The sequence below is a fragment of the Arachis ipaensis genome, chromosome B3 (assembly GCF_059453495.1).
Source record: "Arachis ipaensis isolate K30076 ecotype BB chromosome B3, ASM5945349v1, whole genome shotgun sequence".
NCBI classification, from domain to species: Eukaryota; Viridiplantae; Streptophyta; class Magnoliopsida; order Fabales; family Fabaceae; genus Arachis; species Arachis ipaensis.
The window spans coordinates 137,396,050-137,468,138 of NC_142438.1; the positions used below are offsets into that span (position 1 = coordinate 137,396,050).

The 72,089-nt window shown below is 30.7% G+C and overlaps 5 protein-coding genes across 6 annotated transcripts; 4 read left to right on the top strand and 1 right to left on the bottom strand.

The window, feature by feature from the left end:
• The first annotated feature begins 6,477 nt into the window (after positions 1–6,477).
• Positions 6,478–8,751, top strand: LOC107631346 (H/ACA ribonucleoprotein complex subunit 3-like protein). The gene is made up of 4 exons (XM_016334773.3): positions 6,478–6,611; positions 7,061–7,138; positions 7,711–7,753; positions 8,520–8,751. Exons 2-4 carry the CDS (start codon positions 7,085–7,087, stop codon positions 8,615–8,617), a joined length of 195 nt encoding a protein of 64 aa, XP_016190259.1. The 5' UTR covers positions 6,478–6,611; positions 7,061–7,084; the 3' UTR covers positions 8,618–8,751.
• A 13,671-nt stretch (positions 8,752–22,422) lies between these two features.
• Positions 22,423–24,586, top strand: NRT2.5 (nitrate transporter2.5). Its single transcript, XM_016334772.3, has 2 exons — positions 22,423–23,652; positions 24,116–24,586. Exons 1-2 carry the CDS (start codon positions 22,493–22,495, stop codon positions 24,486–24,488), a joined length of 1,533 nt encoding a protein of 510 aa, XP_016190258.1. The 5' UTR covers positions 22,423–22,492; the 3' UTR covers positions 24,489–24,586.
• Positions 24,587–25,557: 971 nt separating this feature from the next.
• On the top strand, positions 25,558–28,812 carry CRK3 (cysteine-rich RLK (RECEPTOR-like protein kinase) 3). Its single transcript, XM_016334771.3, has 8 exons — positions 25,558–26,180; positions 26,251–26,636; positions 26,720–26,833; positions 26,920–27,059; positions 27,153–27,363; positions 27,461–27,695; positions 27,901–28,045; positions 28,176–28,812. Exons 1-8 carry the CDS (start codon positions 25,795–25,797, stop codon positions 28,500–28,502), a joined length of 1,944 nt encoding a protein of 647 aa, XP_016190257.1. The 5' UTR covers positions 25,558–25,794; the 3' UTR covers positions 28,503–28,812.
• A 1,394-nt stretch (positions 28,813–30,206) lies between these two features.
• On the top strand, positions 30,207–33,882 carry LOC107631343 (cysteine-rich receptor-like protein kinase 2). Of its 2 annotated transcripts, none has more exons than XM_016334769.3 (8): positions 30,207–30,418; positions 30,604–31,397; positions 31,803–31,916; positions 32,085–32,224; positions 32,308–32,518; positions 32,599–32,833; positions 33,057–33,207; positions 33,312–33,882. In XM_016334769.3, exons 1-8 carry the CDS (start codon positions 30,207–30,209, stop codon positions 33,651–33,653), a joined length of 2,199 nt encoding a protein of 732 aa, XP_016190255.2. In that variant the 3' UTR covers positions 33,654–33,882. The 2 variants fall into 2 exon arrangements, with proteins under 2 accessions (XP_016190255.2, XP_016190256.1); XM_016334770.3 differs by having other exon boundaries at positions 30,291–30,446.
• A 4,914-nt stretch (positions 33,883–38,796) lies between these two features.
• Positions 38,797–46,558, bottom strand: LOC107634700 (homeobox protein knotted-1-like 6). The gene is made up of 5 exons (XM_016338127.3): positions 46,030–46,558; positions 45,778–45,897; positions 45,518–45,659; positions 39,287–39,549; positions 38,797–39,209 (listed from the first exon to the last, which is right to left on the bottom strand). Exons 1-5 carry the CDS (start codon positions 46,369–46,371, stop codon positions 39,078–39,080), a joined length of 999 nt encoding a protein of 332 aa, XP_016193613.1. The 5' UTR covers positions 46,372–46,558; the 3' UTR covers positions 38,797–39,077.
• Positions 46,559–72,089: the final 25,531 nt, after the last annotated feature.

Below are 72,089 nucleotides of genomic sequence, written 5' to 3' on the forward strand. Positions count from 1 at the left end.
ATTTTTTAGCATTTATATATAGCCTTGTATATTGTATTATTTTTCAATTCACTGAATAATAGATAACCCTTTCTTTAGATTACTCTCTTGTTTCTAACATGGTATCAAGAGCATAGGTTTTTTTTCCAAGAAAAATCGTTCCTAGCCTTTCATGTTTTCTTCTTCCGACAACCTCTTTGTACCTGTTTTCGATCTCTTTCCCAATGTTTTCCTTTGTCAGTGACCACCCCATTCTCTTCGTCTTGTCGTCCGGAGTCCAACGAGCCCAACCACTTCGCCAGAAACGCCCTAATGTGCTGCCACGTGCCACCGCAAGCTCCCTACCCGCCATCACCTCTTCTTCATTCCAGACGCATCCAGAACTATTGATCTGCATCCCAAATCAATGCTCCAGAACTGTCCACATGTTGAAGACACATAGCTTCAATCAACCTGCGCTCCACATCCGCGCTCTAGGTCACTGTTGTGTCATCCTTGACGTGTTTTTTTTCTCCAATTTAGCGTCGCCACGTGTCCTCTTCTGCTGATGTGGCTGCTGACATGGCAGATAATGGGACCTTCTCTAAGATTTTTTGGTGACCTTTTTTTTTATTTTGTCCTCTGTTTTCTCGATTTCTGTCCCGACTTTGTAGTTTCTTCTCTCTTTCTTCTTTGTCTCTACTATTATGAAAAAATCGGATATTTTTCAGCCTATAGACAGGCAAGGGTAAATTTTGCTGAAATTGTCATCGTTTTTGTCACCTACTCCCAGACTACTCCTCTATTGAATGTTGAAAGTGCAAGCAAAAAAGATATATTGGCTTTAATTGCCCAATATTGTGTTGCCATTATTGCAAGCTCTTGGGACATTTAATTATTACATGTCCTACTCGCCCACCACGTTCTAATCAAATCAAGTATCATTCTCATCCAAACTTCTCCAAGAATGTGCCTGCTACTGCTGCTACTGAATCTATCAGATATGCTTATCTTAACCCGTCTCCTGTCTCTCTATTTGATATTGCGTCTCTTTTTAAGTATCTTCTCTTCTCTTCTGGTAATACTCTTGCTGTTTTTTTCACTCCTCCAGGTAATTCTAAATAGTATTTTGATTCCGGTTACTTTCATCACATGTCTCCTTTATGTCCTCTTTTTCTCGTCTTTGTCTACCACTACAAATGCACCATCTGTCAACATTGTTGATGGTTCCCTCTTGCATGCGACATATAAGTGTTTTATTTCACAGTCAAATCTTAATCTCCCTGATAGTTATTTTATTCCAAAATTAAACTTTAATATTATTTCTATTGGTCAACTTGTTGATCTCAGTTTTCATGTCAATTTTTCTATTTCTAATTGTTACGTGCAGGATCGTCGGACGGGATAAATTATCGGGACTGGACGTAAGGTTGGAAGGTTGTTTGAACTCGAGAATCTTCATATTCCTCATACGTCAAATCTCTATATTTTTTCTTCTCCATCTACCTTTTACTTGTGGCATCACCGTCTTGCCAACAACTCCTTAGAAAAATTGCGTCCTCTTGTGTCTTAGAGTATTTTAGGTCAGGTTAATAATGAGTCTTTTGATTGTATTTCTTGTCAAACTGCAAATCAACCAGCTTTATCTTTTCACAATAATTCATCTCTTGCTTGCTCTCCTTTTAATCTTATCCACTTTGATGTTTGAGGCTCTGCTCCCACCACTTATATGGGTGAGGCTCAATACTTTGTAGTTTTCAGTGATGATTATTCACGCTTTACTTGGTTTATTTAATGATTAATTGCCATGGGCTGCCTCTGATTTATATTAATTTTGTCACTATGATTAAAACTCAGTTTTCTAAAGTCATTAAAGTTTTTCAACATGATAATGTTATGGAATACCATGACTACAAACTTTTAAATTTTCTTGCTGAATAGGGTAATTTGTTTGAGTTTTTTGCCCTAGTACGTCTTAACAAAATAGACGGGTTAAATGCAAACACCATCACATTCTTGACTCTATTCGTGCAATGCTTATTTCTTCTATGTGTCCTGAGCGTACTTGGGGTGAAGATGTTCTCACTGTTGTCCATGTTATCAATAGACTTCCTTCTTCTGTCCTTTGTAATATTACTCCCTTTGAGCATCTTTATCATGCCTATCCAGATTTCAGTTCTCTGAGTTTTTGGTTGTGCTTGTTTTGTTCTTCTTCAGCCTCATGAACATAGTAAATTTGAACCTCGGTCTCGCATGTGCTATTTTCTTGGTTATGGCACTGAACACAAGGGTTATCGTTGTTGATATCCTCTCTCTAGACGTATTCGTATCTCTTGCCATGTTGTATTTTGGGAGCATCACCTGTTTTCTAGGTTCTCTTCATTTGAGTCCATTCTTCCTACTCAGTTACCATTTTTCAATAACCCAAATGTTAATCTTTTTTTCTAGTGATGATTCTACAAGTTCTATCTCAAGTCAACCTCTTGAGCCACATACTTTTCCGCCTTCGCCTTCTCCCAATGATTCCAGATCGGACGATGATCCTACTCCTGCTGTCATGCCTCCTCCTTTCCATTGTTCTTCTAGAATAAGAAACCACCACCTCATCTTCTTGATTATAATTGTTTTTCTACTATTTTTCATCACCATGAACCTAAGTCATTTCGAGAAGTCTCCACAAATTCAAATTGGTAGAAAGCAATGTAGGAAGAAATTCAGGCACTTGAAAAAGCACACACTTGAGACTTGGTTGATCCTCTTTCTGATCACAAAATTGTGGCTAGTAGATGAGTATACAAGATCAAGAGTTGCTCTGATGGTTCTATTAACCATTATAAGGTGCGGTTGCTTGCTCAAGGATGTACGCAAGAGTATGGTATTGATTATGAAGAGACTTTTACTCATGTTGCTTGTCTCACATCTGTTCGCGCTCTTCTTGCCATTATTGTGGTAAAAAAATAGTATCTCAGTCAAATAGATGTGAAGAATGCATTTCTTAACAGGGATTTGAAAAAGAATGTCTATATGAAACCACCCTGGGGATATCCTTTTCTTCTAGCAAAGTCTGTCTCCTTTGGGAGGCATTTTATGGTCTTAAGCAAGCTCTTCGTGAATGGTTTGACAAGTTCAGTACCACTATATGTAATCTCGGTTTTACTTGTAGCCTTTACGAGAATGCTCTCTTTATTTGTAAAAGTGAATATGGGGTTGTTCTTTTACTTTTGTATGTTGATGACATTATCATTACTGGAGACGATGTTGATGGTATCTCTGATCTTAAAGCATCCCTTCACCACCCTTTTGAGATGAAATATCTTTGTTCTCTCAGTTATTTTCTTGGTCTTGAAGTCATTTCCTCATATGACGACATCTATCTCTCTCAAGCTAAGTATGTTTCTGACCTTCTTGCTCGAGCCGGATTACAGATAGTCGCACTAAGTCTACTCCTCTTGAGCCTAATGTTCGGTTTACTCCTATGGATGGCTCTATTTTGGATAATCCATCTCTTTATTGATAGTTAGTTGGAGGTCTTGTCTACTTGACTGTCACAAAACCAGACATTGCCTATCCAGTTCATGTTCTTAGCTAGTTCTTGTCAGCTCCTCGTACTACTCATTATGTTGCAGTTCTTTGAATTATTCGCTACATTAAAGGTACTCTTTTTCATGGTCTTCACTTTTCTGCCCACTAATCCTTAACTCTTGAGGCGTACTCAAATGCTAATTGGGCTGATGATTTCACTGATCGTCGTTCTACTACTGATTATTGTTTGTTTCTTAGTGATTCTCTCATTTTCTGGCAAGCCAAGAAACAAACATTCACTGCTCGATCAAGCACTAAAGCTAAATATCGTACTCTTGCTGACACCACTGCTGAGGTTGTCTCGATTCATTGGCTTCTCGAAGACTTGGGTGCCCCTCAGTCGTCCCCAACTGATGTTTATTGTGACAACCGCAGTACTATTCAGATTGCTCATAATTATGTTTTTCATTAACACACCAAACACATTGAGATTGATTGCCATTTTTTCCGGCAACGTCTCTTTATTGATGTTGTTCGTCTCGTAACTGTTGGGACTCTGGATCAGACTGCTGATATCTTTACGAAAGCTCATCATCCTACTCGTTTCTGGACTCTAATGTCCAAACTCAAGATGGTACCTTTAGCTCCCACTTGAGTTTGAGGAGGATGTTAGAGTATAATTAGGATTAATTAGCATCAATTATAATTATTTAGCATATATGTATATTTATTATAGGATATTACGCTTTTATTGCTTTGATTCTTCTAACATCAATATATAGCCTTATATATTGTATTATTCTTCAACTCACTGAATAATAGACAACCTTTTTTTTAGATTACTCTCTTGTTTCTAACACTGAGGATGTTTCTTTTCTTGTTAAACTGTGCTTCTTTTTATATGCCATGGATATTTCTTTTTATGCATATAAGATATTTGATGTTTCTTTTTATATCACTGGATATTTCTTTTTTATTCATGTATTATACTGGATGTTTCTTTTTAACGTGCACCTCGTGTTAGATCTCCAGCGACGACGGCAAATTGTGGAGGCGGAGACGGGACGCAATGTGACGGTGCAATGAGAGAGAATGGGACGTAGTATGAATGTGTGTTTAGAGAAAGTTAGGTTGTCTAATCCTAATTATTCAAATTTAAAAATATAATTATTTCTAATTAATTAAAAATATGATTTTTGAAATTAATTTAATATTCTTTTTTTAGCTTGTTGTTTACCTTCTTCACAATGAACGTTATTTTTTTTATACTTTCTTCTAGATAAACGTACTACTAGTATTTATGTTTTGGTGTTGTATGTAACAATTTTGCAATTCTTGACTTTATAGAAAAAGTAATTTTGCATGCATGCGAAACAATAAAAGAAAGTCTTAAACGTTATTTTATGTTTTATGTCTGCAAAATAGGAAAAAAGAGATATTTAAATAAGGCAGACATCACCAGCATGGTTGTTTTTATATTTGATAAATTTTTGAATGGTGTAAAAAGTGAAAGAAGAAAAAATAAGAAAAAAGTGAAAAAAAAAGGAAGAAGACGAAGATAAAAAATAGAAGAAAAGAAAAAGAAGCAGGAATGAATTAATAATGCATAATATTAACATTAATTGACTGTAAAATTATTTTTTAAATTTTATCTTATATTGTATGACAAAAATAATTTTAATCATTTGAATATGTTATATTATTTGAATATAGATTAGGAATATATAATAAAATTTAGATTTAGAGTTTAGAATTAATATCCTATTTGAATTTAAATTAGAAAAGTTAAATTTTAGATTCTATTCACTAAGCTTTTATTTTAGAATTGAAATCAGATAAATTAGATTTTATGCCATGTTGACTAATCTTTCATTGGAATGCGAAGTAGTTCTATTTTGCAGCAAAAAAATTTCTCTTCAGCAAAAATTTCTCTAAGTCTATTTTGTATACTATAAAAGTGACATTAACCGAGCCAGAAGTATAATATTTTAGTCTCTAAAATTTAAAAAAATACACTACATTAGTTCTATAACCATTTTTTTGTCAACTGAATGATAACATCGTAAGCGACGTGACACAATCTTTACCACGTTGGACATACTAACGGCTAGCTGAACTAGCAAATTAGTCTTATTGCACCAATTTAGTCATTGTCTTCTTTATGACTCCAAATTTATAAAAAAACATTTAGGTTAACATTCTTCTTTTTCTCCTTCTTATTCTTCTTGTTGTTGGGCAAGAGATTGGAGATTGATCCATATTGAAAAGGAAGTAAGAGTATATATAGAGGTATTGAAAGACTTTGAAATTGTCAAATTGGAGATATTTTTATTCAGATTGATCCAACGTGACAAGAACTGTGCCATGTTGCTCATTGCATTAACATTCAGTAGACGGAAAATAAATGTAAAATTAACATGGTCTATTTTTTCAAATTTAAGGGACTAAAATAGTGAAATTGAAATTCGGAAGACTATTTCAATACAATCCACCAACTTCAATGTCCACTTTAAAAATTGTAGGTAGCATCTACGAAATTGTACTCTCTATCTTTTGCAATTTGAGCTTGCGAAATCTGCGGTTGCGAAATTGTTATATACCACGTAAAAATATAAATAATGTTATATTTGTCGAAAATGGTAAATATCTTTTTTTTTTATTTTAAAAAAGGCCCATATACGAACGGTAGAATAAATTAAAAATGATATGATTTATTTTTCAATCAACAAAATTATTGGTAGTGCACTTTCAAATTATCTATTTTATTTCATTTTATTTGCCAATTGATTTTTTCTTGTCCCAAGAGATTTCCAATTTTTTTAAAGATTGGGCGTTAAGATTCTACTCCTTGGGCTTGTTGGGTTGTAACTTGAGAAGGTGGTTAATGTCTTAATGAAACAATGGCCCAAAATAAAACTTATTGAAGGTTGCGGAAATGACACGAGGAAAACCAAAAAATTAATAAAAATAAAAAATAAAAATCAAGGAGAAATATCCAAAAATATAAAAGTAATATATAAATAAATAATTTGTTTAGGGTTTAGGGTTCTAGTCTTCAAAGTTAAATCGCACACAGAAGGTGAAAAGGAAGTGGCGCAGGATCGATTTGAAGGTTAGGAGCTAGCTAATTGGTAAGTCAATGAATCTTCAAGGCAATTTGCTTAGCATGTTCTGCTTCTATTTTGTTTGGTCAGTCAGAAAATGAGGCGAAGAATAAATTGGAGAAAATATTGTCATGTTTTATATTATAATTTTTATGCGTGATGAAAAAGGATTTCAAGATTTCTTTGGAAAAAGGAACCTATTTTTCATTACTTTCTTTTGTTGATAATTTTTCTCTGAACACTTTCCCCAATTTCCGAGTAGGCACCCATGTGCATATATTTACTATCTTATTTCAGTGTATATCGTGAACTAGTTGGTTAGATGCACATGACTCTTGATTATTTCTCATTATTTTCATACTTTTGCTGTTATTAACCCTAAATCCTAGGTATAGAAATAATTCTTGTATTTGTTATTAGGTGTTTCTACTTTATGTACATGTTGATGCTCAAGGTTTTGTATTTTTCCATTGCAGTAATTTACTGAGATATTATCCACAATGTATCTTCAGTTTTACATAAATGACAATGGTGATAAAGTTTACACTACCAAGGTAAATTATCCCTAAATCCATATTGAGAATTTAACATGTTTTTATTTTTTCTTTTTTAAATTGAACTTGGTAGTTCGAAAACTCAACTTGTTAATGCTAATTTAAGTTTAGAACTTGGAAGTATTGAACAAAAATATCATGCTATTTTTGCTCCATTTAAATTGATTGTTGTAATGATATATGATTCTTGAGAGTTATAGATAAGCTGTGTATTATTGACCCTCCACAACTCCCGTAAGGTTTTTATGGTAAGATTACCTGAACATTGATATAAATAAGATGTTTGAAACATTGCAAGTTTGTAGACATTTAACTTGCAAATTGACAACTATGCTTGTAGACATGTGCCATTGAATTTTTCTTTTTTGGTTCTTTTAAGCAAAGCTTTATGTGTCCCGAGATAAAAGAAATCGCTTTGTGATGACACGAATGATATACTACCGATGATTATTCAATTGTCAATTGGACCTTCTCTTTGTGAATTCATTGCATGAAAGACAAGTGTGGACATTGTGGCCTCTCGATTGTAGAAGTTTAGGTTGCACTAAATGTTAGCTGCTTTGTGTTTGCAGAAGGAAACACCACTAGGTTTGGCCACACAATCTGCTCACCCAGGTAGCTATAAATGAGTAATCTCTGTAGTTGTTTAGCTCTGCTGCCCTTGCTCTGTTCAATGTTTTTTGCATTAACTGAACATTTATTTTTTTATTCATTTATATTTTTTGGATAAATTCTAGAAATCAAAATATACACTTAAGGGTCCCCACTTATATGTAAGTCTTGTAAATGAGTTCGAGTCATCCGTTCTTGCTAGCAATCTGAGTTGCTCTATTGAAGGCTAGTACTTATATTTTATACATGCGGTACAGCGGTAGTCATGTTGGAAATTGGAACTTAATAATTGGGACTGATCATGTCCTGTTTCACTAAGATCTTACTTATTGAGGTTTGTGCCTTTTGTATTGCATATTCATGGTAGAGGTGCCAAACTTATTTTAGCAATTGCAAGAACACCTCTAACCCTTGCACTTAGACACATTAGTGTATGCTGTAGTCCTTGTTTGATTTCAGTCTCAGGTCATCAACATCAAACATGTAGTGCAGCTCTTTTGAAATGAGAGGAAATGCTAATGATAGTTCAATCTGAAGCTCATTTTTAAGAGTAATGATATACCAATTTATCTTCTTAAATCTTAAACATCCTCCTAATTTAAAATAAAAGCAACAAGATAAGGATTAGGTGCATTATTAAGTCGAATCTCTCAGTGGATAAGTTATGTGGATTTTCTTTTCTCTTTCCATTTATTTTGCTTTTGAAACAGCATTAATTGATTAGTTTTGGTTCATTGATGTGAGTGTATTATTGTTTCTTGATATGCAGCACGCTTTTCGCCAGATGACAAATACTCCCGGCAAAGAGTTCTTCTGAAGAAGCGTTTTGGTCTGTTGCCAACACAGCAGCCACCTCCCAAGTACTAAGATATACGCATAGCTATTATTTGTGCCATCGCCTTTCACTCCCTGTTTGTTTTGCTCCTTGATGACTTGGTGTGAAAGTTATGTATCTCAGATATTATTTGCCACATTTAATGTTAAATGAATTAAGCTGTTGAACATTTAGTTTGAGGACTGTATCTTAACAAGTCTCGTATATTTTTTATTGTTCTGTGGAATTTTTCAAACTTCAAGTTATGACGAATATCATAACTCTGAAAAGGAAAAATAATGTTTTCATCTTTTTCCTACTTTCTTGAAAACTAGTATGTGATTCAGATAGTAGCCAGATACATTAATTTGCCTTATTGAATCAATGTGAATTAGGTTGGTTTCTTTGATACATCTCTGGAGGCATATTAAAAATTTGAGATGTGGTTAATTTTATTTCACACGTCAGCAGATTTTAGTAATACGTTAGTATTTTTGAAAAAACTAATTAAATTGTTGAAATTTTAAAGGAACAAATAGATTTATAAATGATTTTCCAAAAACTATTAAGAGCATTAAGAGCAACTCCAATGCTAAGAAATAGAGTTCCTCTTCTGATATATGGGGACTCAATTACCATTGGAGTGAAAAGGAAAAGAGGGCTCTTCACGGGGATAAGGTTGAGAGTTCCTCTAAGCAGGGACTTGCAGCAACCAATAAAATCATGCCATGTGGTAAGTTAATAAAAAAAATAAAAAATATATTAAATATATATATTAAATACTTATATATCTAATTAATTAATTATTTATATTAATTATTTAATAATTAGTTATATTAAATTATAATTAATATAAATAATTGTTAAATCAATATCAAATATTATTTATATTGTTATATTAAATCATAATTAATTAAATTTATTTTACATAAAAAATAAATTTAATTTTTATATATTATAAAATAATTTTTAGTTGGATTATTTATTTTTATTTATAAAATTTAAAATACTAATCAAATTTAAGTTATTTATTTTAATATTTTATAATATTGAATTATTTTGAATTTATAAATTTAAATAATATTATTATAAAAAATAATAATTATATTAATTTTAATTACTTAATTAATTAATTAGGTGAGACCATAATAGGGATTAAAGTTAGTTCCTTCTAATGGAGAAGAGAGAGATTCTTTGAGTTTCTATTTATTAGTTATAACGCAAAATCTGATGTGGAAGCACTTTTTATAACAGATAGACCATAAACAGGGACTGAAATGAGTTCCTTATGTTATCTGATTAAAATCGTGAGGCCTTTATTGAAAGGACATGCTCAGGGTCAAAGGCACCGTGAAAAACATGTCAATTAGAGGCGTAGTTTGCTAGAAAGCTAGATGAAAATGGGCCATCACCCAAGAACTTGATGATCATATGCATGTTGAAAGTTTTAGATCAAAGTGGGTGGAAAAAATTCCGTGTCTAAACCAACTTGGGTTAGTCGAGTGGTTTGCTCACTCGTTCTCTTAAACAAGTGTCGGATGTTTAAATCTTGTCTTGTCTATATAGTAATTCATTGGTTGGTGGCAAACTCTTAAATAGAACTTAGATCAACGACAAATTAGTGAAATACTACAGACAACAAAAAATTTCACAGAAGTGCGTGAGATTTTGTCGGGTCAGGAAATCTTGCAAACAACAAAAAAATTACACAGAAGTGCGCGAGATTTTGTATTGATGATTCTGAATTGTGTTTCAGTGGTTGATATTCTCTCTTTTAAAACTTGTGTGTAAAATTAAGAAATACGAAGCTTAGAGAAATTAATAAATTAACTTTGGTGAATGGTGATATATTATATGAAAAGAATAATTAGGGGAAAAAAGAAGCTTACGAACATGTAAAATATATCGTATTACCTTGAGTGAATAATTAAGCAAAGTGACTTTACTGGTTAGTACAACTGCAACTACGTTATTGTTTATTTGTTTGTGAACTTTCTCCTTCTCATTATTTAAATAATATAGATAGAGATACTCACAACTATCAAATAAAGGAAGAATCCATTTCTTTAAGATTTCAGAACATTAAAAATTTACCTATTAATTTATAAGCATTTAAAAGAATATTTTATAAACATTTTTTAAAACAATCATGCTACATTTTTCTTATTCTAATGTGAGTATATTATTAGAGGGTAGTCAACTAAATTAATCTGTTCTTACAAAACGATGTGGTGTCATTGGTTATGACTTATTGTGACAAGTAACCTTTAAACTATATTAAATCAATCAATTTGATTGGATTAACTAATAGATTATCAGGGATCAACCGTGACAAGGCAATTTGAATGAAGCTTGGTTTTAATAGCGGTTTTGATTTTCTGCACATATATTCTCTATTAATCTATTAAGGATAATAACGAGACGTAGAAAGCAAATTTTATTTATATTTATTATAATTTATTTATTGTTTTTTAAATATTCTGGTAAAAGTGTGCTTGGTACCCTTTTCATACTATTGTCTGATAATATCAACCAAATGATTTCGATGTAGAATGAACATACTACATTTATTTATACCCCAAATTCTACTATCATTCCACCTTCACCGGTTCGACTTTAATTCAGAAAAAGTAATTAATAATAATCGGATTTATCTGAAAAATGATACACGTGTTTTAATTCGAACATATCCAGAGCAAGTCTTGTGGACTTATTACACCGTTGAATGGATTTTTTTTTATTTATCAAAGATAGGAAGTTTGAACTCGCAACTTCTTAAATGAGTATGAGGAGACTACGTCATTTGAACTATAACTCATTGGTGGTGGTTGAATGGATTAAATTTGATCAATTTTATTTTAGTAAGAATATTCTATAGTGATTTATAATGATTATAATATTTAAAAAAATAGTTAAAATTAAAATAATATTTTTTATTATTAAATAAGATTTTTTAAAAAATACTATCAAAAAATATTATGAAAATTTAAATAAAAAATATAATTTTAATTTTAGCCATACTTACATCATTATGGTAACATATTCATACTCTAATCTATATATATATATATTACTCCACCTTGGAGGAGGCAACTTTCGAGGTATGCACGAAATGAGGACACTGAACACATACCTAAAGTCAAAGGAGGAGCATTCAAATTCAATTATTTATTTTGAGATTCGCCAAAAGATTTGGATGTAGAATGAATATACCCTACCTTATAATAATAATGCTCACGAGATTCTGTATATACCATTGAATATTCTCATTTAATTTGCATCATCTATCGTCCACTCGCCTAGATTTCAATGATATTGATTATTTGATATTAATAACAGTGTAAGAATTGGTCAACATAATTGTAATTGAAATCATCTGTTTAGACTTTTAGGAGTTTATGCTTCTCAAGTTTCACATATACAGTGTCCCACAGTCACAGCTCATCATAATATCTTGGACGAAGCAATCCTCAAACATTAATGATACACGTTATTATAGGAGTACGATGGAAAAAGATTAAGAAAAAATATTTAATAAGAGAATATAAATCATTTTTCATCCTTAAAATATATATGGCAGAACAGGGATATGGCATAACAGGGACGGACATATAGGTTGCGTTTGTTTTCAGAATATGACATTAACACTTTATTTGGATGGAAGATGGAAAATAAAAGAAAAGAAAATAAGAGAAAAGAAAATAGAAGAAAAAAAAATAAAAGAAAAAGTTGATTTTTTTTATATTGTTTGAATGAAGAGAAAATAGATGGAAAGAAAATAGGAAAAAATTTTTTTTTTGTTTGGATAGAAAAAAAAGTAAGAAGAAAAGAAAATCATAACTAAGTGAAATTACATTAACATCCTTCTCTATATTATATATAAATAATACTATATCAATGTATTTTTACCATTGTTTCTATAAAGGATAAATATATCTTTTACCATTGTTTATACTTTTTTAACCAGTTTTCATCTCATGTCCCAGAAGAAAACTTTTCCATTACCTCCGTACCACTTTTATGTTTTCTTTCCCATTTTTTATCTTAATCCAAATAGAGAAAAAGTTAATTTTCCATTCATTTTCCATCCTTGCGTTTTCCTTCCACCCAATTTCTTCTAAACCAAACAATGCATAAGATATAGATACTGAAACATAAAATTACGTTTGACAAAAATAAATATTAAATTAGTATATTTTGTGTTTTTATTTATTAGTATTTTGTCCTATTCTCAATATCTTATTCTGTCTTGTTCTCAGAAACAAACGCAGTCATAGGGATAAGTGGAGCTCGACTTCCAATTTTTTTAATTAATAATAATAAATTATTAAATATAAAATATTAATAATATAAATAAAAGTTTATTTTAACTTAAATATTAATGATTTCTAATATTTTAAAAGTAAGTAATAATATTTAAAAAATTTTAAAAATATATTGTTACTAATATTTTTTAATTAAATAAAATTTTTTAAATTCTATAAAAATGGATTTTTTTTGTGACCGTCTTTTTTTCTATTTAGTATTAATTTTTTATATTTCAACGACTATAACGGAGAGATTTTTTCAACTATAAATATTGTGAAAAATAACTCAAAAATAAAATAAAAGATGAATTTTTTGCTAATTGTCTTTTAATTATATTGAAAAGAAAATTACTGAAAAATTTGATACAAATTCTATTATCGATGAATTTTATGATAAGAAAAATCGACCACTTTATTTACTTTGTTAGTAAAAAGTACACACATATTTTTTATATTTTAAAATATATTCTTTATCGATATATTTTTGTAATACATCTTACATTATATAATTTTTTGTATAATTTTTTAATATTATATATGTTATTAATTCCTATAATAATATTTTTAGATCTGCCTCTCTGCGAGAAGATATGAGCTAGCTGGGTACAAAGCAATCACAAAATTAATTAAATTGTACCAGTGAAAATAGCATGCTTTAAAAGACTAGTCTAACCTCTCAATTTTCATAAATTGTATAATTCGACAAATATCACTTTTTCAATGAAAACTTTGTTTATTATCTTTGTATTCTCTTCTTTGTTCCTTAGATTCTATCATAATTTTTTAGGCTATTATATTTTCTAGAAAAAGTGATGATAAGAGATTGTAGTGAGACTAGAAGTTTATTTAATTTACATTAGTGTAAAGTAAAACTTGAGTAACAATGTCGTATATTAATATATTCTTTCCCTTTAATTTGAAAAGTCGAAGTGGTGTTAGGTTAATAAGTAGCCGACAAAATCATGTGAAAAATGTGCTTGTTTCTAATTATGTTTGTGGATTATGACCGAGTTATCATAAACATGAAGACAAATAATATTTACTTTAAAAACTTATATTCAATTATTCATATATAAACATGTCATATCTAAGAGGGGAAATTAAAGAAAAAAGAATATATTCCTTGAAGTATTATCATTATGATTTAGATATAATTTTGTGAAGTGGAACCTTGCTTAAGCTGTGTTGAATATGTATCTGGTGGTTAGTGTTACCCAGATGGTTGTTAGAATTTTATATTCTAATTGCGATTTAATTTATTATTTGGATGTTACTAAAATTATTAAAAAAATTTATTAGTTAATTATTTTTTAAACAAATAGTAATATAACGAAACAACGATTAAATAAGTTACATCACATTAAATGCAGCACAATGGCAGCATGGCAAAATTTGAAACCGCCGAATTCAAAAGTTAAAAATATAATTTAAAGGTGTTAAATGATGGAAAACGGCATAACAAAAAAGATAGAAATAAAAGAAAAAGACATTCAACACGTAAAGACATATGTATCTTATCACAAAAAATATTACTGACTTTAGTATCAGAGTATTTTGTAGGTTGTCTACCTATCCTGGTTCTATATACTTTGAAACTAGGATCTTCGATCTTCACCCCTTTCGTTCATAAACTCACGTCATGTACGAATATTTGGCGCCATATAGATCATACTTCATCATAGACCGTGGCCGAACATCAAATTTATTCTACTACTAATTTAGAGACTCCACAAAAGAACCAATATCGGAAGGACGGACACGAAACTGATCTTTATTAATATAAAAATTAATTTGGGTATTATTATAATTATTAAAAAATTTTATTAGTTAACTATATTAGTAATTGGTTAATTCTTTGATGGAGAAAATATCACGATTCATAAAATGTATAATTTAAGTTTCTAATTTTAATTATTATAACAGAATCTAGTTTTGTCTATCCTTTTGATGGTTCAAGAATTAAAAATTTTAAATTTAAATTAAAAATTATTGACAATGTTCGAAGATACATAAATTATTAGTTCAATGAAATAACTAACAATAATATAATAAAATAGTTCTCCTTGTTAATATGTTAAAAGAAAAAACTATAAAATATAACGATAATACTAAAAAAAAATAAAAAATCAATCAAAATAACTAAAATTTATTTTATTTAATATTTATTAATTCTAACAATAATTAATAAATATTAAATAAAATAAAGTTAAATTATTTTTAAATAATATTTTTTAATTATTAAATATTTTAAAAAATTTAAATAGATTTTTAAAGATGGAATAGCTGCTGCATTTAGAAAGATTCAACACACACTTTGATTGGCAGATTTCCTTTGTTTTGAGCACTGCATTTCCTGATCAGTGATGAGCCGGCCACAATTATATTTTTCTTCTTTGTTTCTCTCTTTTGTTTGTACCTTTCATTCTCCATTTTATTATTCATTTATTCTCTCTCTTTCGTTAATACAACTGTATTAATTAATACACGCTGCTTAATTACTTTATTTAATTCTTTGTGGTTTCATTTCATCCCTAAATATTATCATCATCACATTAAAAGAAAGAGCATATGCTGTAATGTACTTGTATTGCTTTGGAAATTTTAGAACCGCTAAATAATATGCTAGTTACCTATTTGTAAAATTGGTAATGCTAGAAAAATAAAAAAATTAGTCAAATTTCTGTTATTTAATATTTATTAATAATGATAATAATTAATAAATATTAAATAAAAAAATTTTAATTGATTTTAATTAATTATTTTTTATTACCAAATATTTTTATTGTAAACTATTGTATGTTTTATTTTTTATTTTTTTAAATTATAGTTCAATAAATTTTAAAAGTCTATTTTAGTTTTTCTTAATAGTTTATTCGGCTAATATTGACGTGACAAGTTAGATAAATACTAAAGAGGAATATTAGGGGCAGTAATTTTGGTGTTTTGTAACCATCAATTAGTCATTAATAGTATTTTTAATGGTGTAAAATTATATCTAATGGTGAAAAATTACTTATTTTTGTTTTGATAGTTAAATGCTGGCTAGAAAATACAAAAGTTGCTGATCCCTGAACTTTTCCAATACTAAATAGTAGCATAAGGTTGTCATCTTATGAAGAAAAATAAAAAATCAAACATGTAAACTCATATATTTTGAGTTAATACATATTTTATTATTCTAATCTAACTACTTACAATTTTATCTTTTATTGTTGCATTGAGTTAGGATCCGGAGTACATAAACAACTAAATACAAACAAAATAGAAATATGATTAATTATTAATATTAGCTTCTAAGAAAAGGAATATCCAAGAGTTTAACGATTACTTACCTAAAATGATGTGAAGAAGAAGAATATCTATCTCATGCTACATAGTCAAGAAATGCGATTAAATTTCCTAAAGTTGATTCTCACTAGTTAGTTCTCCAATCAATGCATGTTTGGAAGGACAAAAGACATCTCACGCCATTCATTGGCAATTTGGCATGAAAAAGGCCTCTATGCATGTTTCCATGAACTACAAGTCAAAATTTGAATTTTCATGGCAATAAAACAAGAACAAGTTGTCAATGACCTAATTTCAAGGTTAAAAATGTATGAGACTCGGCGATTAGGAATGTTAAAAATGCCTCCATTGCACATGAGAAGTCATGATGTGTCACGGTCTCAGTTTTATAAACAACGCATTTATGGGAGTTTAAAGTCTGCCAGCCTTGAATTAAAGAAATTCAAAGCTATAATTTTTATACTTTCCTTACTTAATTATCTGCCTTAACTCGAATTCAACTCTTTTAGATAGTCAACAAGAAGTGCAACTACCTGGTATCAACTAGCAACTTTTTATTTTATTTTTTATTTTTTTAGAGTAAATATGAACTTAAACTATAATGAGAAACCTTTAAAATCAAATAAAATAAAACATTCAAAATCTAAAAAAATATCTAAAACTAAATAAAAACAAACGTTCAAAATCATTGTAAAAAGAATATTCAAAACTTAATAAAAAGAAACATTTGAATCGTAATAAAAAAAAATTTAAAATCTAATAAAAAATAAAAATTTAAAATTATTTTAAAAAATCCAAAATTTACAAAAAGGAGAACACCGCTGTAAGAGAATATCCAAAATCTAAATTAAAAAATTGAAATGTAATAAAAATAAACATCTAAAACTTAAAAAAAAAATGAGATATAAAAAATTATTTTAAAACATTCAAAATTTAATAAAACGAGACATCTAAAATTATTAAAAAAAGAATATCTAAAGACTAATAAAAAAAATTTAAAACTATTAAAAAATAATTCAAACTCAAAAAGAAGAGACATCTAAAACATAAGAAAAATAAACATCCAAAACTAATAAAAAGAGTTGTCCAAAACTAAGAAGATATTGCAAAGAAAAATATCTAAAACTATTAAAAAAAATCATCCAAATCCAAAAGGAAGAAACTTTCAAAACATAAGAAAAAGAAGCATCCAAAATTTAAGAGAAAAAAAAAATTCAAAACTAATAAAAAGAATCGTCTAAAACCAAAAAGATCTTGCGCAAGGAGAGGTCGCGGCTAAACTTGTTGAGCCGCCGTGGGGAGCTCTCAACCACCGGGAGATTTTGGGGAGGAATCAAATGAGAGAATATAAAATAAAAAGACACCACATCCAACTCAAAAACCTTAAGGTAGTAAGTTAATGGATCTCTCATCTTATAAACTCCTCACTCTTCCTTACTTTCGTTGATGTGAGACTAACTTCATACACTCCTCACACTTGCAACATTAACAATCTCTCCCTCAAGTATGAGCATTCACATCAAGCATCAACTCCCTTCTAGCTCCTCCACCACATATGAGTATTCGTCCATCACACTGCCGCAAAATACCGCGGGACATGCCACCCGAACCACTTTTGACGAGAAGACTTTCGATGCTTCATCTTGAATACTCTTTAAACCAAACCGATTAACCAACAAGCTCTGATGCCAGTATGAAAGAGCCCAGCAGTAGAAACAACACAAATATTCAACACAAGAACAATATAAAAGCACTCACAACACAATATGACAGCAACTATGAACAAGCAAATATAGCAAGTAAAGCAATAACAAGAACACACCGAGATTTTAACATGAAAAACACCCTCAATGTGAGAGGTAAAAATCACGAGTCATTCAAACCAATGAAATAGTTCTACTATAATCAAATGAGGTACAAGAGAGTCTCAAACAAAGTACAAAAATGTGCATATAACCAGCCAAAATATCAAAGCACCAAAACTTACAAATGAGAAGCAAGAAAATGAAAAATACCCAAAAACAGAGATGCTGTTCGAAGCTTATTTCTCCTTCTACAGGCCTCCAATCAAAATCTCTACCGTTCAGAATGAAGAACAAAATGAGAAGAATCTTCCAAATTCCATGTCAATCCAACGGTGAAAGAATGAGAAACTACTGTTCAAAAATTACTGCTCTGTGTAAAACTGGAAAACCAATTTTCTCTCTTGTGAAGCTAATTTCTCCTATCGTAGACTTCCAATCAACGTCTTCACTGTCCAGAATGAAGAACAAGATGAGATAAACACGCAATTCAAATTTTAAGTCGATCCAACGGTGAACGAATGAGAAACTGTCATTTGAAATTTACTGCTTTGCATAAAAACGAAAATTATTTTCCCTCTTCTCTCTCACTTAGTGGCTACCCTCTCACACTTTCAAAAGACCCAAAATCTAATTAGGATTGTGATACAATAGGTGCAAAAGAGACGCTCCAAAAATTGGATTTAGACCTCACAAGGGAAAGAAGAAAGCCCAACAAGTCTCACTCGCTGAGTTTATGATGCATCGCCATGGTGTGATCCACGACCTTCTTTTGAGTTCAAATTCATGCGGTGTTGTGTGTTCACGATGGAAAGATGTTACGACGGTCGGTGACAGAAAAAAGTCGTGTGTCGTTAGTCGGCAACACAAATAGTAATCCGAATGTGAAGTGACTGAACGGCGTGTTATGCGACTGTAGAGAAAAAAATTAAGAATTTGTGTAATTATTTTTTTATCATAAAAATAAAATTAAGGTGATTTTATAAGTGCTATTTTTATTTTTATTTATTGAATTTTTTTTAGTGGACTGTATGACTAATCGGTTAGATATACTTTTTCCAAGTCTAATTCCAAACACACATTCTTTTATATAAACTTCAAAACAATATCCAAGTTTCTTACAAGACAATTGCAGAAAAAAGAAATAGCAAAAGAATAAAAAAATTAAATAAAGGATAAATTTGCCGGTCACCTTGGCACCCGAGATTCGATGCATTTAGCCGCTAGAAATATTAACTATTAACACCTTATAAAGTCCATATATCTCTATATGATATTAATCAATTTCTCATCCCTTCATTTTCTGCATAAAGACAAAAACAAGTGGTTGACTTGACTAGCATACTATAATGAAACCAAAAACTTATCTATTTTTGCTGATTGTTTCTAGCCCCAGGATACAAAATATACTGAAATTTTTACTAAAATTTGTGGTTAATAGAAATATTTTATCTATCTCATTCTCTAAATAAATTTGTCTATTCATAAAATCATAATACTGTTTTAAAATATTTGTATTTATGTGACGTACACACATTAGGTGGATTTTTTATTTTAATAATAAAATAATTATAATAATTATTGAAATAAATAATTTAAAAAATATTAAATAATTTTATATGTATTAGCTTACCGTGTAAACGAGATATATGTAATTTTTTAATTTTTGTATATCTGTAAACGAGATATATGTATTTATAAATAATTAAATGTAATTTTTGAAAATAATAAAAAATATTAATGATTTAAATTAGACTCAACTCTTAAAAATAGAACGTTTTAAATAATAAAGAAGATGAACGATTTTGAATAATAAAAAAGATAAACCGTCCATTTTAATAAATGATAGAGAAGATGGACTGTTCATTGAAAATAAACACGTCAACACGTTGACGTAAAAGTACATAAGTATAGTATTAAACTGCCTACTATTAATACGATTGCCTTTTTTCTAATTACTCACCATTAATACTATTGTTTTTAACTGACAAAATTTTTAAATCTTTTATGTACTCTTGAATATTAATTTTTAAATTTAAATTATATATATTTTAAATTTTGTTCGTTGCATAAAAATTTGATATATAATTTAAATATAATTATATTTCAAATTTTGTTTATTGGATGGAGTATATAAAAATTTGAAATATATTTAAATTTTTTTTGTTATATGGGAATATATTTTAAAAGATGGAAAATATGAAGTTGATGCGCGATAAATAAAATAGAAAAAAATGAGAAGAAAATTAAGACGGTTATCTCCCACTCTTTTTCTGTTTTATTTATTCCGATTAACGTCTCCTGATAATTGACAAATATCTCCTAACGATTGGCAAACGGTTATCTCCTACTCTTTCTCTATTTTATTCATCTCCGTCAATCTCTCCTAACAATTGGTAAACGGTTATCTCCCACTCTTCTTCTGTTTTATTTATCTCCTTAACACACAATTAAAACGGTTATCTCTCATTCTTTCTCTCTTTTATTTATCCATCAACTTCAGGCTTCTCATTTTTTAATTTTTAGAAGTGGGCACAATTACTACAATTACCATATTTATTCTCATTATGTACCTTGAATATGGTAAGAGTTTTTTTTTTTTAAATTTAAATCAATCCAATTCAATCTATAATTTAATCTAAAAATTTTTATATACTCTTTTTGAGTACTAATTAATCAAATATATTCATTTTAATCTCTTCTATGTACTAATTGTATGTTAAAAAATTTGGATTATTGATATTATTAATATTTTTTTATTATTTTTAAAAATATATTTTTATATTTACAAATACATATATCTCGTTTACAAAAAACGAGATATATGCTACACTGTAAACGAGATACGTACAAAATTATTAGTTTACAGGATAAATGAGATAAAAAATAATATTTATTTCGGTAAATATTTTTTAAATTATTTATTTTAGTAATTATTATAATTAATTTATTTATTAAAATAAAAAATTCACATTAGGTAGTCCTGAGATTCCAATTGCACCAATTACGTCTCAGAGATTGGAAAAATTGCACCATAGTAGTCCGGACCAGTTTTCCGTTAACGACACGCTGACGTGGCTTGATGACGTGGACCTTTGATGACACGTGTCACCTGATGGTTTGGCCACGTGTAACGGAATGATGACGTGTCGGTCAACGATACATGGCATGCTGACATGGATGGGTATGCCACATGTCACAATGATATTTTGCCATGTGTCAGATTATGCCACGTGTCGCAATGCTATTTGTCCACGTGTCATCCACTATGTCATCGTTACATGTGCGCTAAATTGGTCCTTACTTTGCATCAAATGACTCATTTTAGTCCTTGAAATTGAATATCGTGCACCAAATTAGTCCCTCCATCTGTTTTTTCTCATTTTTTTATAAATTTAAAATTCTCATTATATATTTGAATACACTAATTTTAATTTTATCTTTTCACAAGTTATTTAAATACAAGTGTTTTTATAAAATATTTTTAAAATATTAGTTTTAATTATACAATTTTTTTCTACAATATTTTATTAAAAGAATTATGTGACATATTGATATTAATTTAATAAACAGTGTAAGTTAAGAGTATAATAATATTCCTTAATACATTTTTTTAATATTTAACACTTTAATAAATATTTTAGAAATTCTTGATAAGGTACTTATTATCTAATATAAATTCATTATTCCCATCCATTTTAAGAATATCCGATTTTTTATATAATTAACTTCGATTATAATAATTCATTTTATCTATAACTTAGTTAGGCGACTTTTTCATATATTACACTATTAATTAATATAAATACTTATTGTAACCATGACTTGAACAATATTAAAACAGATACAAATAAATATAAGAGACAATAATAAAATTTTGGTTTTAGTTAACATGTACTCTAATGATACAAGTTAACATTATTAATTAAAAAATTTATTATAAAATATAATAAAAAATATAATTAAAATTAGTGTATAAAAAAATATTGAGAATTTTAAATTTATAAAAAATGAGAAAAAATTGATGAAGGGATTAATTTAGTGCACGGCATTCAATTTCAGGGACTAAAATGAGTCATTTGATACAAAGTATTTGGTGCACATGTAATGATGACATAGTTGATGACACGTGGACAAATAGCATTGCGACATGTGGCATAATCTAACACATGGCAAAATAGCATTATGACACGTGGCATACCCATCTATGTCAGCATGCCACGTATTGTTGACCGATATGTCATCATACCGTTACACGTGGCCAAATCATGAGGTGACACGTGTCACTAAAGGTTCACGTCAGTGCTTCGTTAAAGGAAAATGGGTTAGGGACTATTATGATGCAATTTTTCCAATCTCAGGGACGTAGTTGGTGCAATTAGAATTTCAAGAACGATTTTAGTGTACGGCGTGAACCTCGAACCACTCTGGGGATTTTGTCGAATTAGAGTGTTATAGTATATATTGAACTCAAATAAGTTGCAGAATACTCGGGCTTAGCTTGTTTGTTTAGGCCAATCCAATTCCAAGCATGGAAGTGGAGATCTCAGCAGTAGCAGTAGCAGCAGGCAGCAATGAATCTCAAAAATCGAGTGTGGCAGTGGATTCAGAGAACAAGGCCACAGAATTCAGACTGATGTCCATAGCCAAACCACACATGAGAGCATTCCACCTCTCATGGATCTCCTTCTTCTCATGCTTTGTCTCCAGCTTTGCAGCACCGCCCCTCCTCCCCATCATCCGGGACAATCTCAACCTCACCGCCACAGACATCGGCAATGCAGGAGTGGCCTCAGTCTCCGGCGCCGTCTTCGCAAGAGTAGCCATGGGGACAGCCTGTGACTTGGTGGGCCCTCGCCTGGCCTCCGCCTCCCTCATTCTCCTAACTGCACCGGCTGTCTACTTCACCTCACTCATCAACTCAGCCACCTCCTACCTCCTTGTCCGCTTCTTCACCGGATTCTCCTTAGCTACCTTCGTGTCCACGCAATTCTGGATGAGTTCCATGTTCTCTGCCCCTGTTGTAGGCAGAGCAAATGGATTCTCCGGCGGATGGGGGAACCTTGGAGGAGGGGCAACCCAACTCATCATGCCATTAGTCTTTTCCCTCGTCCGAGACATCGGCGCGGCGCAATTCACGGCCTGGAGAATCGCATTCTTTGTCCCTGCATTCTTCCAGATGCTCACAGCATTCTCTATATTAATATTTGGACAGGACACGCCAGACGGCAACTTCCAGAGGCTAAAGAAGTCAGGGCAGAAACCAAAAGATGAATTCTCAAAAGTTCTTTTCCATGGTGTAACTAACTATAGAGGCTGGATTCTGGCGTTGACTTATGGATACTGCTTTGGTGTGGAGTTGACTATTGATAACATCATAGCTGAGTACTTCTATGACAGATTCAATCTCAAGCTGCACACTGCTGGGATCATTGCTGCCAGTTTCGGATTGGCGAATCTGTTCTCCAGGCCCGGTGGAGGGTTCATATCTGATGCAGTTTCAAAGAGGTTTGGAATGAGGGGTAGGCTCTGGGCCTTGTGGCTTTGCCAAACATTCGCTGGTGTCCTCTGCATAATTCTTGGGCTTGTTGGATCTTTGAGTGTTTCTGTTGTTGTTATGATCATATTCTCTGTGTTTGTTCAAGCTGCTTGTGGCATGACCTTTGGAATTGTTCCTTTTGTCTCAAGAAGGTTTGTGTTCTTCTTCTTCTTTCATTCTCTTTAGAGTTATCTTTAGTTCCATTGAATTGCTTTCCATTTTCTCCAGAGTGTTCTTTTAGTCAAGTTCAGACTCATTGACACAAAGAGGACAAAAATAGAAGTAAAAGAAAAAGTGGAATAGGATAGGTTCTTTTTTCTTTTTGGAAGTCATTGATCATCCTTACCTATGTACTTGATTGAGACATTGAATATGATTCTCTGGCATATAGTATGGTTCATGCATCATATTTATATTTGGAGAAATATTGAAGCCATTCATGCATACCTATGTAATTGGCTGAAACTGGGAATGTGATTCTCTGGTATTATTTAGATATCTGTTTCAACTCCTATTTTATTTCCATTAGATTAGAATGTGATTCCCACTTGATCACTCAACTTTTGAGATTTGATGTCTATAAACACCATAACTCTTGATAATGATGATGTTCAGGTCATTAGGAGTGATATCAGGAATGACAGGAGGAGGAGGGAATGTGGGTGCAGTTGTGACCCAACTAATATTCTTCAAAGGATCAAAATTTTCAAAAGAGAGGGGAATTACACTAATGGGTGTGATGATGATAATATGCACCCTCCCCATATGTCTAATATATTTCCCGCAGTGGGGTGGCATGTTCTTTGGTCCATCATCAAAGAAAGTTACAGAAGAAGACTACTACCTTGGTGAGTGGAACTCAAAGGAGCAAGAGAAAGGGTCACACCATGCAAGCTTGAAGTTTGCTGATAATAGTGTTAGTGAGAGAGGCAGAAAACACAACACTTCAACAAGACCTAATGATGAACCAACACCAACATATGTTTGATTATTTATTTCCCCTTTTCCAAGTTGTAATAATATTAATGCCTGTTCATAAGTTTGCTTGCTGAAACAATACTGTTTGATGAAACTTTGATTGCATTCTTCCTCGGCTTCATCCAATTTTGAATTTCTCCTAGTACACCCTTGATATTGTGAAATACCATAATTTTCCAATGAACAAGTAAGTTGTGACCGATTCAGACTCTCATATTAACATGATAACATCCCAGCATCCCATGAAGACTTTAATTATCAATCAGTGCATGAAACTTGAATTACAACCTTGTTTGGGAAACAATAAAACTTCAGTTCAAACAAGTTTAAAGTATCTTATTTAATATCCATTGATTATTACTAGAATAATTATTTTCCTAATATTACTGCTTAATTTAATACAATGCTAGTTCATTTATTTTTCCCCTATCAATAAGGTGGTAAGTCTTTTGCTACTAACCATTAAATTAATCTAAGTTGGTTTTTTTATCTTGGTTATAAATGTCTTTTTTTTTCTCATTGAAGGAGTTTCTTTTTTGTTTTTGTTCAGAAGGATTTTTTTTTTTGGGTAATATGGTCAGAAGGAGTTTTGAGTCAAGAGAGTTAGCCATGGTTCATTCTAGCCCAGTGCAATACAGAATTTAAATAGGCCTGTAGAAAGAGCTAAGCCCAAGACCTACAAGAACCAAGTCCCAACCAAATTCTGGTTGTTGGCCTATGGAATTTTTTGCAGAGTGTTGACCCAAAATGAGTACGAATAGAAACAAATAGGCCTTAGAGCATGACAGGTCCACGGTTGAAGTTGACACGAGTTAAGCAAAATTCTGAAAAAAAAAAAAAGTTCTGAGATAGAGACTTCACCAGTGGCAAGTGACGTGCAACTCTCAATTCTTTGTCGACAAAATTTTAGCCACGGAAAGCAAGAGATGAGTTGACTTGAGTGACACGCCCAATCTAGAACTTGCTTTCTCATTGGTCAATAACCAAACGAATAATGTAAACTAGAATTGACAAACAGGTTCCTACGAAATTTCCTTCACGCTTATCGTTTATGATCCCTTTGTTCGCTCATACATGATACAACAACGCTATTTGCTATCTTTATAGTAAAAGTACATAATTGATTGTTTGTAATAAAAATACATAATTAATTGTTTGTAATAAATCTTTTATATTAATAATACATGATTAGAACATTCATCCACACAATATTTTGATATAGAAAAGGTTTTAAAAGCACATGGAGAGCACAAGTTGTGAATTGTATATATCTCCTTCACCTTTGTCAAACTGACAAGCCATTGATTTTACCTGTGATGGATTCAGCACCCTTTGTGGTTGTCCTCCTTCTCTTGTTCCTCTGTTGCTTATCAACTCCTTCGCTCTCGGACCCCAGAGCCACAAGGGCGGCCTTGCTCTGCACCAACAGGACCGAACCTGCTCCTTCCCGTCAACTCTTCGTATCAAACTTCCTTGCTGCCATGGACGCACTTACCCCTCTCATCTCAACTAAAAGGTACGGAGCAGTTATCAACGGGACTCGCAACTTGACGGTCTACGCCTTCGGCCAGTGCATGAACGATCTGTCTCAGCAAGACTGCAACATGTGCTTCGCCCAGTGCAAGACACAGATCCTCACCTGCCTTCCCTTCCAGAAAGGGACACGTGGCGGCTCTCTCTTCTTCGATGGCTGCTACCTCAGGTATTTAATTACTTGCTTATTGTAACCGCTCAGTTAGTTAGTTACAGGCTTCGTCAATTCAATTCAATAGGTACGATGATTACAACTTCTTCAACGAGAGCGTCACCGATCGAGACACCTCGGTATGTAACGGCACCAGTAACAGAAACGGCGTCGTTTACAAGCGCAATGCTTTGGAGTTGGTGAGCAACTTGAGTCATCTGGCGCCCAAGAACGGTGGCTTCTTCGTTGGCTCATTCAGCCGCAAGAATGTGAGTGTTTATGGATTGGCTCAGTGCTGGAAATTTGTTAATGCAACTTCCTGTAAGAGCTGTTTGGCTGATGCTGTAACTAGAATCGATTCGTGTCCTCCCAAAGAAGAAGGGAGGGCGATGAATACTGGTTGTTACATGAGGTATTCCTCACACAAGTTTTATTACAATTCAACCACTGTTGCTTCTGCTTCTGGGAATCATGGTGAGTCAAACTTTAAATTGTTAGATAGACGTACATGAATGTTTGCTGAGATAACTTAGCATGAAAATCTTATTGTATGATAGGACGGCGCAAGCTAGCTATAATTCTGGCTGCATCTTGTGCTGCCCTGGCTCTTGTTCTGGCTGCTGCAACATTTGTTTACTTTGCAAGGAAGAATCTACTCAAGAGAAGAAGAGGTGTCATTTTGTTTATCTATCTAATTTTTGGTTGTTTAGCCAAACTCCTAATACTAACATTTAGTGCAATGTTATTTCTATATCAGATAGGCGACAGTTTGGTGCACTGTTGGACAGAGTGAACAGGTCCAAGCTAAATATGGCATATGAAATCCTTGAAAAAGCTACAAATTACTTCAATGATGCAAATAAACTAGGACAAGGTGGATCAGGCACAGTTTATAAAGTAATTATTGATATTGTTACCTCTTTCACACAACCAAATTATTGATTGAGCAACTAATGATGTTATACTTTCCTGTTTACTTCAACAATGTAGGGAGTTCTGCCTGATGGAAATGTTGTGGCCATAAAAAGGCTTAGCTTTAACACAACACAATGGGCAGATCTTTTCTTCAATGAGGTCAATTTGATAAGTGGTGTTCATCACAAGAATCTTGTAAAGCTTTTGGGATGCAGCATTACAGGACCCGAAAGCCTTTTGGTTTATGAATATGTGCCTAACCAGAGTCTCCATGATCACTTTTCAGGTTATTAACTATATATATGTATATCTGAGATCTGATGATAAATGCAAACCTTCTTAATTTGGTTCTGGTTATTTACTTCTCCTTTTATCTGTTGCAGCTAGGAGGATTTCGCAGCCATTGACTTGGGAAGTGAGGTACAAGATCATACTAGGAATTGCTGAGGGCCTGGCCTATCTTCATGAGGAGTCTCCTGTTAGAATCATTCATAGAGACATAAAATTAAGCAACATTCTGCTAGACAATGACTTCACACCGAAGATTGTGGATTTTGGTCTTGCTAGATTGTTTCCGGAAGATAAGTCTCACCTTAGCACAGCCATTGCTGGCACACTGTAAGTACACAACCAAAGAACTATGCTACGCCATTATCAATGTTTAAACTATGATCATAGGCTTTAGGACTTTAGGTTCATATTCTTTGCATCACTGCTATGCATTACAGTGTGCCTAAGCAAGCAACCATTTATAACTGACTAAATGTTAATGATTGATAAACAATTCAATTTAATCTTACAATTTCTTTTCTGTTCGTATTAGCGGTTATATGGCTCCAGAATATATAGTTTGTGGGAAGTTGACTGCGAAAGCGGATGTATTTAGTTTTGGAGTTCTAGTTGTTGAAATTGTATCTGGCAGAAAAAACAGCTCCTTCATCTCCAATTCATCCTCTATCCTACAAACGGTAACTGCTATCTTCTATATGCTTCTATACTATTTAATTTTATGATTCTAACAAGCCAAATTTTCTTCATAGTTCTTGGACAACCTTCCTTGGCTGATTATCATTTTTTTTTCTTCTGCATTTATAAAAGTTGTGGAGCCTTTTCGGATCAAATAGGCTAGCCGAAATCGTTGATCCAGCCCTCGAGGGTAACTTCCCTTCAGAGGAAGCATGCAGACTGCTGCAGATAGGGTTGCTTTGCGCGCAAGCATCTGCAGAGCTGCGACCATCGATGTCAGCAGTTGTTCAAATGATTAACAATAACCACGAAATTCCTCAGCCAACGCAACCGCCGTTTCTTAATTCTAGTTCTTCAGAACTCAGCAAATCAAGTTTGCCTGGATATAATTTTCAGCCAGGATCCATGACTCAGTCTTCAGGGGACAGCATGACAGAGAGTCTTATTGAGCCTAGATGAGACGTACTACAAAATGTTTCTCTTTTCTGCACATATTTGCTAAGGAACCTGATGACAGAGTTGCTGGCAAGGTTTCATCCTTGAAGCTAGCAATGGCATAATCCATTAATCTAATGGTGGATGAGCGATGAGTGTAGCACGATGTTCCACGCTTAAATATGTACACAACATTTTTCATAGGAAATATCTACTTGAGCATACATACACACTGACATACCTATAGTTAAATTTTGTTAAAATTTTGTACATTACAATATCATGTGTAGTTATGTTATATGAAAGAATCCATGAGTCAGCTAATTATGCAAAATCCAACTTTGTTTTCTTTCTTTCTAATTCAAGCATAAAGATCACGTCTTTTTTTAAAAAAAAAAATCCATCCCTTAAATGCGGCACTCTTTCTTAGACAATGCTTGATCCTACCAACTAATTAACGAAAGTCAAACATTAAGGGTTGTAAAATGGTGCTCTTGCTGCGGAAGCAGCTCACACCGGTTAAGCAGTTTTCTAATAACATAATCACACCACAAACTCAACATAAAATATGAACAAATCCAACTTATAATATTGTTATATATATCATTATACATTTGTATATAAAATAGGGCGTCGCTAACCAATTGCTTAAGGAACACTTATTAATAAGTGAATAAAAAATAATTTTGTTTTGTTTTGCTTAGGGGTTGATACATAGTCATAGGCATAACCTTTGTAACTTGATAATATATTCTAGATTTGTAGTAAGTTTCTAGAGGCTGCGACTTCTTGGTCGTTGCTGTACTCTTATTCTTTTTATCAAAGTTCTTATTCAACAACACAAGTATGCATATAGATCGGTTGTATGAATTTTATAAAATTTTAAGTGTAGAATACAATATGTCCAAGTACTCATTCTAGAATTATGTCAAAAACAAAATCCAGAAAAACCATTAAAATTATATGAAACTGTTAACGGATATGAAAGGAAGTTGCAATACAATATGGTAAACACAGATGAAAATTTCATTTCAGTTTATTTCGGCTTTGGTTCAGACACGAAACCGCGTGGATAATGAAGACTTTTTGGGTGTAAGCATATTGTCATCATGTGATGCTCTTGATTTCAAAGTCAACGAGCAACTCTTGATTATCAAGTCTCAATCACCAACTCCCACTCATTAGCAATTGCTTGACTCGTTGTTATTGGTATTTGTACCCTTTTTTTATTCTAAGCCTTTCTTCTTGACTTAGTCCAAAACATTGATTAATTGAGTTCACTATTACTCTACATAATTTCAGGTTGCATGTTGCATCATGGAAAGTGAGGTATCATGGGACAACTTGATTTAGTTTAGTTCCTTTTGTTCCTATAATAATTCATAGGTAATTGAGGATTTCATTTATTCTAATAGGAAACTTACCATCTGTTGTTTCGTTCACCATTATAATATGTGATAAATGTTGTTAGCATATAATAGTATTAGTGATTAATGAATGAAGTTGTGAATAACAATATTCATTCATTACTCTTTTTGTCGTTTTCAATATTACCTAGATAGCCTCTAAGAAAAAGTAGTATTTTATAGATTGAAATAGATAACAACTTAGTAAAGTCAAAGTCAGTATAATTTTTGAAGCTCCAACTTGTTTAGTTTTGAAAGCTCATTTGACCATCAAGTGTAATAAGATCTATCTAAGAGATATGGTTTCCACAACCTTATTGTGATGCTGACTATTTATCCCAAATTGTGGTCCCAAATGTTCCATTTGATTCTATTTCATTATTGTTATCTCATTATTGTCAATCATAGCAGTAGTTCAAGTGTGAAACTAGCTTATAGTTTGCTGCAAAAAGCAAGCCAGAAAAATACTCAAGATCTTCATTTTCAACTAAAAAGATTAAAATTTTTGGAATCTATCTCACACACATTAATTAGGTTGGGACCCATCCCTTACCATTTTAGTGTATGATCACTTTAGTATGTTCAATGCACTGTTAATTGATTCAAACTTGCTTTTATTTGATTAATTAATAATTTTCCATAGTAAAAATTATAACGAATTCAGTCATAAGCAATATAGCTGTAACATATTCTAATTCAATAGTCTTCTTGCCTTGCAGCTGCTTGATGAAAGTCCCAGCAATGGAAAAGAAACTAGTCTCTCTTGTCTATCCCCAGATCCTTGTTTTCCTCCTCATCAAATCTCTGTTACTGTTGGATTCAGTGGTAGCAGAACCAAGGGCCAAAACAGTTGAAGTAACATGTGGCCATCAACTAGAGCACAACACTACCATCTTTGTTCCAAATTTCATTGCAACCATGGAGAAGATAAGCCAACAAATGCGCAGTACCGGCTACGGCACAGCAGTTACAGGGACAGGACCAGACATAAACTATGGCCTGGCACAGTGCTATGGAGATCTTTCACTTCTTGATTGTGTGTTATGTTATGCTGAGGCACGCACGGTTCTTCCTAAATGCTTCCCATACAATGGTGGCCGCATATTTCTTGATGGATGCTTCATGAGGTCTGAAAATTATAGCTTCTTTGATGAGTATGCAGGGCCAGGGGACAAGGCTGTTTGTGGCAACAAAACTAGGAAGAACTCGAGTTTTCAAGCGGCCGCGAAGCAGGCGGTTTTGGAAGTAGTTCAAGCTGCACCAAACAGCAAAGGATACTATGCAAGAGGGAAGGTCGATGTTTCTGGAAGGGTAAATGAATCTGCTTATGTTTTGGCTAATTGTTGGAAGAGTTTGAACAGTAGTTCTTGCAAAGCATGTCTTGAGAATGCTTCTAAATCTGTGTTGAAATGCTTGCCTTCTTCAGAAGGTAGAGCACTGAACACTGGCTGCTTCATGAGGTATTCTAACACAGATTTTCTTAACAAGGAGCAGAATAATGGAAGATCAAGAGGTAATGAATTCTTTTTTCTGCTATGGAACAGCATAATTGATACATTTATTTCGAGCAAAATACACAAAAAAACTCCACTTTCTCAAGGAATTCATAATAAGACTATTCTTTTACAATTAATTAGAATGACTAGAATTGATTTTCGATCGAGGTTTAGCCGTTGTCTATATTCATAAGTAATAAACAGTTAACTAATTCTATCTAATGTTATCTAATCCTATTGTGCTACCTAATTTCAATTGTCCCTAATGGACCAACATGCTAAAGGCTAAAATTATCTTGTCTCAATTATTGCATATCATGATGAATTGGTGTTACTCTTCTAATGTTGTGAGAAACTTATTTTGTACCTGATAAAGATAAATATTTATATTCCTGAGTAGTTCATTTTGCTGGTTTATGCAGGTACTCTTATAGTGATAGTGGTTGCAGTAGTTAGTGCAGTGATTGTTTTGGTAGTTGGAATAGCTATTGGGGTCTATATAAGGAAAGATAGATACATTCAAAGAAAAAGAAGAGGTAACTGACTTATTCATTTTCTTTAAAGAATGTTCAAAAAACAGAAAACAACAACGTTCCAAATCCTCCAAGGGATACAAAGCTGAATTTGCTCTTACCATGTATTCATAAGTTATTGAGGATTCACAAATTTTGTTTAGTATCTAAACTGCTCTTCTCCTTTTCTAGGTTCAAATGATGCAGAGAAGTTGGCTAAGACACTTCACCGCAACAGCTTGAATTTCAAGTACTCTACACTGGAGAAGGCTTCCAACTCCTTCAACGAAGCGAACAAGCTTGGACAGGGAGGATTTGGATCGGTTTATAGAGTAAATTCTCTTCCACATAACACCTACTTCCCCTCCCCCACCATTTTGCATATCAAAACCACTCTTACAAATCCATGTTGCAGGGTGTTCTGCCTGATGGAAGAGAAATTGCCATCAAGAGGTTGTACTTCAACAACAGGCATAGAGCAGCAGATTTCTACAATGAAGTCAACATAATTAGTAGCGTGGAGCACAAGAATCTAGTGAGGTTGTTAGGATGCAGCTGTTCTGGACCCGAAAGCTTGCTCGTATATGAATTTCTACCGAACAAAAGTCTTGATCAATTTATTTTTGGTAACTACTAAACTATGGTTTTAAAAATGCCTCCATTTATAACAAGTGTCATAAAATATTATCCCAATCTCTTGTTTTAGATAGAGTCAAGGGAAGAGAACTAAACTGGGAGAAGAGATATGATATTATCATTGGGACAGCTGAAGGATTGGTTTACCTGCATGAGAATTCAAAAACTAGGATAATTCATAGAGATATAAAAGCCAGCAACATCTTACTGGATGCTAAACTTCGCGCCAAAATTGCTGATTTCGGACTGGCCAGGTCCTTTCAAGAAGATAAGAGTCACATTAGCACGGCTATAGCCGGAACTCTGTAAGCATCTCTTACCAATCAATGCATCCATTGATTCACAACCCTTAACAATATATATAGCATTGAAAAGTTTGAACAAAATCCAAGACCTATTAATATGTGTGGATCATATCTGAAAGGGTAAACTGCAGTAAATGCTATAGTTTGGTTTCAGTGAATGTTAAGTGTAATTTAACCTATTGAGAACATTGTGGAATACTCATTTTCTTAAGTGGTGTTGCAGGGGTTACATGGCTCCAGAGTACCTAGCTCATGGTCAGTTAACAGAAAAGGCAGATGTATATAGTTTTGGAGTGTTAGTCTTAGAAATAGTTACTGGGAGACAGAATAACAGAAGCAAATCAACAGAATACTCAGACAGCATAGTTATACTGGTAACTATTTTCTAGAATATCTAATGAGCCAAGACTGCATGTGCATAATGAACTAACTTTTGTTTCTTCCATTGATCCAATTTAATATCTTGTAATAAAATCAGACATGGAGGCATTTCCAATCAGGGACAGCAGAAGAGCTATTTGATCCAAATCTAGTTTCAGATGACAACAACAATGTTAATAAGAAGGATGAGATTTTAAGAGTGGTGCACATAGGACTTCTATGCACACAAGAGAACCCTTCCTTGAGGCCAACCATGTCAAGGGCACTACAGATGCTAACAAAGAAGGAAGAGAATCTTGCACGTCCCTCTAATCCACCCTTCACAGATGAGAACACAATGGAACTCAATGACACTGTTGATAACCCATTTCGCCCTCTAAATAATGCAACATATTCATCAGAGGCTACTATGTCCCATAGTTCTTTCTATGCAAGGTGATCACCGAAGAGAATTAAAGCACAGAACAGCAGTTACTTTAGTCCAAAGCTTGGATTCTATTGGTGACATGATGAAAAAAATGTTGCTATCACACAAAAAGAAGCGTTGATCGATAGGAAAATTAGATGCTTGTAAGCCACAAGCCCACAAGAATATTAAATGTACACTGTACACCTTTAATTTACAACTACTCACTCAGGAACAACAAGCGATGAGTTTCTTTCTCACACTTCATCCAGAGCATCTCCTATTTGAAATTTCTCAAGTCTCCAATTTTTGGTTCAATTGATCAATTCACATAAAGAATAATTCCACATTAGTTTTTTGTCATAAAACTTTTAGAGGAATCATATGGGATATCAAAATTTATTATTTTTGTTATTAATTAACTAACAATATTTAAAAATATGGGTTAAAGTATGTTATTAGATTACTAGATCAAAAGAATTGGATTAATGGTTAAAAATATGACTAAAAATAATAAATTTTGGTAGCCTTCTAATATTTCTCAAACTTTAATAAGAACTAAAAAATATTCTTTTTTTTTTCTCCAATAAAAAAAACAACCTATTATCCCTATTATAATATCATATATTTACTTAATTAAAAAAAATAAATTAATATAGTTATTAATTTTCATAATGTTTTATATTTTATTTAAAATTTGGTTTTGAGAAAAAAATGAATATAATTTTATAATAATATTATTAAAATTTAAAATTAAAAAATAATTCATAATTAAAAATATCTCAAAATTTTAAATTAATAAAGAAATACATAAAAAATTATGTTGTTAGGCCTTTTTTCTTTTTTTTTTTTTTTTAGTTTGCCTTGTGCTAAAGTTATTTATTTTTATTGAATTTTAGACATTTTAATACCTGATGTATCACAAAATTATTTATATTAAAAATTTAAACTTATAAAAGATAATAATAATGATAATAATAATAATTAAAAAATGTAAAATAGTATTTTTAGTCCTATAAACTATACTCCCCAGATTTTTTAATCGTGACATGTAAATGTTGATTCGTTTTTTAGGATACTTAGGTAGTATTTGTTTTAGTTTTTGGTGTTCACAGACTACAACTAAGATTTTAGGCTCAAGACAAAAAATTTTAGTCCCAAAACAGGACGGACCTAGAGGGGCGAGTAGTGGCCTCGGCTCCGAAAATGTTAAGAAATTATATTTATATATGAGATATGTGTTTAAAAAATAAAAAAATTATTATAGAATTTAATAGTTTTATATGTATTATTTTTTACTATGTGATGAATTTATGTTTTAGTTGTTTAATTCATTAATATTTTTTACTTAACTAATTTAATATCATATCCTACTTTCAAGTTTTTGTACCTTTTAAATTAGTTTTTATATAATAATCTCTATATTTATTTTTAAAAAAATCATTTATTTTTATATTAATATATTTAATATTTATATTATTATATTAATAATGACTTACATAGTTATATTTTGGTAATCACATTATGTACTTTAGATATTAGTTTCTTGTAAAAAATACTCATTTTTATTTTAAATTTATGTTGTTAAAAAAAATTTATAAAGATATCTTATATCTTGTATTCTATAAAGGTAATGTGTCTTTTAAATAATTTATAATTTATAATTTTTTTTCAAATTTTTTAAAATTTTTAAAAGAATTAATTTTAATTAATAAGATATGTGATAATTTTTAACTAAACACGCTATAAATTATTGGTATTTTATAATTTTATAATGTATTATTGATATTTTTATATTTTTTATGTAATTATCATATTAAAAATAACATTATGAAAAAAAATTATATATATATATATATATATATATATATATATATATATATATATATATAAATCTTTTAAAAAACTAGCTCTAATAACTATATGTTAATTATTTTTATGGAATGAAAAAAATTATCTAAAATTCGACCCCTCCATATTGAAATTTCTGGATCCGTCCCTGTCCCTAAAGTAGCATTTGTTTTGAGGTACTGAGACAGAGATTGGGAGACTGAGACTCAATATCATGTTTGTTGGTTTCGCTACTAAAATTTATGTCTCTGTCCCCAAAATTTCAATATTTCAGTACCTCTAAAAAGTGAGGAGACAGAGGACTAAAATTTTTAGAAATGAAGACTGAAACTTTAATAACATTTTATACTTAAAATACTTTCATTTCAATTAATTAATTTCAATTTTACCTTTTGTACAAATTAAATTAGAATTTCATTCTTGTTTCAATTTCTGTCTCCCACTTTGCACCAAACATACTAAGATTTATTTCAATCTGTCTCTTAGTCTCTGTTTCTCAGTCTCAGTCTTTCCGTCTCAGTCTCTCTACCAAATGCTACCTATTTTTAACATTTCCGTTTAGTTAACTAAGGTATTTTAATAAATATTCTTATTTCATTTCCATATTTATTTTAAATCAAACAAGATACTAATTAGTAATTAAGACATAATTCACTTATGTAATCATCAAACATAATGTAAAGACTTTAGTCTCACTCTCTTAAATCCTAATATGTATCTCTTAATTTCACTTCTAAAAGCAGTCTTGGAGTCTGATAAGTCCTGTATATAACTATATATATATTGCAAAGCACAAAATTAACCATAATATAAAGGGCAATTTACGCATCTAAATTGTTTGACCCTCAATATTACGCAAATACATTGTTTCCAAATTTAATACGCAAATGCATTGTTTCACTATTTTATGTAAACCGCTACTGGCAGTAGCGGTTTACAGGTGTGCATAAACCGCTACAACCAGCCGCGGTTTATGTGTGTGAGTGTGTGAGTGTAAACCGCTGCTGCCAGCAGCGGTTTACGTGCGTGTGTGTGAGTGTAAACCGCTACTGGCAGTAGCGGTTTACGTGCATGTGTGTGTGAGTGTAAACCGCTACTGCCAGTAGCGGTTTACGTGTATGTGTATACTATTTAAATAATATTATAAATAAAAAATTTAATTTATCATTTCACAATATAATTTAAAAAATATAAATATGCATGTAATAAATTTTTTATTTGTATTTATTATTAAAATGAGATTAAATAACAAATCAAAGAGTGAGTACTCACAGAGTACTAAAATATATAAACTAAGACTAAATTTTTTTTTATCTTCATCCCTTCTAAAACTCATGAATGATAAAATAATTTATTTTTAGTAAAAAATTCACTAAAGCATACACTTTTTTTTAAAAAATTACTTCATTTTTTATCCATATAAATCATATGATTGCAAAAAATATATACTCCATTTTCTTTCTCTCAATTTTTTGTAACTTACTTTAGCGGTTTCTGTGTTCCTCTAGCGGTTTACGTTGATTAGAAAAAATGTTTGTTTATGCTAAATTAAGTTACAAAAAAATTGAGAGAAAGAAAACGGAGTATATATTTTTTGCAATCATATGATTTATATGGATAAAAAATGAAGTAATTTTTAAAGAAAAAGTGTATGCTTTAGTGAATTTTTTACTAAAAATAAATTATTTTATCATTCATGAGTTTTAGAAGGGATGAAGATAAAAAAAATTTAGTCTTAGTTTATATATTTTAGTATTCTGTGAGTACTCACTCTTTGATTTGCTATTTAATCTCATTTAATAATAAATACAAATAAAAAATTATTACATGCATATTTATATTTTTTATTTTATTCATCAAAATTATGATGCTATCACTATTATTTATCTAATTAATCAACTGTAAAATACAAATAATTTTTATTTTTTGGTATAAGACAACAAAGTTGCACAAATAAAAAAAATCATTTAGCTAGAACCTCAAATGCAAATCAGCAGCAAAGAACACAACCCATTTTCCAAACTCTCCAATCTCCTTTGTATGGTTGATATAAATAAAAGAGAATGAAGTGATTTTTAAAGAGTAAAATATATAATTTAGTAAACTTTTGGCTAAAAATAAATTATTTTATTATTTATAAATTTTAAAAGAGATGAGAATAAAAAAAATTAGTCTTGCTTTATATAATTCAATACTTTGAAGACTATATTTTTTTTATTTGTAATTTGGTCTCACTTCTAATAATAAATACAAATAAAAAATTTATTACATGCATATTTATATTTTTTAAATTATATTGTGAAATGATAAATTAAATTTTTTATTTATAATATTATTTAAATAGTACACACACATACACGTAAACCGCGACTGGCAGTAGCGGTTTACACTCACACACGCGCACATAAACCGCTACTGCCAGTAGCGGTTTACACTCACATACACACGCACGTAAACCGCTGCTGGCAGCAGCGGTTTACACTCACACACTCACACACATAAACCGCGGCTGGTTGTAGCGGTTTATACACATCTGTAAACCGCTACTGCCAGTAGCGGTTTACATAAAATAGTGAAACAATGCATTTGCGTATTAAATTTGGAAACAATGTATTTGCGTAATATTGGGGTCAAACAATTTAGATGCGTAAATTGTCCTAATATAAAAGTTAAGTTCTATGTGTAAGTAACTTTTATAATCTAAAAATACCAGATTAAAATTAACTATTACAAAAGATTATTCTTATTATATATTATACATTTATAGATGAAATATTCTATGGTTATTCATTGTGATAGAATTTTATTTGGACCAATATAATAATATCCTATCGAATTTATTCCAGGTCTTTAAGTTTTGAAAAAAATATATATATTTTAATATATTATTGATAAATTTATATATGGCGTATAAGTTTTTTAGTAGAAAAAAAAAAGTGTTTAAAATGGATATAATTAAGAGATTCTTAAAAATAAATTGTAAAGAATAAGAATAAAATATCTCAAATGTTTTTAGATGTATTGGCCCATTCCAAATAGACTTAAAAAGATATGCTGGACTACTTGAATGGTCTAATTAATCTCTTTACTCTTCTAGGTTTTAAAACAAGCAACCGGCATAAAGATTCTGAAGTTGACAGGAGAAGGGGAAGATAAAAAATAAAAGGAAAAGGAAAAAAGAAACGATTCTGAAGTCTCAAATCATTCTCAATACTCAAAAAGGGAACAATGTTATTATGTACGGTAAATACGTCAGGTAAGGAGTAATCCAAGCAGATCCAACCTTTCGTCACTGTTCCTTGTCATCTACTGACCAAACTAGTAATTTGAATGTGTAAATCCCAAATCTTTATAATAATCATGAACCACGTTATACGAAACAGAAATTCCAAATTACATTTCACAATGTGAGTAGTACTGAGTAGCCATTTATCAAGAATACATGTCACGCAAACAATTTATACTATCATTCCCCATTCTTTTTGTGGGGAATAAGTAAGCATGTCAGAGTCATAAATCCTTAGATCGGCGCTTTCGACATAAATTTACACAAGCAATAATTATTAATTAATTAGGAATATACAGTTGATAATTCACTGAGATCGATCATCCTTCGTAGAAATTAAACTGCATGTTCTCCGAGGGTTTCCAATGACGCTTTCTTTGATTAATAAACCAATTGTTAATTTGCTTCTGATCTAGTCCTGTCGACTTCGCCAGTGCAACCTTATCAGCTTCCTAAGTCATATACAACACCACCACACATTAACATGCAAAATTCAAGGTTGCATATGTTTAATTAATTATATATTTACCGTTGGATAGGGCCATTTGTAGTGTATGTTCCACCACTGAAGGAGAGTTTGCCTAGCGTCTTTGGGTAGCTTGCCCCTTTTTTTCTTCTTTGAGAACTCAAATTTCAAAGAACTAATGTGACTACCAAACTTGCGTAAGAGCTTATCCTTAAGATCGCGATCTTCAACCCGTGACTGTGATTGTGATTGCCCATCTTGAGTATCAGCATCTCCACCACCACCACCACTTAAATATTCCTCCGATGATGCACCCCCATCATCATCTACAGTGTTATATGAGAATGCAATTTCAATTATTGCTCTTGCTAACAGAAGAACATGAAAAAGGAACCATACATTAATTTTTATTAAAACGTGAACCTCACTTAAATCCAGTCGAGTTAATAATAGTAGATAGAGTAGATTAGTATTATTTTCTCTAGTCTTGTGTAGCGAGGGGAAGAGACAAGGGTTTGGAGAGAGCAAAGCACACCTAGGTTGGGAAAGTAAAGGCACCACCCTCAGTCTCAGTCCTCCTCAGTGCCAGGTTCCATCCATTGTCAGATTCTGAAGCTGTTCACCCCCCAACCACACCCACTCGATCTAATTTTGACAGTGACGTAAATCAAACAGTACGGATAAACTATGAACAAAAATAACACGGGTCCTCGCATCCACCAATCCATTCACCAGGACCCTCCACGCATAAACCTTTTCCATTTTCGTGCTTCAGTCAACAACAGCAAATTTTACAGGTGTCCTTTTTCATTGCATCCAACAAGAATCAATGTAAAAGCTAAGGTATCCATAACTTTGAAGTGTTCCCTTTAGAATTTACTACTAAGTGTAGAAAGAAGTCTTCTGATTAAGTATTACTCATTTAGAATTTCACATGTATCTATCAAGTATCATTCTTGGTTATAGTACAGTACAATTGGAAATAAGAATTCATCGTCACTCTAATCTCATGGTTCTAAATGAATGTTCAACAGGAACTACTCCGATATACTACTAGGAGAAGAGGAAAGACAGGTTAATTGGTGATCATATTCATATATCAAAGAATTAACTGTCAAATTAACCCTAAAAGATAACATGTTCTTTAAATTCATCCTTTAAATATTTTATCAATTAAATTGATCATTCAAAGATTACAAATTAATTATTTTTGTCCTTGTATTATATATGTTGTCATGTCATCAATTATTGATTTAAAATGCTAATGAAATAACGAAAGGAATTAATTTGTAATATTTAAAAGACTAACTTGATTTTATAAAACCTTTAAATTTAAAAACAACTCATTTTTCAGGACTAATTTATACATTAATCCTGTATCAAAAGATGATACCCTTCATTTCTAGTCTTGACTCTTAATCAATCGTTAAAGGATTTGAATTCTCTAAATTTTGAATTTTACTTGAGAGGGTAAAGTATAATCTTTTACCATTTATTTTATAGGTGGAACACAAAAAAAGCCGTTTAAGAGTGAGAAATCATACTTTACCTTCTCAGGTAAAAATTTAAAATTTAGAAGATCCAAATTCGAGTGTATTTGACTTGGCATTTGGAGCTTCAAACTCATGTTTAGTTTTTTTGAAAACTTCACTTTTGATTGGCTGTTTTTTTTTTCTTCTAGTCTAACCTATGTTTCACCTAAAGATAGAAATTCATGTTTACTTTTTATTTATTAATTTTGTCCTTCATTGTTTATTGTTGATACAGTGAATTTTATTATTTTTTCTTTTTATAATTTTCATTAATACTCTCATACATATTATTTTTTAGGTGAATGCTATCCTACCCTCTCTAAAGTAACATGTAAGATGTGTCATATTCTAATTGGATATTTATTTTAAACTAAGTTACTTTAATCTCATGAGAGTTAATAATATCTTTAGAAGATGGTGACGCCTGACAGAAGAAGAACATGAAACACCCGATAAGATGGTGATACTTAGGAGGCACAACAACGATGACAAAGGAGTGGAAAGGAGTAAACGCAATTAGAGAGAGTTGGAGTACCTTTTCTAGAAGAATGATTTGGGAAGAGAAAACAAGACATCCAATAAGACGGTGATACTTGAGAGGCGTAACAACGACGACAAAGGAGTACAATGAAGAGGAGTAAACGTAATTAGAGAGAGTTAGAGTACCTTTTCTAAAAATATGATTTGGGAAGAGAAAACAAAACACCCAATGAAATGGTGATGTTTGGGAGACCCTTTTCTGGAAGAATGATTTGGGAAGAGAAAATAAAACACCCAATGAGACGATGATGCTTGGGAGGCGTAATGACCACGACGAAAGAGTGGGGAAGAGTAAACGCAATTAGAGAGAGTTGGCGTACCTTTTCTAGAAGAATGATTTGGAATGAGAAAACGAAACACCAATGAGACAGTGATACTTGGGAAGCGCAATAAAATAGTGGAAAAGGTAACTTACATGTTACTTTAAAGAGGATAGAATAACATTCACCTATTTTTTATAGAGTTCTTATTATTTATTGTTTATATAAATTTTATTTTTTTGACGTTCTTGTTATTTTTTTTAGTTTATATTATGATTATATTAATCCTATTAGAAAGATCGAATTAAATAAAAAAACTAACATAAAAATTATATTAGAATCTTTAATAGTAAAAATTTCTAGTTAAGAAAATACTAAAGAGTACAAAAGTACTAGAAATGAATATTAGAATTTATTTAAATATCTAAAATAAAATAATAAGATAATATAAAATAATTATTTAAATTTATGTATTTTTCAATAATTTTCATTTTTAAGAGTGATTTTGAGTAAGAAAAAATATAGGGGCTAATATTTTTATTAAAATATGACCAATACTTAACCAGTAAAAAAACAAAAAAAAAAAGTAAATAATCTCACACCATTAAATGTAATCTCGTACCATTAAAAACAATAATGATAGATAATTGATGGTTACAAATCACAAAACTTACTAGCCCATTAGCTTTGAGTAATATAATCCAAACAGTTAGTTTACTATAATTCACTTTGGATGAAAATTTAGGTGCAGTCAACTTCACGTGAAGTTGACCTGAGTTTTCACCCTGATTTCATGTAAAAATTGACAAACAAAAACCACGTTAACACCAACTCATTTTTAATCAAAATTAATTTTAAACAAACTCTCATTTACAAACTTCATCCCAAATACAAATAACTGTCCAACAATAACTGACTGCGAATTTGACCAAACCCCATGTATCCTCTGACAAATAACTTCCAGAGTCTTTAACCCAAAAAATAAATGAAAAAGCTTCTATGTACTGACTTTTGTATACCATTTTTAACTTTTTGTATTAAAAGAGATAATGAAAAGTAAAATAATGCAAAAACGTTTCTACAATTACAGAGTGCCTGTGGGGAAGGTCTAAAATGGGGGTATACCTGATTGTATAATGGCTAATAACGTTTCTACCATTACAGAAAAACAGCGGGTGTGCACGTGAAATGCGAAAGCTGTAATTCCAAAATCACCCGCTGCCAGCCTCCAATTTTACGTTTCTCTCTCATTTCTGTATTTTTATACACAATTTGAATTAATTAACCTTTTTTTATTTCTTCCTAAAACTGCCCAACATTTGTCAGGTCGTCCTTTTTATTTCATCGTTAGATATCCCAATTTTAGATAGATACTGCTGCATCTGCATGTCACTTTTTCCTATCATATTTATATAAACTACTTTATTTGTGCACAATAATCAAATCTTTCTTTTTTTAACGCAAAAAAATGTTATAACCTACCTTACTGTAATACAGAAAATATATTGCACAGCACAAAAATAGTTTGAAGTAACATGCAATCGACGTTCCATGAAAGTTAGCTTATTTGGTAGTAGCTAAATGAGAACATCTAGAACTAGAATAAAGAATGTTCAAATTCACAGAACATGCATGACCAGATAAGTTTTGAAGGTTCAAAATCACAAAGTACGCATGACTGAAACAGATAACTTTAATCACTTTATACTTCTCTAGTGGAGATGGAGACAGACATCGAGTACAAAGGAGTACAGCACAGAACTATTTATATTATCTTTGTTTCTCTGTCACAATAAATGTATCCTTCGCTTGAATAAGAACTGGTAAAGATTAAGAAAGGATACTTATCCACAGAACAAAAACATACCAACAAACTAAGCCAACATTTCAAGGTACATAACCGTTAGTGTTTATCAATCCACACATAGCAAATGCCTCACTAATACTAAATACCTCTTGAGTTTTTTTTAGAAACACAAAACTCAACATAGCATTATTGTGTAGAATATATAGTACAAAGAAACTTGAAAGGCAACCAAGACTTTCAAACATAAACACAATGGGATATAGTTGTCTAGTTGCCAACTATAACCCAACCTCACCATCATTAACATAAACTGAATATAATTAAACTATTACATATTAATTAGTACAATCTATAGTATGTCAGCTATAAGTGAGTAAACTGGAATGAATTTTCGGTCAAAAATATATGATACTCAAAGTGCATAAACCAATCATTAATTCAACAAAACACAAAGTATATCAAATCTTTTTTTTTGGTGACTACAAAGTATATCAAATCTACTTCTGTTTGAATAAAAATAAGCGATTTATTATAGGTTAAAAATAATACAAACCTAATCAACATTCAGTAGCAAGAATGTACAGATGAGAGCATAACAAATAAGAAATTCTTAAATTTGGTTGTTTTGAGTGTAAGAACGCCAAACATGCTGTAAAATGCAAAATTTGACACTGTTTTGCAGAATGACAACATCAGCCCCTTTACAGAGAAAATCCCAAGAAACGTTTTTATATTGTCCCACAATTTGAGCTCTATTGTAACTCGCACTATAATAAAAGAATGATGAGAACAAACACCATAATACAGTCAGATAATTTATGTCCATCAAATTTAAATCCAAAAGCAGCACATTGGAAGCTTGTAGCAATATCATAATAAATAGGTCATGTGTATTAACTGCCCTAAGCTAATAAATAATAAACTCTAATCTACTTAGTCCTGTCTTAAGCAGTAATATAATCTACTTTAATTTGTAAAACAATGTCAAGTGCCAAATAACAACAAAGACACCTTTTTTTTTTTATAAATTGCACTAGTTTTTGAAATAGTAAAAAAATTCCATAACAAAGTAGCCACGGCAAAAACAAAGGAAGTGAAAATAAAGAAAACAACATAATCACAAGTGAAAGAAATTAAAAATGTATCCATGCATTACAATGGATCATATATAAATCATACTTAATTGACACCTAATAAGTTATATTATCCTCAGCATAAATCATGGCCAGATAATTAAACAAGCTAATAAGTAAATATTTTGAAGGACATACAGTGCCAAACATATGTGAAGATGAAAGCCATTTATGACGATTGGGAGTTTTGAAAACATAGGTGTATTCATTGGTTAGTGAGAGGTGTATATCTGAACTACATCAATAACGAAACTGAAAAGTCATTTGCAAAGTCCGTTGTTCCAGAAATTCATTTCACCACTAGCAGGAAGCAAAAAAGAAAATGTGATCTGATCATAAAGACTGAGAATTCAATATAAGTCCAACGAGCCTACCTATTAATTCAAGACTACATCAAGGGCCCATGTAACAATGAAAGGACTTGTATAAATATAGAAATAAAAAAATAAATAAAGCTAATAAAGATCTAAACATTGTTGACCTGCCATGAATGACCAAAAAGTTAAAACTTTTCTTTTAAAACTCGGAAGGAACCAAGGTAGTTACTGTCTCGCAGTGAAATTAATCACATACACACAAGGGGATTTTAAAGTTACAACGCATTAACTGCACAAGGAAATATCTCCTCTGCGTGTGTGTGTGTGTGTGAGAGAGAGAGAGAAGGAGAGAGATGATTGCTGGTTAACAAGGTTGATTAGGGTTTTTCCCTTATTAAAGTCTAAAAAAGCTGCGGCCTGCGTGTCTAGTGATACTAGATCACTTGGTCAATCTAAGGAAGAAAACCATGGATTAGGCTTAATTAAACCCTGCGAATGTATATTATAAACACCATTTTAATTAATTAATTTTCCACATAAAATGAGAGAGAGAGAGAGAGAGAGAGTAATTGGTGCACAGATATCAACGATGGTGCAGCGAGAAGGCTGAAAGAGAAAAGAGGAGAGGGGGGGAGTACTGGGAGTGGGAGTGGGAGTGGGAGTGAAATAGAAGAGCTAATAGTAGGTAGGGTGATAAAGACTGACCGGAAAGTGATGCTGGAGCGGAAGCACCTGTGCAGCAGAGATTGCTGAGCTGCGTTTCGATCTTGTTGAGGAAGCTGCTCGCTTCCTCGAAAGGCCGAGTCAGATCGCACTTATACTTCACCAGCATGTCACAGTATGTTTCCTACAACCACCCCGAGGGGGGAAAAAATAAAATCCTCAATTAAAAAACAAATAAACAAGCATGTGAATTTGAAGAAATAGGGAAAATAATATGGAAGAGGGAGGGAGTGTGGGGGGACCATGAACTCGTCGAGCTCGGGATCGGCTCCTATGCACGTGGAATTCACGTCCCCCTTGCAAAGGTCGTTTTCTCGCTGTATCTCCTCTAACAAACTTGCTATCTCTGGAGGCGCTCCCACCTGAAACCCCAACGGACTTCCTTTCATAACCGTCAACCATATTAACTAATTCAAAAATAAAAATAGAAACAGAAAACTGAAACTCAAGTATTTCGAGTTAGTTACCAAATAGAAACGGTTACAATCAGTTACCTTCTGGCAATCGATGTAGGCTTGGAGGAGGCGAGGGTAGTAAGGGTGAGAAGCGATTTTGGCCTTCATGTGAGAGGAAGAAGCGGCGTCGTGGGAGTGGTGACGCTGAAGGATTTCGGGGACGACGATGTTGGAAGAGGGTTCCGCTTCTGTGATGGCCGTTACGCCGGAGGCTGCAGCCGAGAGAAGCTCGTCGGATCCGAACATAGGAATCCGAGCGCCGGTGGACATCAGGAAGCTGTGGTACTCAACAGGGAATATTAGGTTGTCCGGTGTCAACGGCGCCCTGTCTGAGTACACCGTCGTCGACGATGGCGGGACTCCGTACATTTCGTCCTCCATGGACGGAAGCAGCCGCGGCCTTACGTCTCTGATTGTTCCGGTGTTTAGCGTTTAAGCTTGTTTGCTCCTTGAGTTGTAGCAATATGATAATTGATAAGCGAGTAGTAAGTGAGGAGTGTGAGTAAGTGGCTTTTATGGTTATTAAGGCAACTAAAAAGGAGAACAATTTCAAAGATTTTTTTTTTATAATCAAATTTTTTATGATACAAGTAGTAGAGAGTAGGGACGCAAAGATGCCTAATTAATATATATTTTTTTTAATAATCACAATGAATCATAAATTAGAGAAAAACTTTTTTTAATATTGGGTTCATCCTCCAAAATATTCATTATGTATATTGTATTAAATTGGAAGACGCCGCAATTTTACTTTTTAAATTTCGTAAAAAAATAAAATGGTGATGCCGATTTTTATTTTTAAAATTTTTAAAAAATAGAAAATAGAATAAAATGTTTGCTGGGGAGTTTGATATATTTTTTTCCTTGGGAAAACAAAGTTGCTGAAATATGTAAATCAAAGACCAGAACAATAAATAAAAAAATAAAAAATAAAAAAAGATGAGAGCTTACATTAGAGAGAGAACAGAATCACAGACACAGTATGTGGATCAGCTCAGCTCAGATCAATGTTCATGTCTACACAGTCCACTAACATTAATTTACTTGATTGGTAGACAAAAAAATTTTACCTGTGATTTTAATTTTTAAAAATGAGTTTTGAGACTAATAAAAATATATGTAAAAAAGAATAATATTTCAACTTTTTAAGTTGAATGAAATGCAAGAAATAATATAATGTTGACAAGTGGTGTTGATGATATTCGAATTAGAAAGACAAAAATGAGTACAGTAGGTTTCCTGAATTAAACTAAAGGATAAATAAAACATCATTTAGGTTGTCTAGACCTCCCGGGGGGCCAGGTTGTAGTGTAAACATGCCCCCCCTCCTGTTAATTTTCAGCCAGAAAGAGTGCTCATAAAAATTCAATTTCTTTCCCAAATTAATTCGACATACAAGTAGTTTTGAGCCTGTACCAGCAACACCAAAGACTAATATGCCTGTCAGGTTATTTAATAATTCCCAACAGATGCATGAACAAATTTTAAATGGACTCTAATTTATTACTATAAACAATTGACATGGACCATTATAGAAGATAACTAACTATATTTATTAAAATATAAATTGATGTGAAGTGTCTATAATACAATTTTTTTTTTTTTACTTTTATGTAATTTTAAGTTTGAGTGTCAAAATTAGTTATTTACAAGCGCAGTTTTATACTTTTATATGAACTAATCATATACTCGTACAAAATTAATAAAATTGTACTAGCTAGTATAGATAACTCGAATTTGAATTCTTTAAAATTTGAATTTCATTTTAGAGAATAAAGTGTGATTTTTCACCATTAATTTCATAGGTGGGACCAATAATAAATATGAAAGAGAAATTATTTAAGGGTAAAAGATCACACTTTATTTTCTAAAGTGAAATTCAAACTTTAGAGGATTCAAATCCGGATAACTCATACATAGCAAACATAATACAAAATTCTCAGCATTACCGAACAATAATAAAGGTAGGGGGCTGGTTAGAACCTTAATTCTACATATTACCTAACTAAATGACCAACGTAATATGGTTTTATTTAGCCTGGTTATTGAGCATTTTTAAGCATGTTAGCCATTGAACCAAATATATCCAGATATCGGACACATAATACATTAGGTGTCTTCCCAAATCTTGAATATGTAATTCCATATGGAGAACTGCCTTAAATTGTAAGAAAAATAAGCTTTTAAAATTGTAATACAGCGAAAAAATATAACAAAATTTTCTTTAACATATTAGAACACATGTCACGAGAAATTATTATGGTAAGATATATAATTATTTATGTAGATTTATTCATTTATTTAATTTTTTAAATAAATACTTTTACAACATGATATTAGAATTTTAATAACTTAAAAAATTAGAATTTAATCACTAAAAGACAAATTAAAAAATATATTCTTACGAAAGAGTCATGTAAGATAAATAATTATTTATGTTAAAACAATAATCATAAAAAAAAATTGTTAAGTAAAGACAACTTATTGAAAAAATAAGATAAATAAAAACAAAAAATAAAATTACCTGCAAAATATATCATTTATACATACCTAACCATCTTAAAAATTGGTCCATATTTGTTGCGACTGTTAACCTCCTTGAAGCAATCATTAAGATAAAATTTAACTAACTAGAACTCTGTTAAAACGGTAACGAGATGAATTCGTTTCTAAAATATGGTACAAAAACCATCTCAAAACTCGATATTTACTTCACTACCTCTTGAAGATGATTAATTTGTGTTAGAGTGTATTTTTTTAATTAAAATTTTAATTAAAAAGGACAAAAAGACTAATATGTTTTATAACAGTAACTTTTAGGACTAAAGTACTTAATTTGAAATTTTTTGGAAATTAATTTAAATGTTTATTTTTTTAATAGCAAACTTGAATATATTGAACTGTTATGTATACAACTATACAATTATTTATGTATTATTTAAAGATTTAAATTTTTAGGAGAGATAATTTATGATGATTAATTAGTAATTGATCTCATTATGTTTAGTTGTTATATATATATACTTACATGCATATTAGTGTAATTGAAATTGCGGAACACATAATAATAGCTATCTTGTACCCTATTTATATCAACCTTACCCTACCTCCTCAACTCAAGCTCCAATCATTGCATCTCTGATCAGTGGAATCTACGGACTATGGTTCCTTTTGTTCTTTTAGTTTGTACATAAACTGATAAAAGATGAAAGGGAATCCTCACTTGAACAATATGGATCGCTTCTTTCACTGTTAAATAAACAAATTAGGGTCCAATAAATTAAAGGTTAAAAAAAAAAGTGAAGGAAAGAATTGAAGGCACCTTTGCTTTGCTCGCATATAATAATAACCTCTTTTATTTATTTATGTTGATGGCTCGCATAATTCTTGTTCTGTTCACATATATAATTATAAATCTCATGTAAGAAAAAAAAAATACATAACCTTTTTGGAATTTTTTCGCGCAGCTTTTTCCGTACAAGACCTACGGTTAATTGAGTGGAGCCCAAATTATTAGATACATTATCTATTCTTTTTTTGGCTAAAGGTTTTAATTTCAATGCCAAGAATGATATTTTTCACAATTTATTTGGTTGTTTGAAAATATTTATTAACTTGACATCAATAGAATAATGGTTTAGTAATTCCTTGTTAAAATCTGGTCACACAAAAAGAGATATAGTATTTAATGAAAAATATTTGAGATCGATATTATTTTTTATATTCCATAATCTTTCTAAAATAATGAACAAAAAGAAAAATATCATTTGTGATAAAATTTATTATTTAATAGATCTTTATTATTTTATCAAAATTTTAATTAAATTTTTATAGAATTTAATATTAATATACTGTCAATATAAAACAGTTTTACACATATAAGTGTACAACAAATTACATAATGACACGTCAGTAAAAATAATTATTTTTTATATTGATCACGTGAATGAACAAATTATTATGTGTTCTACAATAAATTTAGTTTGTACATAAATTGATCGCGTAAAAGATCGAATATAATTTGGTGATTTTGTAAAATATTTTATGTTATAAGTAAATCAAAATTAAATCTATTTTTATAATTTAACAGTTTAGAATTTGATAAAAATAATGAACAAATTAAAGAAGTGGTAATCGGTTCTCAACTAATCTTTGTATTAAAAAGTAGCAATATTATAAAAGATTAATCATTAAAATATTTTCTACTGTAAATAGGGGGAAAGCCATGACGACAACAACGACTTCACAACGATATTACCTTTTATGACTTATTTAGTAGAAAACATTATATATTCGACAGAGCTATAGTATTGAAAAGAGATAGCATTGACTAAAGTTTTTGAAAATTTTAATCGATGCTATTTTAATTTGTTTTTTATTTAATTTCTAATATTTTAAATATATTTTAATAATATTGTTAAGAATTAACATTGTTAATAGATATGTTAAAATAACAATTTTAAGCTAACGTAACACTTATATGTTATAATTCTAGATTGGCATGTCATTAACATAAATTTGTCAAGGTACATATTTTTAATCATATAAAATTATTATTAAAAAATATTAAATATTTTCTTTCTTAACCTTTTTATTTATTATTTTATTAGCTAATTATCGATTTAAAAAAAATAAATTAATTCCTGTATGTCTACCGTTTTTATTATAAGTTTTCAAAACATTATAGTTTGAGAAAGAAAATTTCAAGCTATCGTTTCAAAACATTATAAATACGACATTTTACTTTGATAAAGTGACCTCTGGCATAATTCATTACTTTAAATTGTCATTCTTATTTGGAATATATATGCAGAACTGTACTATCGTTAATTAGTATTAGTATATTAAATGTGCCTATTAAATTTACCTTTTTATAAATTAAAAATAAATAATAATAAGAAAATGTGATTATAATTAAGATATTAAATATGTTATATTAAAATAAATTATGAATTAAATTCATAAATTAACAAATAATTTTTTATAAATCATATATAACAAAATATATTTTAAAAGAAATATTTATACACCAATCTTTTCTAAATTTCAATATTCTTATTATATATGGTATATATGGAAATACAAATGTGAATATGCATGTAGTAGAACTTAATCAATACTCAATTGCAACGATAACTATACTCGTTATTTTTATTCTACAGCGTAATATTTAGGTTAACTATGATTTTGGTCTTTAATGTAGAGGTCAAAAATTTATTTTGTCTTCGATCTTTTTTTCGCTATAAAATGATCTTGAAGGTTTAACTTAGTTTTAAAATAATATTTTTATCGAATTTCTTTTATTTTTATTACCAAATTAGCCTTATCTAAAAAATTATTAAAAAAAAAAGAAAATGGAAAAAGAGAAAAGGGAAGGTCGCACTTTGGGAGAGGGGGTGTTGTTTCCAAGGAAGAGGAGAAGGGGGAAGGGAAGGTGGGGAATATAATCTCCACGTTGCCGCCGTTGCTTTCTCGCCGATGTTCCTTTTTTCCTCAGCACACAATCACACTAACGGCAAGAGAGAAGAGAGCAAAGAGAGAGAAAGAGAAGAGAGGAACGGAGCCGTTTTTGTCGCCACATCCCTACCCTCTTTGCGATTCGCAGCGCCGCCGACCACCATAGCGCCCTCCTCGTCATGATTTGCAGCCTGCCACCACCGCATCGCCGTTCTCATCGCAATTTGCGGCATCGCCACACCACTGCTGCAGTCCTTTCCACGCGATCCACCAACACCACCGCAGCTCTCCTCAGTTAACTGCCGCAGCCCCTCCTCCCCAACCACCGCCTCGAGGTCCCTGCAGTGCTATTTCAATTTTTTTTCTTTTTTCTTTAATTTTTTAAATTTAAAGGAAGGTGTTTTGCTTCTGTTTATTTCTTGTTGTTGTTGATACTTTTGGTTGCTTCTGTTTATTCCTTTTATTCCATTGTTGTTGTTGATGCTTCTGGTTGCTTCTGTTTCTGTCTGCTTCTACTTCTAGTGCTGCTTTTGTTGTTGCTCTGATTTCATGATCCATTGTTATTGTTGTTGTTATTCTTTTAGTTGTTGTTGTTTGATTGTTGTTATTCTACTTCTGTTTTCTATTTTTGTCTACTTCTGTTTCTGTGTTTGTTTGTGCCTTTGCGCTTCTACTTCTGGTTGATTTTGAGAAAGAAGAAGGGAGGGGTATTTTCATCCGAATAACGATTTTAAAACTAAGTTAAACCTTTCAAACTATTTTGTAGCCAAAAAAAGTCAGAAACGAAATAAATTTTCAGCCTCTATATTAGGAACCAAAATCATACTTAACCATAATATTTAAATAACACTTAAATATTTATGTTTGATTAAATTCTTAAATTGATATTTAAAAGATTTTAAATTTAATATTTTGATCCTTAATAAATCTTTATTACTTTATAAGTTATCAAGACGAATTAGTTCTTTTATAAAAAGAACTCATTTGTCTTATAAAAATATTCATCGAAAACTTAATTGAATTATAATAAAATTTGTTAAAAATTTATTTATTTAATATTCCTATTAATTTTTCTTTGTTACAAATGATAGAGAGAATAATTTATCCGACATGTGTACATTTTTAAGACTTCTAAAATAATAAAAATTTATTAGAAATTAAAATATCTTATCTGAGATTTGTTAAAGATTAATTTCGATAAATATTCTGTGTTTATTATTATTTTCCAAGCACGTACTAAAAATAGACGCGAGGAATCATTTCCGGCATCCCTCAAACAAAAAGCAGTGGCAATATATTCTTGATAAGGAGAAAGCTAAGGGGTTCGATGATGATCACCCTTTTTGCATTTAATTAATTAATTAATTAATTTTTCACAAAGATTGTTATTCTAATTTATTTGGAAGACTGCAAGTGCGTGTGTGGCCGAAATGATTCCAGGCTTCTTCCAGCTGCCGATGGGATCCGACACAGTTGTTCAAATTTTATCCAATACAAATTTTTTGTTAAAAGACTCAAGTTTTATGTTTTAAATATTTATTACATAATCAATGAGTTATAATTCAAATAGTATAGTCTCTACATACTCATTTACAAATACTAACTGCTTATTGGATATTCTATCTGTAGCTCACGCATTCTCTCACGTGCTGGCATAGGATTTTCATACACAGTGCTGACGTGACGGTTAATGTATCATTTTTGAGTAGATATTACCTAAATTTTTTTTATGTCTTTTTTTTATTATGTCTTTCATTTTTACAATTTCTACTTCAATTTTGTTATTTTTTTTATCTTTGTAGGGTTTTAACTTATTCTCATGTAAAAATTAGTTGTTTTTCGTCACTTTTTGATAGTTTACCAACTTCTGGTAGGTTCTTTATGCAGTTTGCCACATATTCAACAATTTTTCAGTAGTTCACTATCTTTCCGATAGTTCCACATCTTTTTGACAGTTCGTCACTTTTCAAGCAATTTGCAACTTTTCTGACAGTTTGATATGCGCTTTTTTCCATCAATTCTGTCAATGCTCCATTCTAACGATTTTATCTACATCCGAATTTAAGCGGTACAAATTGATTTGGTTTATTTACAAAAAAAATTTATTCAATCCAACTAAATCAATTAAGTTCATTGGTTTAAATCTCCTTTTTTCTCAAAACCCAAATAAGTCCAACATATAAACATTCCTGAATTAAACAATAATAAGAATTGTTATATGTATAACAATTCATGTGATTTTTTTTATATGTATAAATTTTTGAAATAAGTAATATCATGACAAAAATAAAAGGTGTATATGAGTTTATGTTCTATTCATACTAATTCTGTTTCTGCATCTCAACATAATTGTGAAATTTGCCCTTAAGCAAAAACGCATCGTTTACCTTTTACTGTGATTGACTCTATTTATACTCAACCTCTAGAATTTGTTTTTAGTGATTTTTGGGGACCAGTCTCAATCACTTCCAGAAATGGTTTTAAATATTACATATGTTTTGTTGATTTTTTCTCAAAATTCACTTGTATTTTCCTTCTTGAAAACAAATCTCAAACATTGCTAGCATTTCAAAATTATAAGACATATATTGAGAAGCAAACTAGACACTGTATTAAAGCATTACAAACTGATATAGGTATGGAATACTTATCTAAAGCTTTCACTGATGACTTTCTTACATCAGAAGGCATCCATCACAAACAGTCATGTGCTTATACTCACCATCAGCAAGAAACTGTGGAAAGAAAATATCGCCACATCACTGAGATGGGTCTTCCCCTCCTTGCCAATGCTTCCCTGCCCATGAAGTTTTGGGAAGATATGCATTCCTTAATTCTGTATATATCATCAATTATCTTCCTACTATAGTACTACTTAATAATATCAGTCCCTATGAGAAATTGTTTCATCAAAAACCAGATTATCTTTTTCTAAAGATTTTCGGATGTGCTTGTTTTTTATTTCTTAGACCTTATAGTAAAACAAAATTTAATTATAAATAAGAACAATGTGTATTTGATATAATGCAAATCATAAAGGCTATAAATGTATGGCTAAAGATGGTAAAATATACTTAGTTAGACATGTTCTTTTTCATGAATCTGTGTTTTCCTATCATACTTTGTTTTCAACTAACAAAATTGCAAATTCTACACCTTCGACCCCTTCTAATTCTACCAGGTTTGAAATAGAGACACTACCAGCCAAGTCACACGCAATTATACCTTCACATATTCCTCATGTCACCCTCACAGCTCTAAACAACCTACCCATTGATATTTTTCCATTAAGCCCTATCGATTCAACACCTTCACATCATATAGCACCATCCCAATCATCTTCTCCCTCAACATCCTTGCTCTACACTAACCAACTTCAATTCCAACCAGTTTACCTCCAACAAACACTCACTCTATGACTGCTCGCTCTAAATCGGGTATTACCAAACAAAAATCCTTACTTGCTCAAACTCCTGACCTTGTCAATAATGAACCTCGAAATGTAACTCAAGCACTGAACTCACCACATTGGAAGAAAGCAATGAATATAGAGTATAGCGCATTAATGAAGTGCATTACTTGGACTTTAGAAGAAGCTCCCCCTAATGCAATAATTATTGGCAGCAAGTGGATTTTCACAATTAAAAGAGACCAAACAAGTGCTATTCAAAGATATAAAGCTCGCTTGGTTAGTAAAGGGTTTCACCAAGTTGAAGGAGTTGACTTCGAACAATTTTACAGCCTAGTTGTAAGACCCATGACGGTGAGAATCATTCTTACCATTGCTATCTCTTTAGGTTGGCCCTTGCACCGATTTGACTTTGATAACGCCTTTTTAAATGGTAAGCTAGATGGGAGTGTGTTTATGACTCAATCACAAGGTTACTCCTCTTCTAACACCTCTATGGTATGTAGATTGAACAAAGTTATTTATGGTCTTAAACAAACTCCAAGAGCTTGGTTTGAGACACTATCTTCTACTTTAAAGGGGTTTGGTTTCTAGTTTCCACAACACAAAATCAGACACATCTCTATTTGTTCGTCATTCTTCTAATCATGTGATTTATATGTTAGTATACGTTGATGATATTATTGTGACAGGGAACAATTTCAAAAAAATAGACAAATTGGTTATACAACTCAATCAAATTTTCTCCCTCAAAGATCTAGGCAATTTCAGTTTCTTTCTGCGTCTTGAGGCAACATATTTAAAAGATGGTAGTCGTCTACTTTCACAAACAAAATATGCTAAAGAGCTCTTTCAACGAGCCAAGATGGTAGATTGTAAGCCTATGCCAACTCCTATGGTGACCAGAAAAAAAAATCACAGCCTTTATTGCAAACATATTCAAGAATCCAAAACTATATCGGTCTATAGTGGGTGCTTTATAGTACCTCACTCATACCATACCAGATTTGGCCTTTTCAGTTTAACCGTGTTGTTCAGTTTCTTCACCATCCTACCATTGATCATTGGAGAGCGGACAAGCGTATCCTTAGATACTTGCAAGGTACAACTAGTTATGGTTTATTGTTCACTAAATCAACTAACTTTAGACTTATTTCTTTTGCAGATGCAAATTGGGGGAGTGACGTTGATGATTACAAGAGCATCACTGGATACTGTGTATATTTTGGAAATAACCTTGTTGCTTGGAAGAGTTATAAACAAACTAAAGTTAGCAGAAACAGTACAGAGGCTGAATACAAATATGTGTGCAACCCAAACGAAATTAATGTCCATTCAACAACTCCTTTCAAAACTACAAATTCCTCAACCTATTCCCCCCACCATTTACTGTGATAATCAAAGCGCTTATCTTTTTTCAGCTAATCATGTTCTTTATTCTCGATGCAAGCATTTAGAACTTGATCTTCACTTTCTCAAACACTTGGTCAATCAAAAATCATTGCATATCACGCATATTCCGTTAGCAGATCAAATAGCAGACTTACTCACAAAGTCTTTGTCTTCATATACGTTTATTAAGTTCAAAATCAATTTTTTTTTTTGAACAAGCAAACTCAACACAATAAAGTGGAGCGACAAAGTCTCAAACACCAAATCCAACGAACTATAACTTGAAAACTATCCCTATTGTTATCTCCGGCATTGCCATCAACAACAAAAGGGATCCATACTACTCCATTCTCTATAATTGGTCAAAGATTTGTGAAACACCTCTTCTACTCCGACTTCCTTTTTATTAAAGATCCGCCCGTTTCTCTCTAGCCAAACATTCTAAATAACTGCAAAGAAGCATATGAGCCACTTGTTATGCTCCTCTTTCCTGTTAACGACACTTGTCCAACTCTCAAAATGTTCTTTCAGTGAACTCGGAATAGGCCACAGCCTCCCAACGTCAGATAGCCATTCACACCACACTTACCAGGTAAACTCACAACAAAAAAACAAACGATATGTACTCACGTGTGCCTCAATTTGAAGAGGGGGTATTAGGAAAAAAGTTAGTTAAGTCAATTATAGCCACTAGCTCAGAGTCTATTTGACTTTCTAGAGTTCCCTTTGTCTATATAAGAACCTCTCCTCTCTATTTGAGATTGAGAAGAAATAATACAGTACTATCAGATACATTTATTTTCTTTCAAAGTAGTCCATGAAGTTAATAGTTATTCAATTTTGTCCCCAAAGTTATACTTCGAGACTCATAGTAGTCCCTTAGGCAGTTTTCGTCCATCACTAGTCATAAAAAAACTGAGGTGGACTGATTCCTGCCACGCTGGCACGCCAACGGCTTACTGACGTGGTAAAAAAAACTATTTTGTTTGCAATGTGGTCCCTTTCCCTTTTAAATCCCTAATCCCCAATTTTTGTTTCTTGAATTCTTTTCCTCATTATTCTCTTCTTCTTCAACCCCATTATTTATTATTACTCTTTCAAATCCAATCATCAATATAACAACAGTGTAAAATACCAACAGTTATTTATCAACAAAACATAGTAAATCACAGTATAAACTTTTCAATCGGCACCTTCAACTGGTACCAGTACCAAAGATAAGGAGAAAAATATCATTTCATAATTAAGACGAAATGGAATCCAATAAATTTTGCATAATTTTGCAGATTACCAATCATTTTATCACACACAATGTTTCAATTCTCTCAAACACTTTCAATCCATCTCCAACGATGACAATTCAACTCAACACTACCACCACATGGTTGACAACAATGATAACATTAATGAAGTCCCAGCCTTCCCTTCCTCTTCACTCGCAGCCAATGCCACCTTTTCTCACCAGAGTTCCACCCGCTACAGCTCCTTGTCTGAGGTCACATTCACCGTCGGCAACCTCACAGAACCTGCCCCTACTAGCAGCGTTCTACTCCTGCCTCAGCTTTCGCGAGGGATCTCCTCCAAATGGTGTCGAAGCCATTCCGGAAGGGGCGCGTGGTGACGTTCTAGGACAACTTCGATGATGAGGAGCAAGACAACAAGGACATGTCACGTGTGGATGGCAATAGAACACTATCAGCAAGAGAGGCGGTTGCGGCACAGGAAGCGGCGAAGGCGGCTGCTACAAGGGAGGTTGTTGGAGAGGGAGAGGAAGACGAGGCAGCATAGCCAGTGATGATGTCACTAATGGAGTTGTTGGAGGAGATTGACAAAGAGATGGGACTTGAAGGATCAAGGTACATTCTGAGTGATGACGAGGAATTTGATGAGGATAAGGAAGATGAGGATGGTGATGGTGATGACTTAGAATACAGAATATATAATAGAGGTCATTAGTGATTGGATTTGGAAGAGTGAGAAGAGAGAATGAGGTTGAAGAATAAGAGAATTCAGGGAATAAAATTTGGGGATTAGGGTTTTAAAAGGAAAAAGGGACCAGATTGCAAACAAAAAAGTTTCGTTTGTCACGCGGCAGGAAGCAGTCCATTTCAACTTTTCGATGACCAGTGATGGACGGAAATTGCCTGAGAGACTACTATGAGACCATAGTGTAATTTCGGGGACAAAATTGAATAACAATTAACTTAAGAGATTACTTTGAGTTTCAAGTGTAACTTGAAAGACTACTTTGAGGCTTAACTCCAATTAGTCACTTAAAAATTGTATTAAATTAATTTTTTTTTTTAATTGATTCACTATTAAGTCTTGTGACTGATTTACAATTAACTCGTGGTCGGGCTTCTGTCCAATTCACATAATCATGTTAAGTTACTGGTTATGTAATGTTTAATTGTTATTATTGTTTTTGTTGATTGGCATGGGACTTGGCCTGCTGTTTGTGACAGGGGTGACCAACGCCACTGCCACTACGCACCAATTTCGTTGCTCCTTTTCAGTTTTCAAGTTTTGATTGATTGATTGATTGCTCAACCCATCTACTTATCTCTTTTCTTATGGGCCACGCTTTTTCAATCCACGGTCAAATCACTTATTAGTTCTGTTGCATATAAGTCACGTTGGACAAACTCAATTAGACTAATTTTTATACTAATTAATAATATCTTCGTTTGACTAGTTTTTATAATTTGAAACTTAGATTATGCAATAGATAAAAAAATAATAGGATTACTTAGGTCAACTCAGTACTTAGCTAATATTTATTACATACATTGAATTTAATTTAGATATTCAACAAAATAAATTAGTTTGATATAAAAATAGCATGGTACATTCAATATAAAACATATTAATAACACTATATGTTTAATTGATTTAACAACAGTCTTTTGTCATGAATCCATTACTATTGCGATTTTTTATTAATAAGTTGTTTTTGAAAATTGTTAAATTTTATTTTTTGTAATTAAATTTAATTAAATGTTTTTTAAATGTTTTTTTTTTCAACTAAAATTTGTTATTATCAATCTTAAATTTTTAAATAATGAATTAAATTTAATTATTATAATGACTTAATCATATAACATTATTATTACCGTAAATTCCTTTGGGGGGTTGGGGGAGAGAAGTATTTAAATACGTGTGCAGCATGTAAAATATTATCAAAATTGAGTATATGGAGCTCATTTTAAAAGAGACACCAACAAAATACACTTATATTACATTTAGTGGGTGTCTTAGCTAAACTAGAATAAAATAAATTTGATATATTTGGACTGTCTCATTCAATAACATGTTACAAATTTAATTCAAACACCGAATTTTCAAATTTTAAATAAAATATGTAATAAAATTTTAAAAATAAAATAAATATTATGGACAAAACTAATTTTCTCAGAATTGGAAAAGACAACCCTCCGCCCCCCCCCCCCCCTTTTTTTTTTCCCTAATCCCTTTCTTTCTTGAAATCGGAATGGAAAAAAAAAAAACTTGTGGGCTTGTGGCTTTGGGGTGTAAATGGAATCCTTCACCCCCACTCTCCTATGTCCTAAATTTCACAGAATTTTGTTTTGGTTTCAATTTTTTTTCATGATATCCCTTAATCTAATTGGCCAAAAATTAATTTATTGAGGAATGGAAATTTATTTAAGAATATATCGTTAATCGTTAATCGATAGAGAAAAAGGTCTAGGAACCAATTATAATATAATCCAACTAAGTTATTTTTTTATTTTAAAATTCAAAAAATTAGGCTAGTGAATTTTTTTGAAAAATGATATTCATCCTTTAAAACGTATTTAAATTTAATAATTTAATTATAATAATTTTCTAATTACTAATTTTTCGATTGTTTAAGAAACGGTATTTATTGAAATTTAGTTTAACTTTTATATTTTTTAATTCTCTCCCATTTTAAAAATTTTTACACTATTAAACTCCTATTAGTTATTTTATCTTGGAATGTTAAAAATACATTTTTTTTAGAAAAAATACATCAACCCGATTAAACACAGAATATTATCTTTATATGCACTTGGCTTTATAGAATTTTTTTTATTTATTTTTTTTCCTGTTAAGTATTGTTAAGTACGCATCTAAAATAATAAATAATAAATAAAATATTTTTAAAACATATCCAAAAATACATATAATATAATTTTTTTGGTAAATTAAATAAACACATCTAAAATAACAAATAACATACTAAATATTTTGTAAACACATCCAAAATTATCAAAATCATAAAAGATTGATACTATCAAGCATAAAGTTAACAGTTACTATATTTATTTAGCTATGATAGCTTCAAAATCATTTTTACAGGACTCTCTCTCAAATACAAATAAAAACACATATTAAAAAGATGGAATTTTTCACTAGAGGAGGCGGGGAAGACGAAGAACGCGTTATGCGTCCAAATTTTCCAAATTTTGACAAAGGATTGGAGCAAAGATGGAAGGGGGACGGAAAAATAGCGCGGCACGACGGAGAAGCACAGCTCGAGGGAAGAGCATGGGACGGGTAAGGAGTGCAGGGCGGGAAAGGAGCACGGCGCAGGAGAGGAGCGCGACAACGGAGGAGGAGTATGGGGTGCTACGGATCTAGATTTTTTTTTTTTTTTTACCAAAGATAGGAGACTCGAACCCGCAACCTCTTAATTAAGTATGGGGAGACTATGCCATTTGAGCTATTACTCATTGACTATGAATCTAGATTTTACGTAAATTGTTTTTTAAATTTGTATCTTAAATTAAAAAATATTAAATCTATTTAAATGTGTTTGTTTTAATTTTTTTCAAATTGGTGAAAGTAAAGGCTGTTTAAAGGATTAAAAGATACCTAATTATATTGATTTTTTTTATAACAATTTTTTTTTTTACTAATTGACTGGAATTAGTTTCACTCGAAAATTGAGTAGCCAGTATACTCTAAGTAAAAATTTGTAACCTCTATTTTTTTTTAATACGGCGCTAAAGGCCCAATTTTGAATCTAGCCCAAAAGAAAAAGAGTTTTAGGTCCGTCAGAATTTTGAGGCTGGGCCTAGTTAATTAGATCTATCTAACTATACTGCGTCGGCTATAAAGTAATAATAATTGATGATTTGTTACTTCACAATAAATCAATAATCTGTAAAGAAAAAAGTTGGTGAATATACTATTTCTTTAATTTTTATAGGAGTAAAATATTCTCAGTATATTTCCAAAGAATTAGCAAAGCTGAATAAATATCGAAGGAATCTTAAACCCTAATAATACGTGAAATGAAATTGCATAACATACACACATACCTGTTCAGACTTCAGAGGCCAATAAATATAACTAGATCCGAGCGTAGGCTTTTCTTGCATGGTGCCAATATGCCTTTAACTTTCAAAATTTTGGTTTTGGTAGATGAGAATTGAAGTATTTTATACATCAGATTATAAGAATTAGCTAGCTAGATGGGTGAGAAAATTAATTATATGATATATGATATAGTAGTTATTAGCTAGTTGCATATATAAAAATATATACAAGTTTTGATTTTGGTTATGCTTAATGACACACTTGGAAGAGAAATGGGACCTTTGGCTCCTTTATATAGTAACTGGTAGAGATAGTTGAACTTGAAACTATATGAATTGAAAACCATTCTGGGGGAGGTGGAATATGAATATGGTTATTATTATGCTTTTCATATCAGATGCCAAAAGCTAAGAATCCTATTTAAATAAATTATCATGGAGATTGGGGAATCCAAATCAAAATGGGATGAATAACTCACTTATCTTTTTTTTTGGTGACTGAATAACTCACTTATCTACTTTTTCTTTTCCTCCTCCCTCCAAAAAAAAAGTGTGTAAAAAATTAAAGTTATTATTTTTATTTTTTATTTAAATGCGATGAATAACTCACTTGTCTACTTTAATTTTTCCTTTTTTCTTCTCCAAGAAAATTATGTGAAAAGGTGATTATTTTTATTTTTTATTTGAGAACTGTTATATGTATTTATTTAAGATCAATTTTATCTGACTCTCTTAATATTTTTTCAAGTTTTTAATTATTGAACAAGGAATTTATATTTTGGTTTACTCCCAACATTAGAATTAATTTTGTGTTTGAAAAATAAAATTAACTGAGTTGAATGTATCATTTTATTGTGCCACTTCCACGTAGTAATTAACTGGCATACATGCAAAAATTACTCTACTTTTATTTGTAGTTTATGTAAAGATGAAAACTCAGGTCTTAGTTGCAGTCAACTTCATATGAAGTTGATAACTGAGAATCGTTTGATAAAAATTTAGTTAAATTATTTAACGGTTCTCAACTATCAACTTCCCATAAAATTAACTATACCTAACTTTTCACCATATGCAAAGCTACGTAATGTTTCTCATTACATGGACAACCAAAAATAATAAATAACGAAACCGAAAGAAACAAAGAGAATTAACGATTTATTCTTGTAGCTGCTACCATATATACAGCTTATATAAATTACATAATGAAAACAAACGTTGGATGCATGCAAGATACATGTGAGTGTTCTTTCCATACTAGAGAATCCTTCACTCTGTGGAAATACAAGTTTATATGTAACAGAGTAAAATAACTCATTTGACTATCATCATGCATAGCATCAGATGCAGCATCAGTGGAGTTATCTCATGATAATATTATTGTATTTTATTTCGTATTAAAGTGCTAGCTCATATACAATTGTTAGTTTTAACTTTAAGGGAGAAAAAAAATTAGTTCTAGATAGATCAAAGCTTTTTTGTAAAGTTCTGTCATTATTCTTTTAAGTAATTAGTGTATGTTCACCATATTAATATAGGTATCTTTTTACATGATTATTGATTTAGACATTTCGCCATATTAATTTACACATTGCAATTGCGAGAAGAGAAATAGAAGAATTTACATATCATTTAAGAGGAGAAATTGAAGAATTTACATTTTCATTTTAGAGTAAATGCTATGCAATATTATTGTGAAAAATTTTGACAAAATTCATTTTTTCCCAAAACAATTTTTTTAGTATATATATATATATATATATGGTGGCTAATTTTAGTACTAGTGTACATTTAATATTTTTATATTTCTTTGACAAAATAAATTTGATCAAAATTATTAAGTGTACACTAAAATTAATCACCATATATTTGACTAGTTATTTTGGCATTAGTAATTTCTCAAACACAATACACCCATACTATCCACAATAACCATCCGAATACCAGGGATAATAAACATATGATATCCTACTGAATCGAACATCCTAAACCCCATTGTACACATTGTACAGATACTTTATTTGCTCCCTATACTTCATAATATTTTATTAGTGCATTTGAGTTTTTTTCTTTAAGTGTTTGTTTTGGTACAATGAAAATTTATAGGTATATATTATCCACATAAACATTTAATTTTTTTAAAGTATCATATCATTGTATTTATTAAAAGAAGATAAAAATATTTTTTTATTTTATTTTACAAAAGAAATCTGAATATCCTTATTTGTATGTTTGACAAAAATTATCTTTTTAAATTTATTAAATTTCAAAATTCAGTTGTCTTTAATTTTGTATTTTTAATTTTAAATAATTTGAAGAAAAAACAAACAAAACAAAAAACCTCGTTTGGAAATGAAAAATATGTTGTTCAACTTCTTTCTATTTTTCACTTGAGATAAGATAATTGTTTATACTCTGACTCAAAATACAAAAACCGTCCAATAAGAATGAAAGACCCACGTAAGAGGATAGTCTTTACAGTATATCGAACCTCTTTAAAGAAGTCGGACACGATGAGAAGGGACATCTTATACTTATCTAAGTAAGTAACTGTCTCCCAATTCTCTTCAACTATCTTTATTTTTTCTAAAAGATAGATTCTAACAAACTCCCAAGATGAAGGGAACGGTTATCCATCGTCAATAAAGATGGAACTACTCCAACAAAGGTATATACACGTTCTATTCTACTAAAAATTTGCCTAAAACCCTTGCTGACTTAACCATTGGAGTCTCTTATAGGTACCACCCCCACTTCCTCACGAGGAACTCGGACAGGCAACACCTCGGCACTAAAAAAGTCGGACGCTGTCATGCCAAGGGATCTAGATCTCACGTTCAGACCCAAGTCAACATTTCAGGTAACTCTCGAGACATACAGTAACCATGATAAAAAGATATTTTTATTTTTTCCTAATAAATTATAAAAATATTTTAATAAATACAATGATATCATATATATTTTCTAAGAAAAATAAATGCTTGCCATAGTCTATGTACCGTATTTTTATTTGTTTATATTTTTATTGTATTAATACGTATAAATTTATCATCGTAATGAAGTAAATATTTTTTTCGTAACATTGATTTACAAAAGTATATTAATGGTTAAGTGTTGGCTAAGAAAAAATAAATTATAGCGAATTGATATTGGACTGAATTTTTAAAGTGGTCCTCTGACTTGTCTCACTGGACACAGGGCTAAACGACGTAATTTTGTTTTGGCAATTAAACACTATGTCTAGCGCAGCAAGTTAGAACAAACTCAACACTCTGTTTGCTCGTTAACTTAGGTAAAAAAGATTCAAAGACCAATATAATTTCTAGAGTTGAATCTCAAGGATAAAATTGTGAAAATCGTGAATCTCAATAATTATTGTGGAATTTTTTCGCAATCGATTAGTTGCTTTTATGTGGGAAAATTAATTAACGACTATGTTACGTGAACACTAAAATCAGCAATAAAATATATGTTGGAATATAAGTACATGTTAAAAATAAATTAAATTACACATATATTTATATATAAATATACTGGTAGCTGATTTTAGTGGTTAATTTTAATGTATGAATAGTATTTTTATTAATTAATTTGGATTGATGATGATATTAATCTTAATTTTCATGCACACCCGCAACCAATATTTGACTTAAAAAGAGATTTAAAAGATAAAGAGAAAATGACAAATTCATTCCTAAGTCTAATTTATTCAATTTTAAAAATTCTTTTACGTGTGTATTCGTACCAATTAGGTCAATACAACGAAACTTATATTTAATTTTTTTGTTGAGTTTGACAAACCCAAGTGAATATAAATTATTAATATATTTAAATTTTAAAAAGATCAAAAAATTAAATGTATTTTTAAATTTTTGAGAACTTAAATATCTAAAAATTAAAAGATCAAAAATCTATTTATTTTTTTCTCAAAAATAAAATATAAAGATAAGAAGGTTGGAGAGTTTGATCGAATCATACAAGTATTTAACCTTTAAATTATATGACACGTGTTTATAAAAGTGGCCAAGTTAATGGTCAAAGATCATTTGTTAGTTATTAAGAACTTTGGTCAAAGATCATTCGTTATCAAGAACTTTTTTCATCATGATCCTTCTACCGTTCTAATTAATTGTAATTAGAATAGGAAAGGAATGAAAAGTTGATTTTAGTCGGCAGAGGAAATAGTGCAAATTTAATAAAAAAAAATTTAGGGACCAGTAATTTTATTAAATTTTAGTCAGTATATAATTAAAAAAATGAGTTATTGGATGAAATATTAAACCAATTTCACACTATTAAAATTATTATTAATAATTATTTGATGACTACAAAATATAAAAGTTGCTGCCCCTAACATTCCTCGTAAAAAAAAGTTATCCATCAATTAGCTTGAATTAATTAACACTGCAAAAGTCAACTCAAAACTTGCTTTTAATCCCACATAAACCCTCTGAGTCACTTTCAAGAGATTCCTATTAAGAAAGAAAATGGGGTCTAGGTCTTTCTAATTGATCATTTTGACTATCAAAGCACAATTAACGTTCGAATAATTAGTCTGTGTAAGTTTAAAATTTCAATGTCCAAACATATAATTGGTTTAGCGGCTTGATTTGTTAAGTTGTGGTTGGTAAAGTTAGACCATAACCAATTGAATGAAGCATTATGTTAATTATAGTAATTACATATTATTATTATTATATATTATGGCATACTAAGTGGATGGAGTACTTTTGATTATGTTGATATCAAATTCGGCATCTTTTAATTATGCTAACTCCAAACTAAGTGGATGGAGTACTTTTGGAAAATGATTGCAGGAGGTAAATTATTGATTGTATAAAATTATAATAACTTTTTGTTAATATAATCCGATATGTTTAGAACTTTGTCTAACTAAAGCACAACAATGGGAATGCATACTCTAATTTTGTGCACTTTTGTCATTGTCCTCTACATCTTTTTTGTGGTTTGGTCATGAAGCTCTTAAAAGGAGTTTTCAACACTTATTGGCTGAACAGCTTTGACGTTAATTTGTTGCGTCTTTTGTCAAAAACTGGTAAATTGGTGCTTAATTTCATCCGTCTGATTTAATTTATTTAGATATTTGGTTGACGTACAGAGTATATAACATAACAAGTGAATTTAACAACATGGATTCAAATAATGAGAATAATTCTAGAACAGAGATAAAGGTCAAAGGGTTAACCTTTTATATATCCATTAATTTAAATTTTTTAACCATAAAAAACGCATCTGAATAATTTTATTGTTAAAAAAATACGTCTGAATTTTGTTATTGATAAAAATATTTTTAAATAATTTTAAAATATGACAAAAATATTTAATATTAAATATATATTTTCAAAAAATATTATAATTTTAATTTTTGCAAATATAATTAAAAAAATTATATATTTTTATCCTTAAAAATTGGTAATGTTTCACTAAATATATATATTTTTTGTAATTTTTTGTTAACAACTAATAATACTTTTAAAAAATTAAAAAACTAGATATTAAATTTGTATCTAAACTTTTGTGTAATTTTTATAAACAGTTATTTAAATATCTCTATAAAATTTTAGATCAAATGCATAAGCGATTTGTCAAATACAAAAATCGTTTACCATTTAAAATTTTTTTTTTACACATTTGTGTAGCATTTTTAAATTATTTGAGAATATTTTTATCAATAACAAAATTCGGCTATATTTTTAATAGTTTACCTAATTGTTAAATATATAATATATAATATTAGTTAAGATGATAAGTATTTAATTAATGTTTTAATTAGGAGTTTTTTAGTTAAAATAGTATAAATAAAAAAATAATAATTAAAAAATAATTAATATATAATATCATATAGCACATCATAAAAGGGAATTAGTATTTTTTTTTTCTCTGTTACTATTACCACGGCATGACAAGATGGCTAATTTTTTTTACATGGATCAAATATGTGAATAATACTCTGTTATTGGAAGTTTTGGTATTTTTTTAGATAGTGTTGGTTTTTTTAATTGATATTAATTAAATTGAATGGTGAGATTTGTTTAAGAAGGGAGAACAAATTATAAAACAGAAAAGTTCAATTTTAACTTTAATTTCTATTCTTTTAAGACAACATAACTAATTATGTTGGATCAAAGGAATATAAAAAGTGATTGAAAAAAAAAATACAATACTGAACAAAACTGTATTATCACACTGAATAACTTCAGTTATATATACAAGGAGTTTACTCGACTAACAAGTAATCAATATAACTCTAAAATATTTTTGATAAAGCAAAATTTTATTATTACATTGAATAATTTCACCACTTATTCCATTTAAGAGTTTTTTCTATAATTTTTTTTAAATATCATATAACGATGATCTCTTTTCAAATTATAAATAGTTATTATTGGGTACGCAGAAAGATTACACATTAATAATAATTTATATTTTTTATTTTCTGTGGTATCATTTCAGTGGTTTTAGTTACGGGACTAATTCGTCACAAATTTAAACTTCATTTAAGAATTTGTAGTTGGACAATGAATTACTGCGTATATATAATAGAATACAAATCCTCAATACTTATTTAATCGAATAAATAAACCAATTCCTTGACTAAGTCATTTTAATATATGTTTTGTAAATTTTTTTCTATAAAAGAGGTAAAAAATGCTTTTTATCCATATCATTTTGTGATTTTTTTTTAAATATTTATAATATTTAATTTATTTAATTTTGTCTCTAAATATTTTTAATTTATACTAAAACTATTCGTTAATTCTATCTAAAATATTAGGGACAAAAAGAAAAATACAAGAGTACTTTTTACGCAAATTAAATACGTTAATTTTTACTTAAATTTTTTCAAATTAACACGTAACTTATTTTTTATGATATGTTATTTTTTAATTAAATGATATTTTAATTTAGTTATTAATTATAATAGTAATTTGGGTTACTTTGATTTAATTAGAGGTAATATTTTAAGTATAATAGAATTATTTTGTAATTGAGTTGTTATTTAAAATGGGTGATGGTATAATTTTAAAAATATTAAAGAAAAAAACTTTTTCTCTCTAATCATTCTTCTCCTAACAAAAAAAAATACAGAATAATTCTCCACATCTAAGTAATTTTACGTCTAAATTTATCCAAGTGATTTGAGTTACGCGTTTCTTTTTCCCATTTTTTCCCCTTCCTTACACTCCTTCTTCTTCATTTCGAATGCTAGGTCTTCTTCTTCTCCTCCTCTTTTTTTATTATTTTTTAATTTCGTTACCGTCATCACCAACAACACCTTTTCCTCGTTATCATTATCATCAAATTCGAATTTATATAATGTACAATTTTCAGTTAATTTAGTATTATACAATGGTTTCGTTTTGAGCTAATTTTCGGTTCATTCGAGATGCAAGTGTTTCTGAATTCGAATTTATATAATAGACCATTTTCGATTCATTTGGTATTATACAATAGTTTTATTTTGATAATATTTTCGGTTCGTTCGAGACGCGGTATTTCTGAATTCGAATTTATATAATGGATCATTTTCAATTCATTTGGTATTATACAATGGTTTTGTTTTGATAATATTTTCGGTTCATTCGATCACCACAGAGAATCAGAATCAATAAAGATGTTAGCAAAATATTGGTGTTGTTGGTGATGACGATAATGATGATAGAGGAGGAAGAAGATTAAAAAAATTCAAATAAAAAAGAAACAGAAGGAGGAGGAGGAGGAGGAGAAGGAAGAAGAGAAAATGGATGTGGTGGTATGGTGGTGGTGATGATGACGATAATGAAAAAAAAAATGAACAAAAAGGAGAAGAAGAAGAAGAAGAAGCAGGAAGAGAAAGAAGAAAAAGAAGACAAAACTTGCAGCGAAAACTAAATGACTTGGATGTAAAATTGTTTGGATGTGTAGCAGGACTCAAAAAATCTTTTTCCAAATCTCAAAGAAGCCCTTGCCAACTCATCGATAATAGAATTTGTGTCAAATTTTTCAGCAATTTTCTTTTTAATATAATTAAAAGACAATTAGCAAGAAATTCATCTTCTATTTTGTTTCTGAGTCATTCTTCACAATGTGCTTGTTTGGGCGCGATTAAATCGATATAAAAGATCTTTTTTCAACTTTTATTTTTAGTTTTTAGTGTTTTTGACAAATTTCTAATAGTAAAAGTAAAAGCACTAGAAAAATAAAAAAAAAAGACATATTTTTTGAGAAGTTATAATTTGCATTTTTTTTTAAAAGATTTTTTTCTTAAAAAAAGAAAGATATTTTTCACATAATAAATGAACAAAAAAAATACTTTTATTTTATTTTACCCAAACATAATTAATAGATAAAAATATCTTTTTACATTAAATATCCAAACATAAAATCACTTTTACTTTTGTAAAAGATCTTTTTCAAAAATGGCACCCAAATAAACCCAATATTTATAGCTGAAAAAAATCTTTCAGTTGTCACAGTTAAAACAAAAAAAAATAATACCAAATGAATCAAAAAAGACGACCACAAAAAAAATCTATTTTATAGAATTTAAAAAATTTTATTTAATTAAAAAATATTAATAATAATATATTTTTTAAATTTTTTAATATTATTATTTATTTTTTAAATATAAAAAATTATTAATATTTAAGTTGAATAAAACTTTTATTTATATTATATTAAATATTAAATAAATTTTTTAAAAATTTAAATTATATTTAATAACTTATTACTATTAATTTAAAAAAAAAAAGTTGGAAGGAGGAGGATCGAAGCCTCCTCTCGTCTCCTATATATCCGTTAAGGACGAAATCCAGGAGTAGGTGCCTATGCTTTAAGTTTAATACAATGACGGGCTTTAATGCGAGTTCTTATCACTGTCACCAACTTGGTCAAGAAAATATATTAGCCCATATCTATATATCTGACCTACCATCAACATTAATTTATATAATTAGTGACAGAATATAATCTCAAACTTAAAATGGCCACTACCACTCTGATTTATGCTGCTAACACATTTTTAACTTATAGCTTTTCATCACCTAATATTATTTATTGCTTTTTTGACCCTAAATAAAGAACATTACTACTTTGGATCGCTACTATGATTAACCTTCTATTTACTTCATTTATATGATATTAATTATTTTCTTCAAAGATGCTTAAAGGAGGAGGAAAAGTAATTGAAAGCAACATACTCATCTATATCACCAGAAAAGTACCCCAGGGAACATAATTTATGTTATTTATTTAATTTTCTTTTCCCCGGAGACGACAAAGTAATCAGTTGGAGATTTTATACCATGCAAATTAGAAAGTAAAAATAAGCAGATGATAATATTATTAGGAAAGAAAAGAAAAGAAAGGAACGTAAGAAAAGTATAGATAGACAATAAATATATTAAATGTTTATTTTATTAGGTGTACGGATGGTTATTTTAATATTAAGATTTAGATGATTAATTTAAAAGTATAGTGTGTTTTTATTTGATTAGTAATTATTCATATTATTCAAAATGATAATTATTTACCTATATTATAATGTGCTATGAATTTTCATTTTAAAATGTGCAACTCTTCAGCTCACTTAAATGTTTCTGAAGACCTGATGTCCGCTCACTAATTCTGATAAAATTCACTTGTTAAGTTTAATAAATATATCCTTAAATTAATAACACTTCTAATTTAATTTTGTGTAAAAAATGTTTTACGATATACAATTATATTACATATAAATTAAAAATTAACCACTAAATTAATTTCATATAAAATATATATTAAAATATAAAATAAATATTAAAAATAACTTAAACAATACATATATTTATATATAAATATATGATAACTGATTTGATGACTAATATTTTATACGCATCTATTAATTTTAAAAAACATATTATTCATATTCTGATCCAACAGATAAAAGCCAGGTCCAATAATGCAAAAAAGCTTACCAATAAAGGTGGACTTCACGATAAGCTCGACCTCTTTAAAGAGGTCGGACAATGACATAGAAGTCCAACTCTACTTGACCTAACAAGTAACTGCCTTCTTAAGATTCTCCTACTATTTTTATTTCATCTAGAAGGTAGATTCGCAACAAACTTTCAAGATAAGCGAAACACATATCTATCAGAAAAGATAGAACTACTTCAACAAAGGTGGTTATCTACTATACTATAAATACACTAGCACCCCCAGGTATAACTCACGTTCTACTCTACTAAAAATCTGCTTAAAACCCTTGCTAACTTAAGCATCGGAGTCTCTTGCAGGTACCACCCCTACCTCCTCACGAGGAACTCGAACAGGCGGCACCTCGGCACCAAAGAGGTCGGACGCCACCACACACAAGGATCTGGACCTCACGTTCAAGCCCAAATCAACGTTTCAGGTAACTCTCGGAACATTGGAGCCATTGAAGGGGACCTGGGATCTACCCTCTGACAAATGGCGAACCACGAGCGTAGAGATGGCTACACAGCATCTGAGTCTGAGCCGGAAGATCAACCAAAAGACCAAGCCCTCTTGCTTCCACC

Excerpts from the sequence above, each read along its gene's own strand:
- LOC107631346 (XM_016334773.3), top strand. The coding sequence starts at position 7,085 with ATGTATCTTCAGTTTTACATAAATGACAATGGTGATAAAGTTTACACT. Across the intron at positions 7,139-7,710 it reads ATAAAGTTTACACTACCAAG|AAGGAAACACCACTAGGTTT; the intron begins GTAAATTATCCC and ends TTGTGTTTGCAG. Across the intron at positions 7,754-8,519 it reads CACACAATCTGCTCACCCAG|CACGCTTTTCGCCAGATGAC; the intron begins GTAGCTATAAAT and ends CTTGATATGCAG.
- LOC107634700 (XM_016338127.3), bottom strand. The coding sequence starts at position 46,371 with ATGGAGGACGAAATGTACGGAGTCCCGCCATCGTCGACGACGGTGTAC. Across the intron at positions 45,898-46,029 it reads CCTACATCGATTGCCAGAAG|GTGGGAGCGCCTCCAGAGAT; the intron begins GTAACTGATTGT and ends TTGGGGTTTCAG. Across the intron at positions 39,210-39,286 it reads ACAAATGGCCCTATCCAACG|GAAGCTGATAAGGTTGCACT; the intron begins GTAAATATATAA and ends TATATGACTTAG.
- NRT2.5 (XM_016334772.3), top strand. The coding sequence starts at position 22,493 with ATGGAAGTGGAGATCTCAGCAGTAGCAGTAGCAGCAGGCAGCAATGAA. Across the intron at positions 23,653-24,115 it reads GTTCCTTTTGTCTCAAGAAG|GTCATTAGGAGTGATATCAG; the intron begins GTTTGTGTTCTT and ends GATGATGTTCAG.
- LOC107631343 (XM_016334769.3), top strand. The coding sequence starts at position 30,207 with ATGCTGACTATTTATCCCAAATTGTGGTCCCAAATGTTCCATTTGATT. Across the intron at positions 30,419-30,603 it reads ATCTCACACACATTAATTAG|CTGCTTGATGAAAGTCCCAG; the intron begins GTTGGGACCCAT and ends CTTGCCTTGCAG. Across the intron at positions 31,917-32,084 it reads CATTCAAAGAAAAAGAAGAG|GTTCAAATGATGCAGAGAAG; the intron begins GTAACTGACTTA and ends CTCCTTTTCTAG.
- CRK3 (XM_016334771.3), top strand. The coding sequence starts at position 25,795 with ATGGATTCAGCACCCTTTGTGGTTGTCCTCCTTCTCTTGTTCCTCTGT. Across the intron at positions 27,364-27,460 it reads TCTCCATGATCACTTTTCAG|CTAGGAGGATTTCGCAGCCA; the intron begins GTTATTAACTAT and ends TATCTGTTGCAG. Across the intron at positions 28,046-28,175 it reads CATCCTCTATCCTACAAACG|TTGTGGAGCCTTTTCGGATC; the intron begins GTAACTGCTATC and ends CATTTATAAAAG.